The sequence below is a fragment of the Fringilla coelebs genome (genome assembly GCF_963513975.1).
Source record: "Fringilla coelebs genome assembly, chromosome: 3".
NCBI classification, from domain to species: domain Eukaryota; kingdom Metazoa; phylum Chordata; class Aves; order Passeriformes; family Fringillidae; genus Fringilla; species Fringilla coelebs.
The window spans coordinates 111064741-111136546 of NC_140030.1; the positions used below are offsets into that span (position 1 = coordinate 111064741).

The 71806-nt window shown below is 40.7% G+C and overlaps 2 protein-coding genes across 3 annotated transcripts; one reads left to right on the forward strand and one right to left on the reverse strand.

Moving 5' to 3' along the window:
- Positions 1 to 1021: 1021 nt before the first annotated feature.
- On the forward strand, positions 1022 to 37588 carry VRK2 (VRK serine/threonine kinase 2). 2 transcript variants are annotated; one of them, XM_084203531.1, is made up of 15 exons: positions 1022 to 1210; positions 1350 to 1490; positions 10048 to 10103; positions 10602 to 10671; positions 11015 to 11102; positions 11240 to 11348; positions 12524 to 12616; positions 19041 to 19173; positions 28392 to 28512; positions 30292 to 30350; positions 31503 to 31690; positions 34621 to 34794; positions 35087 to 35293; positions 36004 to 36095; positions 37116 to 37223. In XM_084203531.1, the coding sequence occupies exons 2-14, from the start codon at positions 1355 to 1357 to the stop codon at positions 36073 to 36075; spliced, it is 1506 nt and encodes a 501-aa protein (XP_084059657.1). In that variant the 5' UTR covers positions 1022 to 1210; positions 1350 to 1354; the 3' UTR covers positions 36076 to 36095; positions 37116 to 37223. The 2 variants fall into 2 exon arrangements, with proteins under 2 accessions (XP_084059657.1, XP_084059656.1); XM_084203530.1 differs by lacking the exon at positions 36004 to 36095 and having other exon boundaries at positions 37116 to 37588.
- FANCL (FA complementation group L) lies at positions 37416 to 58073 on the reverse strand (the record flags this gene model as incomplete). Its single annotated transcript, XM_084203532.1, has 14 exons — positions 57968 to 58073; positions 56163 to 56221; positions 55114 to 55174; positions 54294 to 54350; positions 52600 to 52697; positions 49217 to 49313; positions 46535 to 46603; positions 40993 to 41143; positions 39333 to 39416; positions 39170 to 39215; positions 39000 to 39081; positions 38127 to 38243; positions 37770 to 37841; positions 37416 to 37451 (listed from the first exon to the last, which is right to left on the reverse strand). The coding sequence occupies exons 1-14, from the start codon at positions 58058 to 58060 to the stop codon at positions 37416 to 37418; spliced, it is 1122 nt and encodes a 373-aa protein (XP_084059658.1). The 5' UTR covers positions 58061 to 58073.
- Positions 58074 to 71806: the final 13733 nt, after the last annotated feature.

A 71806-nucleotide genomic window follows, 5' to 3' on the forward strand; every position in this document is an offset into this window, starting at 1 on the left:
AGTCGTAATATGTGTTACTACTTTTAAGTTTACTTGCAAATTATGTGGTTGTTGATGTTTTGGATTTTGATTGTTCTTTTAAAAAAGACACAGGTCTTAAAACAAACAAACAAACTTTTAAGTTTTATATCCTCTTTTCTGGAAAAGGACTTGTAGTCGTGGTGTGGTGGCTCCCCCTCAGGTCTGCCCAGGTGGTGTGTACCTGGGTGAACAGACACTATCGATAAAGCAAAGCTTGCACAAAATGGTGGCGCGTGATCAAAGCTATGCCCTGGGATCTTGGGGAATTAAAAACTCACCTCACAGTGTCCTTCACTGCCAATTTACATGGGGATGAGCCTGATGGACTCCTGGGTCAGCAGCATCTCTCCTCTGTCCCTGCCTGGAACCAGCCTGAGGTGGCCATTACCTCTTCCACTGTGCTGTTCTGGGGTGAGTATCTGTGTTTCTGGGTGGAAATGGCTACCCTTGACCTCTGCCAGGAAGATCCTGAGGGAAAACCGAAGTGGCCTGAGGGAAGCGTGGCACTACGAGAGTTCTGTGACTTTGCTGCACCTCCTCAAAGTGCCTGGAGAACAGTTTGGGGTTTTTTTGACTCCAAATCCCGTCAGCTGAGATTTTCTTTTTTTTTTTACCTCAGGCAGGAGACTGTCTGATCTCCTACTTCTCTGTGCAAATTAAAATAACTTTTTAAAGTTCCTCCCTCGCGAAGCGCAGCCTCAGAAGCGGGAGAGCGGGAACGCCTGGGGCCGATGGCAGCGGACGCCATCTCCCTCATGATCTCCCTGCTCCATCTCTCTCCTTCTCCGTCCCCCTTACTCTCCCTGCTCCTCCATCTCCCTTTTCCCGGAGCGAGGAGCCGGAACGCCCGGGACACGCCGGCTCCTGAGGCGCCATCGCCCCGCTCCGTGCCCCTGAGGGGAGGCGGCGGCGGCGGCGGCGCCTCAGGGCGGGGCTGAGGGGAGGCGGGAATGGCGCGCGCCCCGCCCCGCCGCGCTGAGGGCCGTGAGGGGGCGGCTGCGGGACTCCCCGGCCCGGCCAGGGCTGCCCCGGCCCGGCCCCGATCCCCGCCCCGGGTTCCCCCGCCCAGGGTTTCTCGGCGGGAAGACGGCGTCCCGCCGCCCGTTCCTCGTCGTCCGGCTGCTGCGGAAGTGCCCGGCCGGGAAGTTTGCGGCCGGCGGCGGGGGGAGGCCGGGGGGGCTCTGTGGAGGTGGGTGAAGGGGAGCGGGCTGAGGGACATCGCCCCCTGTCCCTGCTCCGTGCTGGTGGGCAAAACGTATCGAGGGGTATTGTACCTTCCGGCAGCGATTTTTCAACAAGCTTTCTCTTTCGTTTTCCCCTCCCTCAAGGTACGATGCCGCCCAAAGGTCCCGGCAAAGGCAAGCTGCCAGTCCCGCTCCCTAAAGACATGATCCTGAAAGACACCGAAGGAAAAACCTGGAGGCTGGGCAATCAGATCGGCCAGGGAGGATTTGGCCTGATCTATTTAGGTAAAATAACTGCTGCTGATTAAGAGGGTGACTTGCAAATTTCTCTGTAACTTCCTGAACTGCAAAAGGCAGTAACTTTAAAAAGTGCGGTGGTGATCCTTGTTCAAGTGTGGTTTTCTGAGCTGATGTTCCTGCTCCATTCCTCCTCATGACGCAGTGTTCTTTTTGGCGTGTCCAGCTCGCTTTGCTGGATACTAACACGATTTTCTATGGATCTTGAGCGGGGCAACCCAGGTGCCACTTTGTCAAAGCACCGCCAGGTGATGCTTTTCAAAGTAACAGCGCTTTTCTTAGCCAGGGTTTTGGCCTTATGCCAACCACATGCCCTGTAGCCCTCTTTCAGTTTCTGGTTATTGGAAGTGTTATTTTCTGGCGAAGAGTAAATTAGTTGGTCCAGGAAATTAAACAGTAACAATACTTAGCTGGGTGCTGCCTCTGAATTCACATCTTTTCAGCCGAGGTGGAAAAGGTGCTCTGTATTCGCTCTGGCCTAGATAAGCTTCTGTGATTCCCTCAGAAGAAGCCACTGCATTTCAGTCAGTTTGTGCTCTGTGAGGAGTGAATAGTTCTGAAAGGCAGTTTGTAAAGCATTCTGGGTCACTGCAGAGGGTGTAAAGTATGTTACTGTTGCTAGTCTCTGTGAAAGAGCAAATCCTGTGTCCAAGGCAATATTATGAACTTGGGTGGTTTGGTTTTTCTTTTTTTTTCATGGCAGCATATAGAAACTAGTTCACAGTGTCTGTTTGGAGCTAAGATGAACTTGTATGGAGCAGTGAAGAATCACCTAGAAGCAGTTTACTGCATTGTCCCTGAGGCCTTACATGATCTTTTTGAGTTACAGTAATGTTAACTCTATTTGGAATATTAAGGCTTAAAACTTAATAAGCAAGTCACTCCTATACACAAACCAGCTTCCTTTTATGCAGAAATCAGCTACACATACAGTACCAGTATATCCAAGAGGTTTCTGTAGTGACGTTTCTGGTTTGGTTTCCTCTGGAATTTCTATAGTTCATACTATTCCTCACTGCTCTGTAGACAGACCAGTGGGAATGACAGAGGTTTCAGCTAACAGATCAAATACAGAGGTGTCAAAGGGTAGGGTACCAGTTAGAGTACTTTTCTTTTTCTCTTTGGTATATCTTATTATTACCTTGTTATGACCACCTTTGAAGCATTAGTTGGTTACATTTGAGAGGTGCTGTGAGCTGGGCACGTGAGAGATGTTACCATGAGAAAATGGACCTTAGCATGGGCTAAGTGAAGGTGTCTCTGGGAATTTCCATTCCAAGATAAAGGACGGGGAGATGGGAACCTGCAGAAGTCTCCCACAGACAGAAGGGTGTGAGGAAACTGGGGATAAGGTGCAGAGAGCAAGTTTGTAGTGAGTGTAGCTCTCCATGTGTAGGACCAGTAAGGTTGTGTTCCTGAATCACTCAAAATATGGCTCTGTAATTTCCTGCTGCAGCCAAATCACACTGGACCTTGAAGGTGGCTTAGCACGTGGGGTTCAGATAGTTCCAGGCAGATTTGAGTTTTCTGTGATCACAGAGCCCACCAAGGTGATATCTTATATTGAGGTGATTGTTTGTTGCAGTTTGGCTCCCTCTGAACTGGAGAGCAGTCAGTGGATTAGAATGAGAATCAGGGACTCCTGGTTTTACTATTCTCTGTTGTTTCGTGACAGCATGGCTGAGGAAATGCAGCTGCCACTTTTGTAGTGGTATTTGTGTTCATTTAATCCCTTCTTTCAGGAAGAACAGTGAATGTTACCTGCAGCACTGCACTGAAGGCTCAGTTCCCCTTGTAGCTCATCAATTAAAGAGAAAGTGGACATTTATCCCTAAGTATTGACACTAAAGCTTTCTTCTTTTGTTGTCCACCTCTTGATCTCTGATGTGTTAATACTAAAGTATACCGTTCAGCAGCTTCCTGGGGCCTCGATGCTACAGAATGCAGCTGCCTTTGAGAACCAGGGGGAGTGAAGTGGATGACAAATTTTTGTGATTAAGATACAGGTGCTTGGAGACACCCCCTTTTCTCTGTGCTGTTCAGGCTTGTTTTTAAAACATCTAGAGCAAAGGTGTGAGAGGACCACTAACTTTCAGAGAAGGAGCTATAGAGAGGTGGGAGACAGGAGGTTCGATTGCCTGCCAGGTATGAAGAGCACAGCCCTTTTATGAAAGTAAAGGTTAACTTTGCCAGCTATATCTTTTAATAAGTATTTTTACAGTAGCAGTGTAAAGATTTTGATGTGGTTGTTATAGCTTAATTTCCCATTAAAGGTATTCCATACTCCATTAATCTATAACAATGTTCTTGAGAAATTTTACAGTATCTCTACAAAATCTATTTACTTGGGGTGCATTTTGTGGAAGAAGGTTCTGTTCACCAAATCAAAGCTGCCAAAAGCAATTTACTGACCCTGAGTCCCAGGATGCAAACGTAGGGCTTTGGAACTTCTAATTGTGTGCATGAAAGTTACCATGATCTTCAGGTTCTGCCCTCCCTCACAAATGCTTTCCCTTGTTTTCTGATTATTTTTACTCTTTCCAATCTGTTCCAAATTGTTGTGTTCCTGGTGCTGATTTGCTCTCAGGTAGAGCTGTTACCCCTTTGATAAGGGGAGCAGAATGAAGAGCACCTGGGGAAGGCTGTGACATTGGTGGTCTCACAACTCTCTGGTTTGTAGCCCTGTGGAGAGCAGTGGAAAATGAACCAAGAGCTGAGGAGCCTTACATTGTCTCATTTATCTCTCTGATCACAGCCAGTAATTAACACCAATCTTTATATAAATCATTCTCTAGTCCTGCTGCAAGCACTCTATTAATGCACAATTTGGACTGAAAATTTAAATGCAGAAAGGTTACACAATGTTTTGCTAAGATTCCTCTGTCGTGTGAAGCCTGCTGCATCCAGCGCTATCTACTTGCAGGCTTCTTTCTCATGGAAAGGGATGGTTCTGAAAAATAGAAATATTTTTTAAAATTTATGCACAAATGTTTGTTAGATGGTGTCTTTTACAATAGAACTTACTACATTGTAAATGTGTTTTAATTTTATTAAGCTCAGGAAAGTAACTATTGATGAAGTCATCATTGAACTGTACCTTGCTTGGAGATCAGTATAGCCAGTGCACTTTCATTTCCTTTTGAGGATTTTTTCCTCACATTTTCAAGGAAGAGAGAGAGAATTTCTTCCTGAGCAGTAAGCAGTGATTAAATGGGTGAATATTGTCTTTTAATACTAGCAGTACAGTGAGCCCTGCTACTGGAAGAGGTCTGGTAGGGCCTGTTCTTTTAAACTTGGGTCATAGTGCAATCTAACTGCTGGTATTCTGGGAATCAGGCTGAGGTGGGAAAGAGAGTTTGTTTCTGTTTCAGACTAATTTCTGTGGAGAATTTGTATAGTTGTGAGCAGGGATGTACCTGTATCAAGGAAGAGAAGCATCGATGGAAGCTTGGTCCTATTGTTCATTCCTTGGTTTGCTTGGGAAGCTGCTTTAGCAGTTGCTTCTGAAGAAACAAAGTCCTTCAGCAATTGCCTAAATTAAAATTCAGCAAATTAATTAAAAATGCAGTAAAATTTTACAAAAAGATAATTTCAGCATGGTTTTTATTAGTTCAATGGAAGGACAGATTGTAATAGCAAAGCCCTGTAATTAAAAGCACTAGCAGGTAACTCAGGTTAGGGATGGATTTTTCTCAACTTCATGATGTTAAAATACCTGCAGGTGTGAACCATAGTGTGAAAATAAATTTGTTAGTAGACAAACACCACTTCAGGAAGGGTTTTTTGTCTAGTCACTAATGATAACTGTACAAATAGACATACTGCATTTGTAGGTGAACTAAATCATACATTTAGCATGAGTTTGCTGCTCAGAGGCTACTTAGGGCTGACTGACCTGCACTATCTCTCAAAGAGAAAATATTCCTTACCTTTACTAGTTCTTGCTGGTGAGTGCTTCCTCTGGAATCTTCCCCCTTTATTTTTCTTTTTGAGTCCCCTGTAAGCTGAAAGTCTTAAATTGGAATGTTTAACTCATTTTCGCAGAGTAGTGGAAAGCCTGTCACAAAGCCTGCAGAGGTCATTGCTCTTACACTGTAGTGTTCTGCCACATCATGTGTGGGGACTCTTCTTCCATATGCTGAGTAATGCTGGGAGGTCAGGAGAGCAGTTTTGGTTGAATTTATTTGTTATTTACTTTCAGTGGGGGATGGAGGAGGAGCTTTGGAGGACAGCTAAGATACCTGTTGCCTCACAGAGGGCACTCCTTCAGTTGTCTTTGGCACCTGTACCCTACTGAAACTGGCATTCTATCTTCTGAATGGGCACCATGTCAGACCAGCAGATGGGCTGCAGCAGAATCTTGCCAGAAAACAGTTTGTGCATCAAGTTTTAAATATTGGAGGCCTGGGCTCCCATCTGAGAGTGCTGTAAGAGCAGGCCATGCAAAGCTTTTCTGCCTGGGGTTAAAGATGTGTCATCCCTATTCCAGCTTGAAGTAATTAACTTTGAAAGTCAAACAATTGGCTTCCATTAATGTGGCATACAAAAACTCTGGTGAGTCAAGATTAGTGTTTCACTAATGAATAAGAACCTTGAAGAAAACCTGGTCAAAAACGCTGCTCAGCAAAGAGTCTGTCAGGAAAAGATGCTGCATCTATAAAGTAACAGCGAAGGAGATCTTCCCTAGGCTGCAATGAAAGTGAGGTGTAAACACCCTTCAAACACTGAATGTTCCAGTTTTTGGGAAATACTGGATATTGCAATGTCAGGGAGGGGGAGGCAATGTGCTGTGTTTGCCTTTAAACGTTTGCCTTAGCACCTTCCCTCTGTAGGAAATAGATGAAGTTGTGTTTAGCAAATGCTGCTTTTTATTTACTTCCCTACATTTTGATTTTAGTAATTCTGTTGCTGCAGCTTGGGTCCTTTTTTACCATTAGATGCTCTGAGCAACACTCCTTCCCTGCTTTTACCCATTGAATTTAACAGCTCTTGGCTTGACTTGAACAGGGTCTGAACTTCTCCAGCTTTTTTTATAGGTAGCCTGTAAATTCAAAAATGTGATATTTTTGTGATTAATTTTGATTTCTGCAAAAACTAAGCTGATATATCACTCCTCAGGATTAGCTAATGAATTGGACAAAGCAAAAATAAAATAGTAGCAACTAAGGAACTTCTGAAAATACTTTTATTTGTGTTACCCAAACAAATACATCCTCAAAATATCCAGCAGTGGCAAAGACACCAGCTGTGGACAGGAGCAGGGCTGTTTCTCCAAACTGCCAAATCAATGCTGTTTTCTTTTCCACTGTGTAAACTTTGTCAACAAAAATGCTTCTGTGAGAGCCATTGAAAATATTTCACCATATTCCAAATGTGACTGCCACAAATTAACTGCTAAAACTACAACAAGCACGTTTGAACTGGCAGAGGGAATTGGCACGTTCCTCTGTGTCAGGCTGCAATTGTGCTGTGTGGTTGTAGGAAATGGCAGTTCAGCCACAAACACCCTTTTGTTACCATAGCTGGTTAACATTTAGAGAGTGCTGTTAATTAAGGATGTGGCACTCAGCAACAAAAAGGATTAAATTAATGGTTAAAGTGGATGATAAGGCTATAACTGCTGTGCTGGGTGAAACCAGGGAATCCTGGATATGGGTTAATTCCAGGTGAGGTTTTTGTGCAGGCACAGCAGTTGGAAATCATGGCTGGGATGTGAATCTTACTGCACTGCTTTATTTCAGAGGGCATTTTAAATCTGTGTGCCCCACACTGGTGTGCTAGCTGTGGCTGTGGATTGAAGGGGAGGGAGGGAAAGCAGAGCTGTGTCCTTTGCCCTCTGCAAATGTTTTGTGAGACTCCTCTTGGCATGAGGTGAAAACAGCCACAGCCTCCTTCAAAGCTACATCCTGCACCAGTGCTCCCAGTTATGCAGACAATGGTTTGGGTTGTGTGCCTGCATCAACCACCCCCTCCCCAAATGTCAGGGGTTGTGCTTCTCTAGTTGACAAAAGAGCAGAAGCTGGGAACTTGTGCACTTGTTATGCTATTTTAAGGGCTTTTTTTGCAAATGTAATCTCACCATATAGTGCTCCTGGTACCCTCTGTGAGTACTTATCTGCCATCAGAGACCTCCTGCCTATCAGCACTGCTCTCCTGCAGAGTCTCTGCTCACTGTCCTGCAGTCTAGCATTTAACTGATTGTAATATTATAAATAGCCATGTGCTACCACACAGAACGAGGCTAGCACATGGCTAATTACGAGTATACAGTAATTAACTATGAGCTAAACTCGCAGGAGAGTATGTGGTGGTGGTCTATGAGGTATGTAATCAGACTGTTTGTTAAACCTTGGGAGCCTTTCCAGTCTGTTAAATAACTATACATAGTAATGAGACAATTTTTAAAAAACCATTTATGTTTATTTATGGACAAGAAAGTAGTCTGTCTTTTTTCTGAGCTGCGACCGGAGGATTGCTAGTTGGCATCTGAATGGGTAATTAAAGTGGTGTAGCAAAAGGTGCACCTACAACTTCTGCTCATCTGTATGGGTGAGACTGACTGTCCCAGCATTATCTGTGTAAGAAGTTTAGTGCTATTTGTGGGGACTGTTGTGCCTTGTTCCATTTATGTGCAGTAAAAATAATACCTTTTCTCCTTTTGTGCACTTGAATGGAACTCATTTTGTGGGGCACCTGTTTCAGTATGGTGTTGAGCTTTGACTTTTCTCCCTTTTCACTTTGTAACCATTGCTGGTTATGTTTAGGTTTATTTTCCTTCAGGATGTGTGACTTTCAGTGTGGCTCCAAAAGCATCCAAGCCAGCACAGTGTAAGAACCACGGGGGTGAAACCCTTTTGCTGGGCTACCTCCTGTTAATTGCTCCTCTTCATTACCCTGACAGCTGTTACTCTGTTCCAGATTACCATGAATGAGGCCTCTCTTTATAAAATGTCAAGAAGTCTACAGGGAAGTTAGATCAGCCTCTTTCAAATACATTTAAATTTGATACTTGCCTACACCTATCAAACCTCTGTTAAGTAACTTGGTATTGAACTACATTTTCTTATCCAGAGGTTCTTTTCTGATCTGTGCCAGTAAAGGGAGCAAATAAAATTCTGTTTGGGTGATGTGATGTTGTTGAATGCACTGAAAACATATGGGATGTGCTCCTTTTACTAATGTCTTCTATTACACATATTCTATATGTGGCAGAGAAAAATGAAAGATATAAATGCCTATGCCTTAATTCTCACTTCAGTACAAAAATATGGTAAGAACAAAGTGTACCAAAACTTCCCTTCTAGTAGATTTAATGTGTGTTCTGGATGTGACTGTTACTTGTGTGAGTCTATGGATAGTTCACACCTTCCAGATCTACTGTTTTTATATTTTAATTTTATTTTAATGTGCTTTTAGCACAGCATCATTCACATGGGGAAGTGTCAGTGGGGAGCCTGTGGGTGTTTGGGATGTGTACCCTGACAGATTCAACCAAGATGCTGAATAGAATTGAAGAAGATGGCAGCTGAAGGGGACTCTTCATTGTAGAAGTATTTTTATGCCCTGACCATCAAAAAAAGTAAGCTTGGAAGGTTTGATTAGATCCAAGTTTATTTGATTTTTATTATGCGGATAAAAGGGGTCTATTTTTGTGTGTGCTCATGGTTGAAGTGTTTCACACCTGGACTGTTGTTGGTATTTGATCATTATCAGAAGTTTGAAAGGGACACTTATTTCCTAGGAATTGTATTCTTTTTACCTTTTTTTCAGTGATGATTCTAAAAGATGATTTAGTCTCATTAAATTTTAATCCCAGTGTAGCTCTATGTAGCTTCAGTAGTATCAGAGAGAGCTGATAGTTCTCTCAGGGTCAGAAGAAAATAGGATTGCATTGTCTGTGCACAGAGGTTCTGTCTCCTGGGCTGTAATTGGCACATGTGGTCAATTATTGTTTTGAAATCTCTACTTGCACTGAGAGGCACAATCCCTCAGCTCCCCTTTAGGCAGGTGGTGGCTGTGCTATCCCCAACTTAGGCCAGTGTCTAAATAATGCCAGAATAGAAATCAAGGTTCTAGGGCCAAATTAATTTGTGATAGAGGAAAGCAGACAATCCTGTCTAGAGGCATAATGTAGGTCAGAACTTTAAAGTGGTGTCTTTGTCACGACAGCAGATTGACAGCAACCAAATACAGTGGTTTTCCAATTGGCTGGAATGACTTAAACAGGGTCTGTCCTAATGGAATGGCTCATTGTGGTGCCAATGTGCACTGAGGACATCCTGCTTACTCCTTAATTAACATCCAGGGGAGACTTCTGAAAACAGGCCTTCAAATTGCTTCTCTACTTGTTGATTAAAAGTTCTCTCTGTGTGTTGGTTTTGTTTTATATTTCTTTGAACTTGGCAAAGCTCTGACCTTTAAAAGCAGGAATTCAGACTATCTTTTGGTGTGTATTTTTGGTTGCTTGACTCAGTGTTAGCACAGTCTTTATTTGCAATTACATTGTTGCATACAGCTTGATCTCCATCTCTTTGTTCCTTTACAGCATCCCCTCAAACTCAGGTTCCTGTAGAAGATGATGCAGTGCATGTCATTAAAGTGGTAATGTGTAGATCTCATTTCTAAATTATTAACTTGCATGCAGTTCTTTCTCTTAATTACCTACTCTTATTTTCAGCATTGGGTCTTTATTGCATGCTTGTTGCTTTTGGTGCTTTGGGTTTTTTATATCCTTTCCCTGCTTGGGGATGTATTTGGCATTTCCATGACACACAGTATTTCCTTGACTTGATTTTTTTTCCTTGATTACAACCCCTCAACAGTTTAGTAAGGAAAATTAGACTATGATCTCAAACACACCTGATCCCAAATATTTCTGAAAGCAGTCTCTTAAATAATATCTGGAAGAATCTGTGTTGGTTATGAAAATGCATTGCCAAATAACTTTTCTTTTTAGCTACTTAAATTTCAGGTGACATGAAATCTGGGACATAGACATAAAAGGGATTTCATTCCCTTGGTATTTCTTACATGCTTTTCTTTAGAAACTTTGTCTTTTTAAGTCCTTTTATGATACCAACTTTATTTGTTTCTCAACAGGAGTATCTTGAAAATGGCCCCTTGTTTTCTGAGCTGAAGTTTTACCAGAGGGCTGCAAAACAAGAGCATAGTAAGTAATGTCTCAGCTCTGACTCAGGTAGAGGTAAGGACAAGTCTGGGTTTAACTACTTTTGTTAAGAAGTGTTGCTTTAGAGCTTGAAAGCCAGAACCAGGACCAGCTGGTGCTGTGGTAGTTCTAGATTGCTGTAGGTTTTGTTATTTGGATGTTGGTCTTGTCCTTTCTGGTCAGAAGGGAGAACAGAAGCCAAGCAGCCAGAACAGGGCCACATTTATTATGTGCACACCAAGGAATGGACTCCAGAGACAGGCCAGCCCTAGGACAGAGAAAACACCCCAAACCTGGAGTTCTCAGCTGCCTTTAACCCAATGTTATGTTCTTCTTGTTATTACAGTAAGAAAATGGATGAATCTCAAAAAAATAAGATGTTTAGGAATTCCAGTGTTTTGGGGATCAGGCCTGGCTGAGTACAAGGGAAAAAGGTAATGAAATAAATGGTAATTAAGCCTCAGTTTGACTGATGACCCATTTTCAAAAATGGAGATTTAGTCCTATCAATCTGACACAAACTTACAGTCATGTCTTAAAGGATTCCTCCCTTTTCTGTATTTCCTGATAGCTACAGGTTCATGGTCATGGAGAGACTGGGGCAAGACCTTCAAAGAATCTTTGAAGACTGTGGAAGCAGGTTTAAGAAGGAGATTGTTCTACAACTTGGGGCACGGATGGTATGCACAGAGAGAGAGGAAATTGCTGTGTCTCAAATTTGCTGAGTTCAACTAGAGAATTATCTTGCTAATACCGCTCCTTTAGGTGGCTGCTGAGTTTAAATGTATAAATGCTATGTATTTTCTTCTTTCTCTGGGGTTTTTTAGGGGAAAAAAAGTATTCAGTGGAAAATCAAGACTCCCCTACAGTCTGAAATTTGGTCAAACAATTTTTTTTCTAATAGGTTAAAACACAGACCATCCACTTCAACCTGTGTGTCTAGACTGAGATGTGTAAGCCTATTCTCATGTTTCAACATGTATTGATTTTTTTTCAGTGTCTGAAGAGTATTGTATTAGACATCCATATTTGTCAAAGTTCACAATTGCATGCTTGAATGCCAAATTTTCAGTGTGTTTGCTGAACACACTGCTCATACAGGCCACGATTTGTCCAGTCTGCAAATACCAGTTTTGTTCTCAAATGGGTGTAGACTGGCACATCCCAACAGAAAGTTATATATGTGCTCCTTTGTAACATGATTTGTGTTGTGAAATACTGCTATTGCTGAGCAGAGGTGGATAGAGAATGGAGTAGAGGTAATGGCCTTAAATTAGAGAAGAGGAACTCTTAGACTCGATGCATACAAAGCATCCCTTTAACCTAAATATAATATTTCTTTTGAAATTGAAGGGCTTTCATAGTCACATAATTGATAAACTTATAACACTCCAAAAGTCAGGATTGGCTTGTCCTTTGGATGAGTTGCCACATGCAAATGTGGTTTTTTAATAATAATTAGAGCTATTGTGCCTCAGTAAGGAGCTGGAGGTGTTGGTGGGGGGCTGTGACATGAGATGCTGGTCATGTAAAAGCAGGCAGGATAAAATCTATGCCAAGCCTTTAGAGCTGATGGAATGTGATTTTTCTTAGAGCTTGGTGTTCTCAGCATCTCCTCTGGTGTTTGTAAAGTACTGGTTTCATTCTTGCTCTCTGATTTAGAAGCTGGTACTCAGGTAAATCCACAGGGATATCTCAAGCAAAGTATGGCTTGTTTTTGCTTTGCCATCGTTAGTCCAAGCCAAATTTGTCAGCTCAGTCTGTGTAGCCCTTGGTTCCCTGTCTAAGTGAGAAGTATTTGGGGGCAGAGTGAAGAAGATGATGATGATGTTCTCTCTTTTAAACTCTTTCCTAGTTGGATACTTTGGAGTACATACATGAAAATGAATATGTCCATGGGGACATTAAAGCAGCAAATCTTCTTCTGGGCTACAGCAATCCACATGAGGTGAGCATGTTTACTTATCTGCACCTGTACTGTGTTTATAACCGTTGAAAAGTTTTAAGTTTTGCAAAATTTTTGCTTTCACAATTCACATATTAAAAGGAGTTTATGCATGAACATTCACATCCCCTCACAACAGATCTGTGAGTGGCTCTGTGGAGCTTGAGGGCCGAGAAAGAAGCAGGACAAAGCTGGGCTTTGTTCCCTCTGTGTTCTGCTGACTGGGATACTGCTATGGATGAGTAAACTAATGAAGAGGATGAATTGTGGGACTTCATTGCTGCTCTAGGTTGTACCAGTTACAGGATTGGATGTGGCCCATTGTACTTTCATTCTGGGAAGTTCTAGATATCTAATATTGCCATGAATTGTTTCCATGCCCTAACTCTCCTGTCCTGCTCATTGTAGTGGATGGAACAGGTAAGTAGGATTAAAGTTGCTGTTCTCTAGTACTCTGAAGGCAGCCTTGAAATGGAAGTCTTTGGGTGAAATGTTTTAAAACAAATCTTTTAGTCCTGTTGTATTCCATGTGCTCTTCTGATGTCTTTTTTTTTTTCTTCAGGTAATAAAATCTAAGTATGCTTTTTTAATTGGAAAAAAATCATTTAGGAAAAAAGGACATCTCCAACCTCACTTAAATATAATTAGCTGTAAGCAATACTTCTTTCAATTTTGGTTTCTCTGCTGCTGTGATAAAGAAGCAGATCTTGCAAAGCAGCTGACTGCCATTGGAGGTGAACCATTTGAGTATATCTGCTCTTTTTAAAAGCTTCAAGTTAAATGGCTGAGTCAAATTTAACTTGTCAGCTTTCTGAAAGACATCATTTGAAACGCAGCATGGCTGTTTAAGACAGCCCTGGGTTTATACAGTGGTTGCAGCCAGTGCATAATCACAGTTTATGGTGTTCTGCTGAATCCAGAGGAGGAGGCTCTTTAGAGCCAAATTGATCTGCAACCATTAGCATAATTCAAATGACTTTTCTTTTGTCTTGGCTATTGTATATTTTTATGACAGCAAGAAATGCTGCTGTTTTTCAAATTGCAATCACTTTGGAAGTGTCCACTTACAGTAATCATAAAATGTTAAGACTTGGAGCTGACTTGGAATTGGGCAGGTTGCTGGGTGATTTTCTGATTTGTTTCAGGAGTTATTTGTATGAAGATTGTGCTGTACTTGTAATTTGCTTTAATGATAGTAAATTCGTTGACAGGTTAAAAATAAGACACTTATGAATTACTGGACAGAGGTTTTAGTGTTTATTTTCTAGGGTTTATTAAATAAAATAAATCAGTAGATGCTCCAGTTTGAGTAGCTCCTAATGCAGCATCTACAAAGTGTACATCACTGCCGGAAGGTTTGCTGTAGAATTTTGTTTCACCAAAATTTCTCTTCCATTGAAATTATTCTATAAAACTTTAAAAACTTCCCATTCTAGTTCAGAAGTGCTAATGGGGAGAATTTCTGATATTTTCTTGCATTTCTATGGTATGAATTAAACTTTCATTCCTGTATGTGTGAAGTGTTTGTGCCACCTTTCTTGCTCTGCCAACACAGTGAATGACTCGATTGCCTTGGTCTTGGTGTTCGTTTTTTAAAGGTAAAATGATCAACCTAATTTCACAAATAGGGAGTGAGAGCATCTAGCCTGTGGCAAACTCCAGCTCAGGAGTACAAGCCCAGGGGCTTCTGTAGCTCCAGTGGGAGTTGGCATAATAAAACTGCCTGACCTAACGATTTCTGTTATGAGGTTTTTCAAAAATTTAATGCCAGTGGGTTCTTTCTCTTTAGGGTCTAGGATTTTAAGAGAAAATATATTTTAAGTGTTCTAGAATTAAAGCAACTTATTTTTAAAAGAAAGCAAAAACTCATCTCTTAAAAATATTAATCTCCATTCAAAATATAATTCCATATTCTGTTTTGGTAAAGAGAGATAAATCCCTGTTCAAAAAAGCAGGTGTACCTTGCACTAAAGTTTATCTTTTTTTGCAACTGCAGAAAATCAGTGACAAATTTGCATCTAAGAACACACATCAACAGTCACTAAATGACAGAAAAAAAATGCAATTTCCCTGTGTTAGACTTCCTGCTGCTGGTCTCTCTCTCTTCTGTAAATTAACCTGGTGAATTTACACCATAGCCAATAAATAAGAGTCCCCTTTCTCAAAGGGCATGTGAAATCCATACTGCTATCTCCTACTTTTTGTGGCACCACAAAGAAACAAATAAAGTGAAGGTGCTGTCACTGTGTGACCTCCAAATGATGGTTAGAAATGGGGAGAGGCTCCCAATCGAGTGACCTCAGAGAGCTGCAGATGTGCTCAGCAGGGGGCAGCGAGGCCATTCCCTGAGTTACAGGTCACAGGATCAATTCTGCAGTCAATGGTTCTGAGCACGGGCCTGCACAGGGACTGCCAAAGCAGCAGTGATGGACTGAGGGGAGTGCACAGCCCATGAATCTCACAGAGGCCTCAAAGGAAACTTGAAGTCATCAGAACTATAAATTACAGGTGAAGCACAGTCTCAGGGCTGTGGAGAGTTAAAGGTAATTCGTTGCATGGTCCTAACTGTTTGTATGATAAAGCAGAACATAGACACTCTGAAAGAAATTTAAATACATTCATCTCATTTAAATGGTGATACTATTAAGAGGGGCAAGTGATCACCAGGCAAGAGCTTAAAATCTGCATTTTAAATAAATGAGATTTGGGAGAGCGCCTCCTGCAATCACCTTGTAGTGTTTTTTCCCCATGGATTTTATGGGCAGACATGTTGCAGACTCAAGTCTGTTTGGGTTTAAAAGCTGTGAATTTTAATTGCATGTGCACCTCAGTTCTGATTTTAAGTGTTTCTTAGACAAGATGGTTACATAATAGAAGTCTGACTTGATTATCAGAGACAGAAGAATACAAAATTGTTTCAGAAGATACAGAAATCATGCATTGATCTTTTGGGAAAAAGTTGCATGAAAGCAATTCTGACTTCAAGCTGTTTTTCATTGTGAGGTGAATCATCATGATTCCTGCTTTTTAGCCCACTGGGACAGACTTGCTAAAGTGCAGGTGGATTGAGAAAAAATCAGATCTCTGTTCTCCTTCAGGGCAGAGATGCCCTGTGCCCCTTCCCCTCTCTCTGCTGGTAACCAACATGGACCTCAGTCTGCCTTTACCCTTTTTGTAGTCCAGTGCCCAACTGGACCTGACAGCACTCTGGCCATTAGCAAACAATCTGCCTCTTATTAGTAGGTATCTACTTAATTATTTACAGGCACGATGTAAACCTGGAAATGGAAACACACAGAGAAAATCACTGTACTTCATCCTTCCAGCAATAAATCTCCTGCTCTGTCCTTCAAGGTAAAGGGAATACCACGAGAATCCAGAGTGCCAGGCTAATAACTGCCCAGCTCAGTGCAATTCAATATCATCATGGGTCCAAGTTGTAAGAATTGTGTATGTTTAGCAGATATTTAGCACTTCAGACACCAAGCACTGGGAGGGAGTCATGCAGAGAAAGGGCAGAGAATGGCTGAAACTGTGGCTGGCTGCTTGTGCTCACAAATAATTATTTGTGCCTGTGATAAGTCACTTGACCAAGATGGGCACGTTTATGAGTGCATGAAATTAAAGGTGAAGACTTAAGAAATCTGGCTCATGGTTGGTAACAAAAATCTATTAATTACAGACCATGCTAAGCACTGCAGAGCCTGGTGCAAACTGGGCTATGTAAAGAAGAGAAATCTGAACAAAAACAAGAGTTAAAATAAGTGAGTGGGAAGGAGTGTACTGTGTACCACAGCTAAACCCAGCTGCTCTGGGCTTGTCCCTGCTGCACCTTCATCATCCACTAAAACCGCCTTAATTTTTGTCAGTATTCTTTAACATTCATCTGCTTTTCCCCTTCCCCATACCCTTAAAAATTCCACAACAACTCTAAACTCTAAATGAGCTACCTCTACCGTGTTCTGAGCAAATTTGGAAGGGCATGCAGTATTACATTATCAAAAAGTGACAACTAGCTATAAAGAACTATATATCTTTTTAATGATGAAAGGGTTATAATGAGAATTGATGAAATGAAATTAATGGTAATTTAAAATAACACAGTCATTCTGATAATGGTTGTGGCAAGGTTGTAACAGTGCCTTGCTGGTTTTGTACAAGCTGAAGGGGATTGATTTTTGTTGGTGGCCAAGAGGCTTTGCCTTGAGAGGCTGCCATGTTTGTGGAAAAAATCTGATGTGAAACCTGTGGAAGTGATAAATGGCCCAGCTAGAAAGAGGCTGAACTGGTACACTCATGGCCAACTTTTGAGGAGAACTGCTGTGGTCAGTTGTTAGGAACACCCTGCATGTGAGTGGCTTTAGGAAGCAGTTGCTTCTTTATTTCCAGGTCTTTCCATCTTCAGTCAGTGCAGGATAACTTTAAGTTCCTTCTCACTTTCAGTATAAATTGAAAATTGCTCTGCTGATATGGCTACTGAAGGTATTTTATGTAAATCCATTGGTTAAAAATCTGCTGCATTATGGAGCTGCCTTGGTTAAAAATGTGCTGCATTATGGAGCTGCCTTAAAAATAAAAAAGTACAAAGTTAATGTGATAGGATAAGTGGGGGGAGGAGGTTTAAGTTTGACTAGCAAATATTTGTGGCTGCTTTCTGGGTAGCCTGTTGTTGGTGCAGTTTGAAAGATCACTAAGGCTGGGCTGTCACATGGGAGTCTCTATCACATAAGCTGGCATGGCCAGCCCAAACCAGAGAGCTGCCAGTGCTGCTGTGGGTATATTTTCTTTCCTAACAGTTGAAATCTTATTTTAATGTAGGCATAACCCTAATTTTTAAAGGTATTTTATCTTTCTGTCTATGTCAGAAACCTGTAGTCAAGCAGAATCCAAAGTGCAGCACTGAGTCTGGGAAGAATGCACCTCCTAGGCTCCTTTTTCCTTCCCAGCTCACAAAGGGTGCAGGAGACTCACTGAACTTGTTTTTTAGGGTAGTTTGAGTGAGTTCTCTGACTGTGGGCTCAGTTAGGGCATCACCAGAGCATCAGGAATAGACCAGAGAATGGATACAAGAGAAAATCAAATCAGTCAGCCCAACCAAGCTGATGCCCTGTCCCAGATTTTGTAGCCATCCATGCCTCTGGTCTTTAATCTTGTATCCCAGTTTGGCTGGGCTGTCAGGTGAGAAACATCATCAATAATCTTAAAAGCCACCCCCCTGCAGGAAGTGAGGGCTGCAGCCCGGCTTACATGCTCCAGATAAGCTCAGATCCTGCAGCAGAAACAGTAAAACCAAGAGACCAGCAATCCCAGGATTTGAAGCTGCCTGGAGCACAAACAGGAATCAGAAGTTCAACAGAATGCAGTACAAAGTAATGCGTTAAGTTTTCTTGAGGCTTTTTTGTTTGTTTGTTTTTGCCTTTACCAGGACTGACATAATTAAAAAGCTAGTGAGTGCCAGGAAAGTTTATTTTAGACTTTTTTAGGATAAACTGTTTTGTAGCTAAAGAGGAAACTAAACTAATGTTCAAATAAGATGTTTTTCTTTATCATATAATAAGATTTAGTAGAAATGATCTCTATGCCTTCAGATGATTTTCAGCTTTTGCCCCAGAAATCTGTGGATGGAATGGTGATTGTGGCACTACTGCAGTATACACAACTTGGGCCCAATTTTTTTCTCTTACATTGATTTAACTCCGTGTATTTGCTTCAGAGTAACTGAAAAACCACAGTTTGGTTCTGTGTCTTGTTAAAATGCCTTCTAAATCCAGGAATGGTTTACTGGGATGGCTTTCTGGGTTGGGGAGGGCTGGTTTGCTTTGCATTTTTTCAGCCTACACTTTCAATAGTTTATGTAGAAAGTTAGTGACAGTGGCATTCCAAAGGGCTGGATTACAGTTGGGCCAGTGCCCAGCAGCCCTGTGGCCACAGGCCCTGGGCCGCTGGAGCCCCAAGGCCAGTCCAGCTGGGGGAAGCTGTGCCTCTTCCTCTGGCTTTGAGGGTGCACAGTAGAGTTGAATTTGAAGAGTCTCAACTGCTGGAAAATCCAAATGGGGAAGGGAGTATGCCTGCTTAAGTCAGGGGAGGAAGGGGTCCCATAAGCAACGTGAGGCTGCATAAAAGGCATATTGCAGTTTATGATGTCTGGATGCCCACCTGGAGAGCAGAGAGCTCAGGAACAAAATGAAATGACTGAAATCCTGCTCGACTCTGAAATAAGATAAGAGTATAGTAGTGGAAGGATTTAAATGGGGAGGGCAGCTGTTATAGCCCCCAGTTGTACATATTTTATCCTGAGGCACCATTTGGTTTAATAAAATTTAGATCTAAGGCTGTCCTTAACCTATCAGTTTCTTAAGACTTAATTATAAAGGTTATACTTTCAAAGGACAAAAGCATTATTCATTTGTCTGTTCATGTCTTCCAGGTTTATCTTGCAGATTATGGACTTTGCTACAGATATTGTCCCAATGGGAACCACAAACAGTATCAGGAAAATCCTAGGAAGGGCCATAATGGGACAATAGAGTTTACCAGCATAGATGCCCACAAGGGAGTAGGTAGGTTTCTTTTTTTTATTTCAGATGAGTGATTATAGAATGAGTAATCAGGCTGTGAGTGCTGCTGTACACAGGAGAAGCAGTGTTGGGGATTGCTCAGCCCCTCGTGTGGTGACCTCCTCGTGTGCCTGGGAATGCTTCCCCCGGGCTGGGGGAAGGGCAGCAGGAGGAACCCTGAGAGGCTCTGCACACACAGCACTGGAGCAGCCCAGGACAGCCCTGAGAAGAGCTCAACATCAAACTTAATTGGTTTATGTTGGGAGGACTGGTTTGTGCTCACTGCACCCTGCAGGGGCAGGATTTGCTAATGCTGCACTGTCAAGGAAAAGGGTTTGGAGTCTGCACTGTCCTTTAGGGAGAGCTGTGTCTGAGTGTCACCATCTGTGTTATGGGAGGGTATTTCAAGATGACATTCCTTCTGCAAGGAGAAAAACCTTTTCTGAAGCCATAAAGTGTTAACTTTTTGAAATCTTTTTCCAGTAGCCTTTCATATATCTTACTTATTTAAACTCACTTTGATGGTATTGGAAACACATTTGCAGGTAAATTACATACATAGTCCTTTTATTGGATATTGATTGTACTGCCTTGCATTCCAAGGCAGACTTAATTCAACAATTCCCTAATTAGTTAAAGTCATAACCTATGTCTTGTATTCATTTACCATTAATTAAACCTTAGCTGTTTATTACGCTGCAGTCCAAATCCAATAGCAGACCCATAGAGCCATGGAAAAGGGACTGGGAGGTCAATATTGAAAATATATGGTGTAAAGTCCCACTGATGGCTGCATTGTTCACAATCAATATGGTCAATGCAACACAACTTTCTTAGTTGCTATGTCAGCAAGACAAAAAGTCAATTCTAATGTTATGCTAGTGAAAAAAATGGTGATTATTGAAAAACTTTGACTCTTGCTACAAAAGAGTGTTTTTGTTAACTTTTCTTTCCCCTTTCCCCTCCTTCACCCCCAAGATCATCTCAAGCAGGAGGGATGGTTTGCTGCTGCCAGCTTGGTGAGCATCAGTGTCACCAGTGATAACTGCAGGAATTTGTGCTTGTTAATAGCTGCTGAACTGTTACCTTAAACTAATACTTTCTAACGAGTTTTAGTTGGCACAAACAACTGTATATTATTGCTTTTTCTATTAAAAGGACCATTGACCATGTAATGTAGAGGGTCTTGATAATTTGCTGGAGCTGTTAAAACCTGCAGTCATTTAACTCTGGTCATTAGGAAAAATGAAATAAGACTGGCAAGTATTCCCTGCTAAGACAACTGCACCATTTCACCTGCTAGAAAATATTTTGTGGTGAGGAGAGAGCATCTGTTTTGGACTCTTCTGGCCTTCCCAAGCATGCAGGCTGTTTTCTGGAGACCTGACTGTGCCTGCTTTGCCTGGTAGTGTGAGTGGTGTGGCTGTACATCGGTATTTGTTGTGGATGCTCTTTGAAGGGAAGGTGGAAGCTGGAATATTTGGGATTTGGCTGTTGGATAGTTATAGCAGCCAATTTGGTAGTGTTTGTGAATGGGTATGTGATTCCAGAACAGATAATTCCTTCTATTTGAAAGTGCAGGGAAATTTTACAGACTTGTGTACCAAAAGGTGTGCAGAGGAAGCGTGAGGTAAGTTTTGCAATCTGTGTCTTAGATAACCTCCTGAAAGAGCTAAAGTCATGATGGAATTTGTTAAAACCAGAGGACTCCACAAAACAAAATGTTCAGAAAGATAGTTTGAGGGAGCTTACCCCCCACCCCTTACACTTGAATACACTTGATAGCTGCAAACAGAAAATCCAGAAATTTTTCTGGTGTTCCTGCTAGAAGAGACTGCAGAACATGATGTGGGATCTGGTATGTTACAGAGGATCCAAACTCTGCACATGGAATGCCAGCTCTGACCTTGTGGTGGTGTCCTGCTTTTGTCTGGGACAGAGTTCATTTTCACCCCAGTAGCTGGTGCAGTGCTGTGGTTGGGTTTAGGATGGGAATGACACTGATAGCACAGGGATGTTTTAGTTGTTCCTGAGCAGTGCTTACCTTCAGGCAAGGACTGGTGAGATCCCCACGCTCTGGCAGTGAGGAGCTGCCCAGGGAGCTGTGAGGGACCTGGCCAGAGGGATGTTCCACACCTGGGATAACAGGGGCAGGGATAAACTAGGGGGGTGGCCAGGAGGGGCTGATTGCAGCTCAGGTAGTGCTGGGCAGCTCTGTTGTGCATCACTTCTCTGTCAGAGGGTTTGTTCCTTTCTTTGCCTTCCTTTTCATTATTATTATTTTTAAAATTTTAGTTCAAGTATTAAACTCTTGTTATCTCAACCCATGGATTTTAACTTTTTTTCCCTGATTCTCCTCCCTGTCCCTCTAGGGAGGGGTAGGGGTGAATGTCTGTGTGGTACTTTAATCGGTGTCTGGGGTTAAACCACGACAAACAGCCTGAATCCGTGAAGATCAAACTGCCAGAGTTTCCCCACTTGCAGCAGAGCTCTCCACAGCCCAGGGAAAATCTGCATCTGCAGTGACTTGTGTTGGAGATTGCAGGGGTTCAGCTTGCAGAACACAGCAATGGGTTCCCCTGCTCTCTTGGTGTGAGGCTGAGGCACAGAGATGTCTTAGGATGCTGAAAGACTTCCAGCAGCTGGGGCAAAGGGCTTCTTTGCTCAGCAATCTCCTGGATTCCCTACTCATGGTGCAGTCTCAGCACAATTTCCTGTACAAAGTGAGGTGGGGTGTTCTGAAAAGTCTTTAAAGACTGTTGGCAAATGGAAGGTGCAGAGGCAGCCTTCATTCTGGTGTCACCCAGCTTTTCAGAGTGGAGTGCTTTGTTATTTCAATGCTCCAGGAATATAAATCTAATTTTTAAATGTTATTTTATATAAATGAGATCCTTTCCAGAGGGCATTTCCTGCATGTGTGCAGCAACATAAGTATCTCAGCCCCCATGAGCAGCATCAGTGGCTGTGCTGAGCCAGACAATGAGAACATTTTGACTTGTTCATGAAGCAGCTACTGAATACATGCAGTGATTTGAGGGACATGCTGAAGCTTTAACAAAATTAGGAATTTGTAGCTTTCAGAAGTGCCTCTTGGCAATGCTTGGAGCTGATACCCTCCTTGCACAGAGCCAGTCCAATGCATTCCCTTCCCAGTAATTTAAGTCAATGCTGGAGTTTCTGTGGTTGAATGGAGAGTTTAATGGGAGGTTATTCCCCCGGATCTCTGTGGAGCTCACCAGGTGTAGAGTGTGCAGTCCACTGAGATACAGAAAGGTTCCTACCAGAGGCCACTGCAGGGAAACACTTTGGGGTGGTGGGATTGGTCTGTGTTCTTCTGACAGCCTCTGGAAAGGCCAGGTGGGATGGATGTGCTACTCCTGTAGCAGCTGCATCCTTGAGCTGTGCTTGGAGTTCTCCTGGAACCAAGTAGGGCCCAGCCTGGTCTCTGCCTCGGGATCCAACCTACACCATCAGCATTCCTGGATTTGTGGCAGGATCCCATCCCAACCAGGTTGTGGGTATTTGAAATTGAAACCCTTTTTATTCTGATGCAGATTTCTCAGGGCACAACTGCGTCATTGGTTTTAGTGTCTCTTTGGAGTGTACTCACTGTATTCATTTTTAAAGACCAGCCTGTATAAACAGTATTGCATTTTGGTTTGTTGATTGATAATTAAGGAGAATTATATCTGTACTCAGTGTACATTTAAAAAGTTGTTACATAGTTAGTGTTAAAAAGTAATATTTGGATCAATGCCTCCTATGGATTTTTGTAGATTTTCTCCTCACTGAGGCATGCAGTCAATACTTAATTTCTCTGGAGATTTACTGCACTTAACATATTGAGGTTCTTTTAAATACTCCAGTCCTGTGCATTGAGTGTGTAAGCCCAGTTTTAATTTGCTATCATTGATGAACATAAGAGTATGAAGTATCTATGCTGAATTCCCTCCAGCATATATTTGTGTTTGCCATCGATTCCTAGCTGAGTCCTCTCCCTTCTCCCAGCGTTTCACAGGAACTCTGAGCGCTGTTGCCATCTCCTGTATCAGTAGTGACCCCACTGAAGTCTGTGCAGCACTGATCTCTACATCTGCAGTAGTAAAAGCTGCTTCCCACAGGAGTGGGGACTTTGGGCAGGCTTCTCTGTGCCCCTCACATGGGGTTACGTGCTCCTTGGGCTCCTTGAGCTCCACCAGAGCCCTGGGACACTGGCTTTGTGCAGGGCAGTGCCAGCCTTGGGCTGATGGCAGGGAAAGCCCTGCAGCCCTTGTGCTGGTTTTCCCCACTGCTCAGTCAGAGCTGTTCAGTGGTATTAAAAACACAGCTCAGTGCTTGGCCATTTTTCCTGTTCTGCTGACTAAAATATGTGCAGGGTTCATTTTGTGAGGAAGGATGTGCAGGAATATAAACACCTATGCCTGGAAACGCATTCTTTGGGAGCCTGCCTCCAGAGAACAGAGCTCTGAGTGGCTCTGGATCAAGAGGTTGATTTGGCATCTGTCCATGCATAGTTAGGATTCAGAGGGAGCCTGCAGGATTTTTTCCTTTTTTTTGTCGGTCAAATGAATTATTGATCTGCTGCAGTTTGATATGTGTTTCCCAAAGACTGCGTACGGGACAAACTGTAAATCCCAAATAATAAAAGGAAAATATAACCAGTCTGGCGAAAAATGGGTGGAACTTTGCAGTGGGAAATAAATAAAAAGATGGTTTCATTCCTGAGAGTTGGATTAGAAATGTGTGCCCAGCAGAGGAGGGAGCAGGAAATGGTTGTAAGTGAAAGAAGAGTCACTAGCAAGGAAAAGATTGGATGGGCTTCTACAGCCACCTCTGGAAGCTGCCAGGAATGTTCAGAAGCAGCAAAAATAAGATGAGAAGCATTTACAACTCTGTCACATCTGAGGACTGTGCCTGGGAAAGGGCTGTTGTTCTCTACACCAGGAATTCAGAAAGGTAGTGAATCTCAGCTGCTTGCCCACCCCTACTTGTCAGGCCCTCACCTTTGTGATTCTTTTTTTCTGCCACACAGATGTGAAAGAAGAGTTAAACTTCTGCCACATGTTGTCCTTACTGCAAGCCTGGAACCTTTTGCTTCCGACCAGGTACCGGCATCTCCTGCCACCACCATTGTATCTGCCCCCCAGATGTCATGGTGACGTTGCCTTGCACCTCCCAGCCTTCCCACTACTTGAACTTCTCCCCATCAGAGCAGAACCCCAGCCCTCTTTCTTTCAGCACATCCCATTCCACCAGTCCTGATGATTCCCTCCTGGCAGTTCTGCTGTGTGTTCTATGCCTGTTCATCCCATCAAGTGTGTATCTGTAGAATCCCAGTTTGGGAGAGAGTGTGGCTGTCTCAGGAGGTGTCCCTCTCTGCCATGTCACAGGCTGGCTTCTCTGGAAGAGCTGTGATGGTGCCATGGATTTTTCTTTCCAGCAATCCGTGGTGGTGGCTATTGTCAGGGAGTACTTGAGCAATGTGCCAAGCAGGGCTGGGCATGAGGAGAGCAGAGGTGGTTCCCTGTTGGCTTTTGCCCTGTCTGAGGCTGGATAACTGTGGAATGGCCTCCAAGCACTAAAATGTATCATTAATTTAATGTATTTCTCTAGCCCCTTCTGTGGAGCCATCCACTATTCCATTGGTCATCATCCCGCTGCAGGGAGCTCCTCAGACTGAGCAGGACCTGGGGGAAGGAATACTTCCTTATCTGCTTTTTTGGGTTTTTTTTTTTTTTTGTTTTCTCATTTCTCCTACTCCTAATAGAAGCACTGATTTTTGTCAAGTCTTGTATTTGTCTGGCTTCTAATCATCTCAACCTTGAGTTATATCACTTTGTGATGATACATTTTTATCGTAATTGCATTTCACCATGATCATGTTAACCCTCCTTTATGGGCTTTTGCATTGCTGGCTGTGGTGTGAGTTCTCTTTGCTTGTGAATTACCATAAATTTGTGTCCTGTAATGCCAGTGAGAATTGGAGGTGCCACTGCCCATCCATGCAACATGAGCAACTAGAATGATCCTGTTTATGAAAAGCTTCTAATCCAAAAAATCACTAATAGTGAAATTATCACGTAGCAGTGATAATCAAAATTAGAGAATATTTCATCTGTCACTTGTTAGATCTTTACAAAAGGCTGAAGAAAATCAGCTAAACAGCGGCCATAGAGAAACCTCCCAGTTTTACTTCTGTTTCAGAGGAGTTCCTAGAAGCAGTGGAGTTTTGAGAGCATATTGTGGCTGTTGTGATATCCCTGATCTATTTGGAAATAATAATCTTAATATAAATTAGAGTGGAGATAGCTGCCAAATTCAGTGTACAGAGATACATCATCTATTTTCTTCTAAGGCGAATTGCTTCAGTTATTCTGAGTTATTGGAGCCTGTGCCTGCGTGTTGAGTATGTTTGTGGTATATTTAAAACTCTGATTTCATTGATGTGGTTGTGAGTTCATCAACTTCAGTGGAGTTGTTCCTGATTTATCTTGGCATGACTGAGAACAGAATCGGGCCTTAAATCTCCAAATTAAAAAATTAAACTTTAAAGACATTGTGAAATAAAATACCACCAATATGTTCCCATTAAATACTATTTCATATGAGACTAAAATAATAGTAAAAAATCCTGTGAGTAGAAAAGCAGAAATCAAACACATATTAAAAAAAAAGAAAAAAATAAAATAAATCAAGTTTTTTTGCAGTGAAGTAAGAATTTCATTTAAATAAGTACTGGTTGGAGTGTACACTCTTGTAACTGTGACAAGTTATCAAGCAGAATTGTTTTATTTTCACCTGGCTGTCATATTTAAAGTGAAGGCAGATTGATTTCCCTCCGTTGATGTTTATCAAGAAATCCTGTAATCTTCAATTGTGAGAGCAGATTTATTTTTGCAAGTAAACATATCATTGAAATTTATCCATTAGTGCTGGATTTGACATGAAAATCTAATAATTCCATTGTCCATAGATAATACTAACTCGTTAAAGATTAATCAATTACTTTTTAACAAGAATCTAAATGATTTTAAAGCTTGAGGGATTTTGCTTATATAGAGCAGAGGGAAGTAAGCAAGTACAGGCAAAGAATCAAATGCTGACATTTTCAGGTGCTTCTCCAAAAACCCCATGTAAATGTCTGGATTTAGCAGCCCTTGTGGTGGCCTGGGAGATGAAGGGATAGGGGTCTGACTTACTGTCTCCTGTGGAACTTTCCTGTTGCTGCTGGGCAGAGGTGCTTTAGCTCCATGGACCTTTTTGTTGTCCCTGTGCCTGCTGTGGCTTTGAGCAGGTGTCAGCCAAGGCTTTTGCTTTGTTGTGGCTTTGTCCCAGGAGCTGCAGGTAAGAGGCAATGTCATTAGTCATGGCCTAACTATGAAGAAACTTGAATTTCTGGGACTGTTTTGTCAGAAAATGACTTTTCTTGGGGTTACTTCTGAAATCTGATTGGTTTGCTGTTATTTATATATGCACATCAATGAATCCCCCCCAATATGGAAAAAAGCTGTTCTATGGAATTCTGACAATTTTCCTCAAAAGGCCACTTTCTGTAGCCTCTCTTACACAAACAGGTGCCAGAAAGACATTGTGAAAATTGGACGATCTGCAGTCAAAAATGCTGGCTTATATGGATTGAATCTGGAATTGCCATAATGGAAAAAAGAGTTGTGAACACGTGTGTGTGAATGGAATTGTTCCACAGTTACTGGGAGATTTATAGCCAGAGAAATCACTACAGAACAGCAAGTGGTGGAGATTGTGTTTTTATTTTAATATGGGAGCCAAGTCTTGCATTAGGACGTTGCTGAATCCAGGGCAGGAAATAAACGATGCCCGAGGGACAGCGCGGTGGTGTTGGATTCAGGGCCTTTAATAATCCCGAGCCTAAGAGCAGTTAAGATAGGGAATGTATAAAAACTAATCTGCTGCTTTTACAGTAATGTGTGTACAGGAACGAGGGACAGTTATGATGTGTTGGCACCATGGCTTTTAGCAGATGACTTCTTAAATTAAAAGATAAGTTCACCGAGTGACTTTCTGGAATTTATTTAATGAAGGCCCATAAAATATGATATCTGTTTACAGCTGGATTAACAGCACAGTGCTCAGCTACTGGTCTTTGCACTGGATAAAAAGTGCCAAACAAGTCTGAACTCTCCTGTCCTTCTTGGAAAGCACAAATTCATTTGTGGAAAAGCATAAATTTAACTTCTACATCTGTCTGTCTTTAATCATGACAAGCAGTTTCTGGTTTTGTAGATTCCATGTGGTTTTGACGTGCAAACTGTAGGCTGCGACTCAAAGAAATCCTGCAGTGTTCCTGTTTGTTCAGTTTTAGCAAGTTTGGTTTCCTCTGGGTAGCAGCAAGCACTAGCAATTCTGTTGATGTTGCACTTTACCCCTCCCTCTTTCTCTAGGAAAAGCCAATCTATAGATTTAACTTCAGTTTATCTGTGTAGAGGATGCTCGGGGATGGGGTTAATTTTTGATTTAATTTTGTGTCCTGTATTTGTCTCTGCTTGGGGTGTGCAGAGAGTAAATTGGTCCTGAAATAACTTCCTTTTTGGAAGCAGCAGTGGAAGTTCACCCAGGACTTTGCTGAACAGCGAATGCATTTTGGGCTGTGCAGAGCTCGGCAGGCGCTGCTGGAGCTGGGAGCAGGCTCTGGTGAGTCAGTGCACACTAGATGGCACTTTTGTCCCAGCATCCGAGTTCAAACGGCTCCATGGGAGAACAGGAAAGGCCATCAGTGTTTAGTCTGCTCTCACAGAGTCCCTGCATGACCAATGTGGACCCCATGGACTTCCTGGAACATGTGTTAGCAATTTAGCAGCAGACATTTATTTCTTTGTTTTACTGCTTGGCTCTTTGAGAAAGTGTTGGTACTCAGTTATGGGCTGTCTGGATCATGTCAGAGGCCATGGGGATCAAGTCCATGTGACAGGCCAGACTGAGGAAGGATGGAGTTGGAGGAGGTGAGGAAGCTGACCCTCACTTGAGCAGGAACAAGTCACTGCCTGTCTGTGGCCTGTGGCCAAATGCCGGGGCGGTTCAGGTCTAATACAGCTGAACAAACAAAACACTTTGCCCATTTGGCTTCTTCATATTTCATCAGCACCAGTTCAATCAAAGTCTTTTCTATTTCCTAAGAAGAGGTTCCTATTCTTAATTGTAGGGGTTTTTTTTCTCTTTCCCCCTCCCCCTTTCCCACATTTCAGCCCCATCCAGACGAGGTGACCTTGAAATCCTTGGCTACTGCATGCTGCACTGGCTGTGTGGGAAGCTGCCCTGGGAGCAGAACCTCAAGGACCCTGTAGCTGTCCAGAATGCGAAAACAAAGTAAGGACAAACCCCCCCCACACATGGACACCCCAGTCTGGAGCCCTGCAGCATCCTCTCTGCTTCCCAGCTCTGGGAAACACAGCTTTCCATGCTGTAGAACAGCACCTTAGGAGAAAGCTAAAACAATTTTCCTTAATTAAGAGAGATGTTGGAAGCAGTTAAAATGGGAACTTTATGTACATGTCTACTCTCCTTTGCATGTTTATGTCTGTGCTGCTGTGAGGAGAGGATGGATTCCAGTGCACAGTACACAGGCATTTTGTCTGCTGTGTATTTTTCCAATACTCTTTCTTTTTTCCAAGAAATCATTTGTAAATTAGCACGGGCCTTGGTGCACATACAGAAGGCTGTTGTGTGGTTCCATTAAACTTCATGGGCGCTTTGTAGAGACCGTAGTACAAACATCTCTTGGAGGTTTTTCCACATGTGCACTCAATTTATTTAACTTTCTATATGATACTGTTTTTCAGATGTTTTTCTGTAGGTTTTTAATGTTACATAAGCCTACTGCCATTGCAAACAATTAAATTCCAAAACACTAAGGAGCTTGGTGAAAATCTTTCCTTTTTCCCAGCATGACTTGCAGCTCACTGGAGCAACAGTGCATCAGTGTTTTCTTCCTCTGCCCTCCCAGCTGGGACTGGAGGGAGTTGACTGCACGGGGTACCTGTAGCAGGCTCCACAGCAGAGGAGTTACCCAGAGCTGGAACATCACAATAGCAGGAGGCAGCAAACTTTTAAGTAGGGCAGGTCACAGCAGAGGTACCTGCTGGGGCTGGCCGATCCCCGAAATCAACGCGAGGCAGCGGCTCCCGGCACAGGGAAGGGCGGCTGCAGCTGGGGATGTTGACACCCTCTGCTGTGTTTAATATTTCTCCTTTAGAAGTTCTGATCATTACACAGCCCCCTGCAAGGTAACACTTATACAATTCAATGGGAAATCAATTTAATCAATCAAGCTGCTCCACTGATTCTTCCCTTTCCGTTAACCCTTGGATGGCTCACGTTTCCAGGACGCTGAGCAAAAGGAGGATTCAAGGTAATGCACAGAAAATTACACAGATTCCACTTATCAGAAATATCTTCTTACTCTAATGAATTGCATTCCTGGAATTAGATATCTTGCCCAGGTTATCCCTCTTATCTGTCTTAATTTTCAAGTTCCTCTGGGTGCTGGACTGCCCAAGATGAGGGCTGGTGTTATTCCTGTTTTTAGGAATTGATGCCAAGCTTCTTTGCTGTTCCTGTTTCTGGATGGACAGGAATTCCGCCTGTGGCCCTACTGTTTATGAAGTGTGTGGGACTTTGGGTGATGTGACCTCCCTGTCCCCTTGTGGCCCTGTCGTGCCTGGGTGTAACTTTGGCAGCCATGGGCTCCATGGCAGAGGGGACCTGATGCTAAATTATAGGAAGGCAGAGCAAAACTGCTGCTTCAATTCCAAAATAGAAATTGGAATCGTCAATCTGAAATCAGAACAAGCCATTTGGCTCAAAGGGCTTTTGTTTTTCCTTCTAAAAAGCTTAAAATATGTGCAAAGAAAAACTTCAAGTGCAGTTTTAGGTGTCAGCCTGGTCTTGGTGAAACCAGCAGTGTCCAAACAGTTAAAAATGGAGCTGGTGAGGGGAGATCTGGGTTCAAAAGCAGTCCTGTGAATCATTAGCTATCCTGGAGGTCCACTCCCTTTGGAGCTGAGACTTGCTGTCTTCCTAAATCCCAAATGAGGAATCACCTGCTCCTAAAGCGCATTAAACTGTTGCACTCTGGTGTTGTTTCAGACTTATGGATGAGCTCCCAGATTCAGTGCTGAGGTGGGATTCTCCTGGAAGCAGCTGCAGTAAGTGTACTTGCACCTGTACCCTCTGGCTCTGCAGCCTCTTCCTAAACACAGTTCAATGTCTGACTCTGGAGGGGAGCAGAAGAGAAGGAAAGCAACACAAATTGAACAAAGTCTTTGAAAAAAGAATCTTGCTCAGTCTGTGCTGTATCCCATGGAGTGACATGAGGGATCTTGGCCATATGTAATCCAAGGTGTTGGGAAGCAGTGACTATCTTGGAAACAGAAGTAGCTGTTAGCATGGAAATAGTAAGCAACTGTCTACCAAAGGTTTATTGCTCATTGCTCAGAGTTTGAAAAAGCAAATGGATGCACAGTTTGTCTTGTTTCTTCCCTGAAATACAAAAGTAACCCAGGGAGAACACCAAAGGTCAGTATCTATTTTTGATTTATTCCCTTATTTTCCTAGGACTTTTGCATCGGAATTACTGGAATGCAGTGTGTATTAGGTGAAATTTATTCATGATGTGTATACATATTTAATAAATCTTTCCTGCTGGGATTTGACCAGATGCTAATATCTGGTGTAGCACTCCAGTTTTAGGATACACTTGGGTCTTCAACTGAAAGAAAAGTTTGAACCCCCCCATATGTTTTTCCTACTAGCATTATTTCTGTCCATTCAATGGTTTCCCTGTTTTTTGAACCACTTGATGGAAAAATGTTGCTGCTCTCAGACTGTTTTGGGATGCAATCAGAAAAACAATAGTAGTGTTGGAAGTAAAAAAAAAAAAAAAGTTGTATTTTTCCAAAACATTCCCAGTATAGTATTTATGCAGATTCAAATAATACTGTTCAGAGTAATTAATATTTAAAGGGATATTGTGATCTATCAAAGACTTTCCTTTTTTACACAGAACTATCAATACTTGTTGGTAAAATGTTTTAATTTTTATCCTTGGATAGCTGTCAGTACTGTGGGATTTAGTGCATGAACATAATGAGATGGAGCACTTCAAGTCTGGCTTGTTTATCCAAGTCTGTCTTTTCCTTTTCTCCTCCCAAAAAGACAAGACATTGTCAGTTCTGTGTTTTGAGTGTGCCTTCAGCTGAAATTGTGTTGTCTCGTTTGGCATCTGTGTTGGAATGAGATCCTTTCTGAACTTCTGGGGTTGCACTCAGTGAAATTTCACACTCTAATCTGCTCTACAGGTGAAATAGCCAAGTTTCTAGCCTCTGTTTCTGGCTTGGCTTATGCTGAGAAGCCCAAGTATCAAGTGCTGAAGAAAATCCTGCTGGATGGCCTGGAGTCAAGCGGGGTGCGCTACGACGGCCCCCTGGAATTTTCCACAGCAGCAGCAGCGTGTGCACGGAACCACCTCGCTGCTAAGGTGTCCAGGGTGAGTGAGACAGCTCTGGGAGCATTCCTGACAGCTCCTGCCTCTTGCCTTCCCTCTTGGAGAGGAGGAAATAGTTAAAGCTCTCAAAATGAGACTGACACAGCAGTTCTTCTGCCTTAAATACACCATGTTTGTTAATTCCTGTTTCCCCTGGCTTTGCTAAAAAGTGGAATGTCAACCCTCAAGGAGGAAGAACTGCCATGAGTCCTTTTGACCCACAGGCTCTCACTTCAAAGCAGTAGGTCTGTGGAGAATGATTTACTTTCAGGATAATGGGGAAGTCAAGGACTTTGTTCACTAACATCTTGAAGACAGGCCTGAATGCCAGGTTTTTCCTTCGTCCCAGATTAAAAGCAAAGTTACCTTTATTAGTGACAGCATTTAATTCATTTTCTTGCTTTCAGGCTGTTCTTTGTCATTTGCCTTTATCCTCCTGCAGCCCAGTGTGGAGGAGATGTTCCTGTGGCTTTAGCTGTGCTGTTGGTGTGCACTGGCACAGGGTTTTCCAAGTGACACAGCTCTCCTGTGCTATTTTCCTGCGGTGCTCTAAGTTAATAAAGCCCAGCTCCCCTAAGCAGAGAGGGAGGTAATTAGCAGTTTTGCTGGGAAATGTCAGACCCGTTGTTCCTGTGGAAGTGCCTGCATGCAGCAGCCCCATGCGGGGCTCTGGGGCGTGTGCAATAAGGCAGGGTCAGGGTCCCTTCCATTTTTAATATTCCTGGTGAACTTTGGACCATCACAAGTGTATGTGAGCCAAGAATGCAGGATGCAAACTAATGTGACTGATAGGCTGCGAGATGAATGGTGATTCAAGTATCAGTGCACAGATGGTTCTGATTTGCTGAGTTTTGTAGCTGCTGCAACTGAAGACATAAAATATCCTTCTAGTCATAAATTAGCTCTTTGGAAGCAAAACCTTGGCACCAGAGCTTTACAACCTTCAATTAGTAGGGAAAGAAGTATTTGAATGACTGTGGTATTGACATCTGTAGGCCTGCATAGTAATCATTCCTAATAGAAGAGAATATCTGTTTGAGGGGGTTTTGCATGGCTAATTAACCACCAGTGAGAATATGTAATTTTTTCATGATCTCCTGATTGTCACCTTTCTCTCATGATACAATTAGATTTTATTGTAGCAAGTGACTCACGAACCAATTGTCAGCACTATTTACGTATTGTGAAGGCAGAACAAAAGTTCATGTTTAATGAAAAGGTACTGGGTTTTGATCTTGGTAATTACAGATACTCAGTTTAGCACTTTTATTGACTTTTCTGGTTTTACCCCCCTTTTTTCTTTCAACAAAACCAAAAGCTATTTTGGTGACTGGACTTATGTGGCCGTGATGGTGACCACTGTGCCCTCACTCATTTGAGAAGTTCTTTTAAGTTTGCACTGTTTTGTGAACTGACTCAGAGCATCAGGTAGCTGTTAACCGATCTCCAGCTGATCCTGCTGGATCTCTGTTTCACAGGAGTCTTTGATTTCTCAGAGTCAGACACTAAATAGTAAATCTGTTTCCTTCTTAAGCCTGGTCAAAAGCTCAACAGTCTGTAGCATAAAAGACGGTCCCAACCCTGCAGGCTGCAGGAGTTGCTGCAGCACTGGATATTTGCAGGTCACACCCCGCTGGAAAATCCCTAGCTGAGGAGTGAATGGTTATCACCATTCCTGTGCTGCAGGATTCAGTCGGATTGGGTGTGATGGCCAGGAACAGGATCAGGAGGAATGCCTGGGTGTTACTAAATCTTGGCACCTGTCAGCACTTTCTCAGGGAAATCTGTAATGCTGAGTGTCTCACTTCTTGGAACAGTGAGAACACGAGGATCACCTGTGTATGACTGCAGCCTGTTCCTTCAGCCAGTTCTGCTGCTGACACGAGCCAGTTTCCTCTAGGCACTTGCTGCAAAACAGCTGCAGAAAGGCAATTTTAGGGTTATCCAAAGGATTTAAGGAGTACTTAAATACAAGTAGAGAGGGCAGGTAACTGAACTCTCTTGAAATTTATTGCTATTTTCAGCAAATGCAATGTTTCAGTGGCCTGGTGCACTTGGTGCTGCAGCCCTGACAGTGCTGGGTGACAGGCAGCTCTTCCCAATTCATCTCTTCATGGCACTGCGTGGAGTGATCCTAGGCATGACTCTTTTCATCTCAGCGTTCCCTTTCCCTCTCTCCTTTTCTTCACCAAACACTTTTCCCATTGAAGAGACAACCTTGGAACAGTGGGAGCCACTGCAAACAAGCCACTGTCTCCTCACTTGTTGCTTGTGAGCAGCCGATCTGATTCCTTCTGTGCTACTTTGGTACACAGGAAATGAGGGGATTTGGGGTTAATTCCCTTCTGAAAAGCCATGTCACCTGTAACAGAGGCTCCTGTAGCATCAGCTCCTTGATGATGTGAAGAGGATTGCATGGATTTTAGGATATTGCTCCCTGTGTAGGATCTGAATCTAATCTTGAGGCGGCATAAGAGGTGTAGCAGTGGCTATATCCTGATACTTGGTTCCAATTGCACAGCAAAGATAGGTGATAAAATATTATTTGCATTAATTCATATATTTGTGTTCCACCTTTTTTTGCTCTGGATAAATATTTTCATCTGTTCCCCCTACAGTGAAAGTGCTGATGTTGGGAAAGGAAAGTGGGGTGAAAGTGGGTGGAAAGCCAGGTCACTGCTTGCTTGATCTTGTAAAAACCAATGGCATTAATACCAACCTGTAATTTCATTAGGATGAAATATGGTAATTTTTAGATGTAAACCCACTTATTTTCACTTCTGGAACTTTAGGTGAAAACTTGGTTTTGCTTTAAGTCCTGTTTGGAAAGTGATGCAGTTGTTTAAGTTGTATATATATGGTGAAGATCATTCTTTTTCTGTGTGAGATCTGGACTTTTTTTCACTGTACAAAATGCTTACTGTGCACCCCAGGTTCGCCTCCCAAAGCCTCCAGCAAAACCAGCTCAGCAGAAGGGAAAAAAGCCACAAGGTGAAGAACCTGCCTATCAAAACAAAATGTGTGGGGAGGTGACAGGCACACAGCTCCTGGAAGAAGGAAAGCGAAGTACGCGGAACAGGAGGCGTCCCCAGGCAGAGCTGCAGCAGGTGAGGATTGGGGTGTGGCAGCAGCACCCAGCTCCCCCTGTTCATTAGCTCCATGTCCATCTCATGGGGTGGGTGAGGAGGAACAGGGCTGGAAAAGAGCCACGGGCTCTGTCACAGACTCCTGAAGCTGGCAGATGCTTGCTGGCTTCCAGTATTTCAAAGAGGAACCAGAGTCTCTGCTAGCCCAGGGCATAAGTGCCAGGAGGGCAGTGCCTGACCTGCCCCAAGCCTGGCACCTCCAAGTGCTGGATCAGGACCTGGGCTAACTCTGAACTTACTGAATTCCTTTCAGCAAACAGAGTTACTGTCTCTACCTCAGTGGGCTCCCTTGGCCAGGCTTTCCCTAAAACCAGTGCAGCAGAAGGAAGACATGGAACAAGAGGACCACTCCAGCTGCCTGAGCAGGCCCCAGACCCGGGGAACACACCAGCAGTTCCATGCGGAAGAGAAGCCACTTAAATTTTACACTACATGTCAGGAGCCTGAGCACCCAAAAAAGGTGAGGGATTTGGTGTTACCATACAACAGTCACAGTGCTTTGAGAAGGAAAGATCAGTTTTTCTAAAAACAAGACTTCCAAAAACCCCTCGAGGGCTCAACTATGTGTGCACAAACTCTGTTGCCACAAACATTAAAGGTTTGTGGGTAATTGCCTGTATGCACAATTGGCCAGCTACCACTGCAGTTTGTGTAGCTGCAGAGCAAAGCTCTGCATGTGGATGCAAATTGCTGTTTCCCAACTCTTCTGTCTCCCTTTGTGGACTCTGTTGTTTGATTGGTAGAAACTTTGTTCAGTAGTTTCCTTCTCTGTGTAGTGGAAAACTTCATAGCACTCATTACTTAAGTCCTTAAATTGGGAGTTTTACATCAGAGGATTTTAGCAGTTAACAAACTCACCTTGAGTATTATTGTTAATTTAGTGGATAAAAGGGCTGAATGAATAGTTTCAGTCTTACTCTTCAACTGTACGGGGAAAAAAAGAAAAAATGAATCAGTTTTAATACAAATAATACAGCACCACGTCCATCTCCATGATCACCCTGAGCTCCTGTTCTCTGGAGCTCTGGTGATTTTAGTGAGTGGATTCCACCCTGGTTTCCTTTCATATAAACAAATAACTTGGTTAAAGGAGGACAGTTTCTAATGAGCACAAAAATGTAACTTTAAAGGTAGCTTTATGATTAATCCAAAATTCTTTGCTTCAAGCAGTCTGATCATCACTGCCTGGAGACTCCGGTACAAGCTGAGAGAGGGAAGCAGCAAAAGCACAGCTGTACCTGAGAGCACCAGGCAGGACAGTGGTGAGCAGAACCATCCTGGGAGATGTTTTGGCTGCCAGCAGGGGACATGGAGTCTGACAAGTCAAACACAACTTTGAAATAGGAAAACATTCCACTGTTACTTCCTAGTCCTCAAATGTAAAATTTTTGCAGAAAAGGGACCAATCACTGGGCTGGTGGTTAGATGATATTTGTGTTTGGATTTAGTTTTTCTAATGGAAAAGCTGCTATTCCAATAGGATTAAACATGCTGTTTCTATGTAGAACCATTCTACATAATAGGGGGGACTTTAAATAGGTGTCAGATAGCATTTAAGCCATCCAAATGAGAAAGTGGAGAAAGAAAAGAGGCAGGATTCTCTTAGCTTAATTTTGCAGAATTCCTCTCACGTAATTCAGGAGCTTGGTAATGGAAGGCTCTGTAGGAAACCAAAGCTGTCCCTGGCGCTAAGGAGCAGTTGAAAACAGAGTCAAGTCTTGGCTAAGTGAGAAGTGGGATTGTGGTGTTTGGGGATCCCTTTCAGAGGTGGAGGCTGCAAAGGACAGCATTGCTGCTGGAGATGCAGAACAGCCCTGGCACCTCTGGCCAGCCTGAACAAGCCCCAATCTACAAGTTTATGTTCCTTGTGATGGGCAGAAGTTTGGCTTCACTGTGAAATGCAAAATTGACACAAATCAAGCCAGCACATTCACCCTTAAAATCATGTCTTGAGTTTCCAGGATAAACCTTTATTAATAGGAACACAACACAGATTGAATATATTAAACGTTTTTGGACACAAGTCAAAGATAAAGAAGGATTTCAGCTGTAGACTTCACCAGTAAATATAGATATGTCTCTTCAGGAGGTGTTTAACCATGCTGTATGTTACACACTTACCACACAATATCCATACAAGTGCAAATTCCAGAGGTAAGACTCTGTAAGAATTGTAATTCTTTTTTCTAGGATAATTTAAGTGCCTCAATGGCATCTCTGTTTTTTTGATTCACATCTCACTTCATATTAGCTTTATAATCACAGCTATTTTTCCCCTGCAGGAAGACACTGCAAGAGAGCTGCCACTATTTGACCCCTACAGAATACTCTCAGAATCCCGAAAGAAACACAATCACCTTGCAACTGCAGTTCCTGCAGCAGCATCCCAGGCTGGTGCTGACACCACTCGTCCCTCTCTCTCTGCTGTGTTCAGGTTGGCATTTGCTGATCAAACCTACCCCTACACTGCAGCTGTTCTGGTGCTTCTGCTGCTCATTGTCCTGTCCTTGTATCTGCTTTGATGCTGCTGTTCCTGTGTCTTCAGTGGGAGTGCAGTGGTGCTCCCATCATGCAGCTTTTTCCTAGAGTTTCTTCATTGAAGATTTCAGTGTCAGGGGCTTGAAAAAGAAGTTTTAAAATAATCCTGTCAGTACATGCCTGTACAGGCAAGTTCTCATCTGCACTCAATAGTTATGGATTCTCTGAACTATTTGTGCTGGCTTCTGCTAAAAATGTTGAAATTCTTTTTGTTGTTTGTAACTGAACCTTTTGTTACGACATTAAAAACTTATCATTAAATACAATGGAGTGTGGTCTTTAATTACTCTGGCATTAGCGTGGGGCTGTCTTTATACTGTGTCTGAAAACTTTCAGTTAAACACTGATGCATCTGCCTCTTCTACTCTAGTTCACTCCTACTCCTTGGCTTTCCTTACCTTATTACAATAGGGACATTCACCAAAGATGACATTAAAACTCTGTCTGCTGGTAGGAAGGCCTTGTAGCCACTGCAACACAAGAAGTGGGTTAAAAGTCACATTGGTTTCATTTTCAATTTAAGAAACATCTATTAATTACCAGAGTTCAGCTGATGAACATCTGACAGGGTGCATGCAAAGTCACTCTGTGGTTCCCTTTCCCAGAAGCTCATGTAGGAATTGGGGGTGACAGGACACGTGACTGCCACAGTGTTCCTTATGGGCTCTTGCTTAATGCAGAATTGAAGTGGCCAGTGCTTGGTGTCTAGGACGTGCCAGCCAGCTAATGGCAGTTTGTGCCACTGGTCACTTTACCTCATAGAGACAGGCCTGGTGGAAGGGCTGCCCACAGCGAGGATCGTCACACACGTGGTCGGGCGCGCTGCCCTCCAGCCGATAGGCGTAGCAGATCCCACAGTCCTTGGCAAAGTCCTGCAACACAGCAGTGCAGCTGAAAGGCAGGGCTGGGCTGCTCACACACAAACAGCTTCACTTGTGGTTTTGCTTTTGGAGTTTTTGCTGGCTGGAATTACTATTTTTTGCTTTTAAGACATACATGTTTATGTCACAATGGTTTAGAGTGAAACTGTGTTCCAGGTGTGGAAGACTTGACTGGGTTATATTTCATCCCTTACTGAATTACATCTCATTCGATAAGAATTTTCATACTTTTGGGCATTTTTTGTTTATTAACTACTATGATTTGTCATTAGACACAGATCAGATCTTAATTTAGAAGCTTCCTGAGTGAAAGCAAAGCTCGTAATCCAGTGTTAAAACATTGTCAAAAATTAGTTCCCAGTTTGTTTGAAATGCACCAGTATTTGGATGGCCTCTTGTCCTCTCTAAGCAGCTCCACCTAATTATAACTGAAATCATCAACATCCATAACAGAATGTTTGGATTTTCCACATCTCATTAGCCACTCAGGAACGTCCTCTTTTCCTTTTAATAGTGGAGCCTGTTATTAATGCCCTCACTTCTATGAAGGCCACAGGGAAGTGTGCACCTCTAATCAAAGGTTAACAAGCTCTGACAACTGTTGCTTGAAGTTCAGAAGTCCTTGTGACAATGAATTAATCCAATTACCTCTCAAAAGTCCCTGATTGTCCCTGGCTCTTAGAAAGTGACCATTTAAATGTGACTTCTTCAGCAATAGCGACTGATTGTTAACCAAAACCAACTTACGCTTTTCTCCAACACAGCACGAGATGGAAAATCAACTCCTAGGAGCTCTCTCAAATTCTGTAACAAACTGACTTCTGGATCCCTGTGGGTGGGAGAGGGGAGAGAAAAATCCCCATGAGGAAAGGTAAACATCATCTGGGTTTCCAGCTTGCTTTACCAGGGACACTCACCACAAGTGCATGTTGTTGTTGAGTTTAGTTCTCAGAGGGTTCACTTCTGCAAACAACAGACAGGAATAATGGCATCACCCCAGTGAACCTCCCCAGTTTCAGGTAGGGATTGGGATCAGAGGTCTGAGTCCAGAGGAGAAACAAGTGAAATTTGCTGCCTTACCGTGATCTGCTCCAAGGAAATAACACTCTGGAAGCATGTTTGGATGGCGAGGATCTACCTCTATGTTCACTGAGACATTGTTTCCTGCAAGGAGAAAGCAAGGCCATGGGGAAGCTTTGCAGTCAAGGATTTAAAAAAGGAACCATTTTTAAAGGCAGTTTTAAATTGGTTAACTCAGGCTGGGTTTCATTAGGATAAATAATAACAAAGTTGGGAAGTATCCAAATGATTGTACGAAATATCACTAAATATCAAATATTTACATTTCCACAAACTGTAATTAAAAGTAGCAAATGATTAATTAAACCTGTCAGGCTTGTGTTTCTTTTAGTCTTGGCTTAACCTTTACACTTATTCAGAAATAAACGTAATCAACCCAAGCTAGATGACAAAATCCATCCAAAATCTTGGTGAAACTTTAAAGGTAGAGACATGTAACTTATTAATTTATTTTTATCTTTTATGGTCAAAAAGATAAGCCCAAACCAAATATTAGTAGCAGAAGTCAGTCCCCTCCCCAGCAAATTCCAGGACCGAGACAACAACGCTGTGTTTTTGAAACAACAAATATTTGGCTTTACAAGACCCCCCACCATCCCTGGGAAGAGGATGTTCCTCAGAGGGAAGCAGCTCCGTGGGGCTCTGGATCCAGCTCCAAAAGATCACAGCAGAGTCTTTTCTGAACAAGCCCAGGTAAATCCCAACCTTTTCTGTAATTAAAGCTGTGTTAAGCTTTCCATCCTGGAAGAGGTGGGAATGAATGAAATCAAAGTTCAGTAGTAGCTGAAGGTTCTCTGTGCCTGACAACAAAGAGCTCAAAGCCCCGTCCCTCCTCTCCTCAGCTGCTCTGAGGCACTTTTTGAGGCTTTTCTTCCCTTTTCCTTGGCCTGTGGCAAAGGGCAGCAGGACCAGGACAAAGCCCCACCGACTGCACACAAAGTGGTGTCTGACCTGCACCATTCCAGCCACTTGCTGAACTTTTCCTGTCCTTCCCTCCACTCCCATGAAGCAGCTTCCCTCCAGGTCCTTCTCACATTTCAATTTGCTGTTGGTGATGTGGATTTTATATAATTATAAAATTCCTAATCCTATGTACATTAAGACCTTAAAATGCCAGACATCAGCATGTAAACTGAGGTACATTTTCAGGTGTTGGCAGGGAAGCCTCATTTCTTGTCTTTTATTTCTGTCCTTTTCCCTTGCCTCCTTATACCCCCTTTTTTCCCCTTGGGCTGCACTCTAATATTCCTTCCACTCCAGGACAGGATGAATCTAAAGTTTAAAACTCTGGAATTTATGATTGAGGTAAGGGCTTCACCTAAGCTGGTTTTTTACAGACACTGATTTTTCTAGGGTTACCATGCAAGTGCTCAGCTGTTGACAGTTCCATGTTCATAATTCACAAATACACAATGTTTTTCTGCAGAAATTTTCATTTATCTGACACCAGAAAGTTGTAATGAATTTCCCAAACAGGATCAACATTCTGTTGTGGAAAGGTACTTTTTAATAAGCAAAAGAGGAGTTCTGTCTTTGGTTTTAAGTACTGCCTTTCCTTTCCCAAACCCAAAGAAGAACCATGTGATGAAACAAGCAAAACGAAACAGCTCCCTGAGTTTTACTTCTCAAATCCACTGTATCCCTTTATATCTTTTCCTACCTATTGCAATTCTTCTGCTTGTAGCACTCCGTGTGGGATTTTCTGGCTCAAGCACCCATGTCTTCCCATCGATTTCATCAAGGGCATCCCAGAATTCCTTCAGGGACTCCAAGGCTGCCAGGAACTGGTTGTAAATGTCTATTAAGGAATTCTAAGAAAACAAGAAATTTAAACAGATTTCATTGAGTTTCCACCAGTAGCCTGAGAGAATATTTGAAAACAAATTTATTCATTTAAGGAGTGCTGAAATCCATGTGTGTGTCCCAGTGTATGGTGATAGCATAAAACATGGAATATCACCTAACAACCTCATCATTATCTCAAAATTAAGCAGTATAAAAACAGGTGCTTAAGATCAGCTTTCAAACCCTGTAAATAAGGCATGAATAGGAAAACCATCTAATAAGCAGAGGATTACACGTAGGGGATTTCAATATTTGAGAGTGGATTACAGGGAATCAGAAATATCTTTCATTAGACAGGACAATATACAGGACAGCAATGCAAAAGAAATCTTTTGAAATTATCAGTGGGCAAAAAGAAGTCACCATTTCCCCAGGAAAAGACTTCTCCAAGAAGAGAAAACACTTGGTGGTCAAGGGAATCCTTTGCAGGATGCCCTTTGAGGGACAGATTGCAGATATCTTGGGGTTCAAAAGAAAAAGCAAATTAAACATTCTGTTCTCAAGCAGGTATTTTTCTATGAATTAAACATAATACAGAAGGAATGGTTTCCTTTAATCTGTAGTGATTATATTCTTCCTTTCTCACCTGGACAGCTGAGTGTTCTCAGAGAAGAAATATAATTTTTCTACATAATAACTTTTTATATTTTGTGCATGTGTATTTTAGAAAGAAACGGCATAGCTTGGAAATAAAATGCTACATTTTTTCCTGCTGTTGTTAAATTATATTAAAGTAGGAAAGCACCTAAGCAGAGAAGTGTGAATTCTGCCAATCTCAAAATGTAACGCTTATTATCTTTAAAAGCATTTTGTTACTTTTATAATACCTGAAGTGATATAATAGTGTCAGTCACTTAACCACATCTTAGAGTATAGTATCTTCATCTTAAGTACTATTATTTCCAGTATTTTAATAATTTTCACACAGTCCTGAAATGTGATCTTTTGTGCTCTGATGACACTTAAATTAATAGCATAATTTTCTGGTACTTGCAACAGTTGCTTTCCATTTTGATTTTTTACATTTTTCTATATCACATACAGATAAATCCTCTAATAATCATTTTTATCTTTATCTTCCGGGAATTCAAAGGGTTTCACTAGAAAAAAGAAACATCAAGGGATTATAACCCACAGATAAGTTTTAAAATCCAATTAATTTTAATACTAATTGTAATTTTTCAATGATGTTCCTTAAAAAGGTAGTTAAATCTTTTTTTTTTTTCTACACTGTTCATTTGATCTTATTTGCATGCTTCACTGATGTTGCCAGCTGTCTCCTGCTCTATACGTAAATGCATCTATAGCTATTTAAATACATCACCTGCTTGTCATGCAAACCATGAAAACTCCAAGATTCCTTTTTATTTGATTAACCAACTAATTTTTGGTTGCTGCCCAGCACTTTTAGAACAGCCTGAGATCACACTTTTCTTTGGTCTAAATTACACCAAGACCATTGTTAATAATGCCTAACAGCACAACTCTGTTTCCTGGTCCCCCTTGTACAAATGAATTAGAATTTGTGTGAAATATGTCAAAATTCCTTGGAAAACAAGACATTCCTCATTTACACTGTCAGTGCTGCTCACCCTCGCTGTAAAAGCACTCACAAAGCCAAACTGTTTCCTCCATCCTCCATAAACACACAGGCTTTGATGGGTCCCAGGAAATGTGACCCCAATGTCACCTCTGGGTTATCAGATCCATGGATCCCACATCCACTCACACCACTGACTTTGTCCAGGGAAAATCAGATACTCTGGACCTCCTGTCTCCAAGGGGAACACACCTTCTCTTTTACCAGGAAAGGATCATGTGATTTCTCAACCTCTTTATTTCCATTTCTATCCTCTGCTCTCTCATCTCCCCCTCATCACCAGGACCTCCTTATGCCAATTCCTTTCTTCCTTCAGTTCTCCCAAGCCCACCCTTATTGCCCATACACCATTCCCTCCAATCAAATGAATAAGAAAGAATGGGGAAAAAATCTCCCTCTACTCTTGGTTCTTATTTCTGGAGCCACAGAGGCTGGGAAGAATGAAGACAAAATCTCGAGTCTGTGCCTGCCAAAAAACCAATGAAGCCTTTCAGGAACTTCTAAGAAGTGCTGTAACCTATATGGCTGTTCTGCCAAATTTCAAGCATCTGCTCCAAATCCTGGATGAACTAAATAGTGTTCAAATAGTAGTAAAAGAAGTTCTAATTAAGGTAAATACAGAACAACTGATTGCAAATTATTTTTCAAAAATAGATAAAAATGCAATCTTTATTCTGAGATTTTTTGCCTAAAATTCTTCCTAACACAAAATTTGCTTATTCAAAATTAAAACAACTGCAAAGCCCCCCAATAAGAAAGGTGAAATAGCCTAAACTATAGGTACCATTACCTTCTTGCCCTTCATGAATTGATAAATGAAATACAATTTAATAAAGAAAACAGTGATTAAATGGAAAAGGGATCACCTAAAGAATTTCTGATTCCTTAGATTTGTTTGGAAACAGTTCCTCATCAACAGCAGTGTAACAATTTCCCCTCTCCTTAACAGAAATCAAGCCAAGACACAAGCCTGAAATCTTTATAAAGCGTCTTATCAACCATCTCCATTTTCTGCATTTACAGCTGGTGCCTGTGAAGTTCCTTTGCCAAGAAAAAGCACAATTACAATGCTTTTTATTGTGTTTTCCTCTAAATAACCCAAGAATAATCTCATTCCCACCACTCCACCTTCTGCACCTTGCATTCCCGTTTCCTTGCTGGCTGCTGCACGACCTCATTAGTCATTAATTTCCACTCCCATGACCTTCATGTAGCCAGCCAGGTGGGCAGTGGTCAGTCTGGAAACCTCACCCTGACATGAGACACCCTGATTCTGCAGAACTGCACTTCCAGCGTGTGCTAAAACTGGAGACAGCACATTTATCTGGTTCTTTAGAAAAAGGCTATAACAGAAATAAGTAGATGTTCTTGCACTTGTCATTGAGAAGCACTCTGCATTTATTTGGCACTTAGAGCAGGAGCAGCAGCAGCAGCATTGCCCTTGGTGCTGATTTCTTACTACTCTAAAACGTCTCCTCTGAGCCAGAATCCACTGGCTGTTGCTGCTCATGCTGTGAGACACCTGCACTGGCTACTGGGCTTGTCATGACGCACAAAACCCCACCATCTTCAGCTTGACATTGTGCAAGTTATAATTATTCATCCAAATGAATATGTCAGAGCAGCAGCAGCAGACCTCTCATCAGAGCAAAAGAAAAATACATCAAAACATTATCAACCCAGCAGGAAGACAGGGACCATAAGGAAAATTACCCATTTTTAATATGGATGCCATAAAGCCATGTCTATTATTATACGGAAGGGAAAAAAAAAAAAAAAGGAAAAAAAAAACCAACAACCCCTCAAGTTTAAAATCCATGAGCCTGAAATAGGCAGCAGCACACACAGGGGGTGGGAAAGAAAAATCAATTACCTGCAATCTATTTATATTTTCTTCCACAGAAGTTTATATTCTAATGGTGCCATTGCACCAATTTAGTTAAGCCTTGTCAATTTATACTTTAAAGGCGTAATATTAAAAGTTGAAGACCAATTGGTACCAAAACACGACGTTATTTCACTAGAGGAGAGGTGTAGCCTGTTCTTTTTCCCTTTTAGGAACCAAAATTTTCATGCACTTGAGTACCTGCTGAATTCTGTGCCAGTGGTGTTGCAGCATTATCTAAGCTTAACCCGTATTTTATCACGGTGTGAGGGCTGCTTGCCACAGTGATTCCTACACCTTTGGAAAATAAACACAATTTACACAATTACCAAAGCCAGTTGTCCCCACAAGTGTTGGGTTCATGTCACCCCCACACAAAAGGTCAATTTGCAAAAGCTGCTGTACAGCTAAAGCATTTCTCTCTGCTGGTATTTGGTTCAGGATTAGAGCAGGCTCTCTGCAGCTGGAATTAGTGTCTTGTGATTTCAGAACAGGCTCTTCACTTACACACAAACACCTTTTGTTCATGTTTTCAGATAGTCCCCAGGTAATTCTAACTGGAAAAAGATTTTAAGCATCAGAATGTTGTATTTTTAACAGAGGATTTTTCCTTGGCTGTAGTGCCAGTATCAGTATATCCACCCCCATTTTTAACTTGTCAAAGGCTGCTCCACGTCAGGTTTTCCCAGAACATTTTATTAAAACACGAGTCCATCTTTAGAATTACTAATAGTAAACACAGAGAAGCAAGCGCTGTCAGGGATGTTTGAAATGTTGTTAATTTGAGGCAACAGAAATTGCAAGGCTGCAAAATTAATAAAACACTGTTCAAAATATGTATTAAGTTTGAGGTTAAAAACAGCACTTGAAATCCTGGCCGAGGGTAGGGACTCCAGTAAAATTCAAGGGAAAAACATTTATTTAAACTGTTCCAAAGCATATCAGAGAATCAAAACCTAAAATTACATAAATAAATACATTTTTCATTTTCAGTGGTTGATTCTTGCAGTTATTTCCTCCCAATATTAGTGGGTCTGAGGTGACACACAGAACCTTGAGCGCTGAAGAAAAATTATATGCCCAGCTTAAACTCATCCTGTTGCAACCTCCCAGCTATGTTCCCTATGTAAGTTATTTATTGCTGGGTAGAAACCCTTGTGAGAGTTAAAATTATCAGGTGCAATCATTTATGTAAAAAACTATTTTCCCAATTTAAATGAAATATCAATTATTTTCTACATTCAAATTAGCTTGTATCTGAGTAGTCACATTTAAATTCATTTAATAAAGCACACATGCACTATTCAGGAAGAAATGTACATGAAATAATGTGAAAGACCCACAAAAGACAGTGTGGTTCTTCGTAGCAGCAATATCAGTTAAACTAAGAAATTAGAATTTCATTAAATATGTTCCTATATTGATTATAACTGGGAAAGTTTTATTAAGTTATGAAAACTCTATGGGATAACAAACTGGGGAAAACTCTACAGGATAACCAACTCCTTTTTCCAATGTCTGTCAACTTTAGAGGGTGATTCTTTTCCAGGAGACAAACATTTTTTCTACATTTCACTTCCTTTTCATTTTCCCACCATAATTCCTGAAGAATTTTCTGTCATATGAACAGCTTAGAAAAACCCCAACCAGTACATACAACATGCAAGATAAATCTCATGACAAGGAAGTTATTTAAGGTACTATGATAAGGAATATGGAATTCAGTGCTATTACATTTTCATGAGCATGTACAGAAATAAAATGCACACAGGGAGAAAAGCTGGAGTTAAAAACCAAAGCCAACCCCTTGTTACCACCCCTCCATTGCATATGTATTTTTATTTTAAAAAAGCTGCCTAGTCCAGCAGTTACCTGCGGCATCCAGGAAACAGCAAATGGAACAGGAAAATCCACAAGGCAGTCTGGTGGTTCTGTGGGATACTGAGGGAGGGAAAGAAAATACAGTTTGGGATTTTTTTTTTCTTAGTGATTTGAAGTCAGACTGATACTCAGCTGCCAAATTTGATAACAAAATATGAGCACTTCAAGCATCTTGAGAACTTGGCTCGGAGAGGAAACAGTATGTAAAGCATTTTTAGGAATAGTTATGAATGTTAATTATCATTTAAAGAAGAAAGCTACATGTAAATGTTTTATATATCAGTATTTAGTAAAGGCAGGAGAATCACAATTTTCTGTGCTCAGTGGTCACAAAGGAACATTAAAGAAACCTTAAGAAACAAAGCATGAAATATTTTTAAGAATTTCTCCTCAATTATATATACTGGAAAGCAAAGTTTAAAAATCAAACAACCCTTCCATGAGTCAAGAATTGATTTTCATTTAAGCTAACTATTTGTCCTGCATGGTAAACTTTTGTTTTTTAAAACTGAAAGTAATCTAGAGTACTCAACTATTTAGAAAGAAATGAGTGAACATAGACCAAAATAAAAAAAAAAAAAAACACAAACTTGATCCAAATTAAGAGATAACAATAAGAAAAAATTTTAAAGACTGTATTAATAAAAAGAAGCTATAAAATGTTTGATATCTCCATGACATCTACGCTTATTACGATTACAATTAAATGTCTGTGTCAGAAAACATCCTATTTTCCTTAGGTCAATTTAAGCAATTATTAAATACAATATTTATATTGGTTTTCTGAGCATGCAGCTAACTTTATCTAGAGAAAGAATTTTCATACCCCTTGCCAGATCATTCAGATAATTACCAAAGTGTCTTAATTACTACACATCAGGCAAATCCTTCCAGTGGCCTATTTGAAGCCTTGGGGTCTGAAATGCTCCTGCTCTGATCCTTATCAAAGAAACAGCATAACAGAAATAAACACACTTTTATTAAAGCATGTTATCAAAAGAAATGCCTTCCCAAAAAAGACTTCAGCCAAGTCTTCTCAAATGTAGTGCCTGTGTGTATGAAGGCAAATCAAATCCCCAGGTCACCAAAACAGTATTTCACACACAAATTTTGTCTGGCAAGTTTAAATGCCAGATATAGTTTAAAAAGGACAAGCAATTGATCCTTCATCATCAAAACCACTTGAAAACAAAATAAAAAAAAAATAAAAAAAAAAAAAGTATTAAAACAGACAAGTCTGATAATCTAATCTTTTTATTATATACATCTTTAGTTGTTAGATGGTGCTTTTTCTGCTATGAGGAGTATTCAGCTATTTTATTACTATCAAAAAACCCCACAAGCTTGTACAAGGACAGAAAATGGGAATCTCCATTGCTTCAGGACAGTGCTAAGTTAAGGCTGAACAGGACCAGCCAATGCACCAGTGGCCAGTTTGACCATGGCAGCTGCTTGGGAAAAATGAATATTGCACTGTAACTTTTTCTGCATTTTTATATTTTCAAACAGTTAAAATACTTTACTCCTGTTGTCCTAAGAGCAAAAAAACCTCAGGGCAACAGGTTGCACCAAATTTCTAGTGTCACACAAAGCACATTTATCCCTTATAAAGAACACAACATGGTTCCTCTCCTTGCACACTAAATAGGCCGTATTTGTACTTCCAGATGGATTTTTTCCATCAGTGTATTTAATAACGGACTGACTAGCAAATTAATTATGCACTCATTACTCTCTGCATGTAGGACAGTTTTACTCTTTCTAAAAATCCACTTGAGCAACACTCATTCCCACACAGTATTTTTTCCCCTACAAAGGTAAAGCTTGTTCATGTTATGTAAGACTAAAAAACTTTTTTAAAAACCTCCTGGTTTGTAAAGGAACACAGGATGCCTGTGAAGGTGGGATTTCATCCTGCAATACCATGTCCCTTCCTCATGCTTTCAAGATTATAACTTGAGGTGATGGACCACAGATTGTCCCAAACAACAACATCCAGACACTTTCGGATCCCTTTTTCCCCTGGACTGATCTTCTGAAGACAACAGTTATTGCCAGGCAAATGTCACCACACAGCCTGGATATTCACAGTCTCTGGTGGGAGATTTATGCCTTGAAATGAGACATTCTATGAAGAAACACTGTAATTTGAGTTCAGTGATAAGTACCAGGAAGAATTAATTTTTTTCTGTTTCTGCAAATGCCATGAGTTTGATTTGCAAGTACTGTCAAAATGAGACATTTATTTAGACTAAAAAGAAATAATTTTTCTGACTGACTTCAGTTTTTCATAAATCTTTATATCTCTGACTTTAACAGCAAGACTTGTTAATAACTAACCCAACATCCTCTAATTCTTGTTCCATGCACAGTCTCTGGATGGAGTGATAATGAAGGAAAGTCTCCCAGATGGCTTTGTCAGTAATCCAGTAAAATGAGTACAATATCAAAGTGTTTTTCATGTGATGCACAGATGCATCTTACAGATAACCATAATCCAATATAAATTTTAAATATAGCTAGTCTGAACTCAAGAAAAAAAAATTAACTGACCTATTGCCTTGCAGAACAGACACCCCAGCAAACAAACCAACCCTCTAAAATCCTAATGAATTAAGAAAAATTGATATATTTCAAGGAAGCCTCAAAACATTTTGTCCCACATCACTTTACCTTTGCATTTAACTTGAGAGTGATGAGATGCTGTCGACCACAAGAGTCTTCAGCTTTTAACTTGACTGTGGTCAGCCCAGTGTCCACATAGGCCACTCTGGAAGAGAGAAGAAAACTCAGAGCTCTGCAGTTTGAAAGGCCTGAAATACTCTGATTAGTCTGTTACAAATATTAATCAGAAGGAGTCCTATATGCCAAGCATTTCTGCTGCTGCAGATTTACCGCTGCTAATACACCAGCCTAGTGCTTAATGCAGTCATATATCTCTGGGTTATTTACAGTGTGTGTCAGGGCTCACGCTGTGGTCAGTGAGCACCGTGTTGCAGTTTTCCATCACTGGAACCTTTGACACACACAGCATGTTCCTGTCAGCCTCTACTTATGTACACATTAAACTTCCTGTCAAATCTTTGATCCATTTCTGCAGTTTCTTACTCTATGAGACTTTTATGCTCTTGATTTGCTTTTCTCTTCAATGAAGTTCTCTTTTATTATCAATACTATTATTGTGGGAAATTCAGTGCATATTGGTTCATATTCCAAAATTGATTTTCTGCAGAAAATAGTACCTGAACAGGTACAAAATGAGTTATTTATGATGATTTGCCTTCATTTCATGACAGTTTTACACTGTATTCATGCGCCCTAGCAAGCAGAAAGTACATACTAAACGTGAAAAAGTTTTAAAACTTCTGACTCTTTGCTTAAGATGTCACTGTTCGCGTCTCCCACCGCAATGAAGATGGATACAATTGTAAAATATATTGTTCTCTACAGGTGGATTCTGCTTAGTGGCTTCAACAATTGCCAAAAAGGTTCAAACCTCCCCATATATTTACCAGTAAACTGGGGGGCATGTGGATATTTTGGCATTTTTACTATGTCATTCCTGTGCAAAGATAAAAAGCAGTCCAAGATAATTGCACAACTTATCACCCAGACTGATGGAAAGGCCTAACATGGTTCAGAGAGAGCATCTGCTTGCTGGCCTAAGCAACATTATTTTTTTTTAAACCACTACATACTAGAAAAAGTCACATGGTTCTCTCAAGTGAAGCTGGCAACAGAGTTGTAGAGGCTTGTGGAGAGAAAAAGTAGATGTACACTAAAGGGTTGCACATCCCTAGGAAGGCAGTGAAAAGAAGAAAATTATCTACATAAATGAAATAGCCTCAATAGGAGGGAACTGAAAAACACTGATGGAGAAAGCAGTAGTGGTACTAAGAAGGGAGAGAAAGATTATTTCATGTTTAATGCTGATTAATGCAATATTAAAGAGACCTGCAGATTTCTGGGAGTATTTCTCCACAACAGCTGAAAGAAAGACAAGTCTTGATAGAAGTGTAATTCAACTGGAGCCAGTTAAGCTTGATATACTTTGAAAGAATTCGAGGATTCTTCCTCGAACTGGGGGGGAAAACATCATTACTCCTGCTTTGTTCCAACTTTACCTCAAAAGTGTATCAGACTGGGATTTTACCTGTTCTGACCATCATCTTGTTTGGACCACTTCGATCTTGATTTATAAGAAAAGTATGGATTCTTTTAGTTTGTATAAACATATAAGGATTTGTGTACATAGGTGATATTTCATTTCTACAGACTTTTATTCCTCTGTAGGCTCCCTTATTTTATCACATGAAAAAAAACTAAAAAAAGGAATAAAAGGAATCAGCATTAAGACGGAATGCCTCAGGTAAATCTCTAAAGTCCAGCATGACACACAAATGACTGAGAGCAAAGGACCAGGCAGGATTCCCTGGAAATGGAGAAGGCAAGAGCAGAAGATACTTTGAAATAAATGGGAAAGTATCATGCATAGGAGCTTTAAGATTTGAGACAACATGGACTTAAAAGATACTGGCAACCTTTTTGAATCCTCATGAGGATTATAAGAGTCCTACAGGTGCTTTATAGGTGGTAATTTGCTTTCCACTTTCACTGGCTCAACCAGCTTGATTATGGGAAAGTATTAGAAGAGCCTTTCCTGTAACTTTATTCCTGCAGTAGTATCTCTCTCTCCCCAACCCAAATCCTTCAATTTCTCAGTCAGCTTCCAGCATGACCCAAAGCATGCTAGGAATGAGTAAATCTGAGGTACACAACAAGTGAGGGTTTTTCCTAAGAAAAATCCTTAAATCAAGCTCAAGGTGTGAGCAGTGATTGCTCCTCACTGCCAGCACCAAACACAGGCATCTCTGCTGAAAGATCATTGCAGGATGTTCTTAACTGCCATGCAAATAAAGCATCACCTACAACTCAAAATCAGCCTGAGTTAAGAGGCTTCCTTAGAGAGTCACTTCAGTGCTAAAAGCACTCTGAAATCAAAGGTGTGACTTGCTAATGGAGTTCACATTGCCTGTCCAGGTTATTCTCCTTCCAAGTCAGAGTAAACCTGATGTGATTCCCTACATGCAGCGTAGTTCTTTGATCAGTGACTGACTTCCCCAACCTTTCTTCAAGATTTTGGGTGTTGTTTTGGGGTTTTTGGGGGATTTTTTTTTTGGTTGGTGTTTTCATTTTTATCCATTTTGGGAGAGCAAACATAATTTAAAAAATAATTCCCGCATGTTTAAGAAATTTTACCTAATATTCTCAGACTTGAGTCTGTGAAATTTAAGTAGAGAATGGTACAATTACATATTAACAATGGCAACCACTGACAAAATCTTCAGCTAATTTCTCAAGGGTGTTTTAAATCTTTAAATAAAAGTGGGCCTTGAAATTCCCATTTAGTGTCAATCGCATGTTGTTTAGCTATACAGAAATCAGATGGGAAAACTCAAAACTCTTCTTACACCTAAAGCTTCTTTATTTCATTTAGCACAAGATACACATGTTAAAGTTTTGGGTTGAGAGCCTTTCACATTCTCCCCTCCACTCATCATTTTTTTGGGTAGATTTTCTTTTCTGTGGAATAAATAATAAATTCCTCTGAGAAGATTCTTGTGCTGAAAGAGCAGGTTCTTTAAAAATTATTATGCTAATTCTAAAAAAAGTATGAAATTTTTTTATGAAAGCATTAAGATAAATGATGATCAACCATAACCTATAGGGTTAGTAACAACCAGCTGGACAAAACAGGGAAAAAGAGAACTATAAATATTAACATTAAATATGTTTAATATACCAGAAGTTTATAGGTCAAAGAAGAAATTATTTTTTAGTAGGGTATCACCTTTCAGCTCAGTTATTTGAGACAGAAAATATCCCTAGAGTTGATACAGGTTTGTTTGGTGTTTTTAATTTAAAAACAAAGCAAAATCAGTTTCTGAAAAGCGTAAATTAACAGAACAAGTACATTTGATATGTTCAGTTCACAAATACAAAAGAGGAACAGATATTCTAAAGATGATGTTTGTTAATAACTAAAATAATCATACCTGTTCCAGCCCAGTATTTCTATATCTCTGACAAGGCAGGAGTAGTATTCTGGAGGCCGTGGGATGTGCAGGTCTTGTGTGTTCTTCAAAGCAATTTCCTGTTTAAAAGAACATTAAAAACATCATTAAGAGCAATTTCAATATTTTTGCATCTATTTAGCCATATGATTTTTGCAATTCATTTGGAAATATTAAGCTTATGTAAAATTAACTGTACACTGCATTTGTTTTGTTATAGCCTCCAGCTAAAGCAGACAAAGAAGCTGTTTGGTAAATTACTTCAGATACTGATAATGAAAACATCTGCAATTTAAAAAAACCCCACAGATGTTGACAACGGAGTCTTCAGATGCAAATATCAAATGTGCCTCTTTTTCAGCTAATAAATTTGAAGTCAAGCATCTTGACTGAAAGAACATTTCAAAGGAAGGGTCTATTAAGCCCACAGCTGTCTCCTGGGCTCCACTGCCACAAAAGAAAACACACTATGACAGTCCTCATATTTTTATATATATATATACACACACACTCTATATAGCAATCAAAAAACAAAATCAGTTTCTCAGTTTTAACATCACAGGATCCCTTGGAGTAAGTTTTGGCACAGACACTCATCAAAAATGTAGTAATGTTTCAAACAGAACTTTTTATCCAAAGTTAACATTACTGTGAAAAATAAGCCCTAACTGAAACTATGTTTCAGTTGTGTTGTGCTACTTGTTCTTTAAAAGTGCATTTAAGCTAAAATTATGCTTACAGAACACATACATTTATGACATTTAGAATAAAGTTATTAATAATTTAAAATAAAATAGATTTAAATGAAAATATATTTCAAGACAAGTTTAAGAATTATTCCTGCCCAGGTCTCCTACACCGTTGTCAGTGTTTTCATTCCCTGCAGTAACTGAGAATCACTATTTTCCTATTTTGAATGAATTATACTTTCACTGCATTCTCATTTTCTGAGTGCTTGTGTATGTAGGCAAATAACTATTGTAAAGCATTCCAAAACAGACATTCTCATTTAGGCCCCTTCCAAGCATAGCAGAGCAGCAGAGTAATGCTAGGAGGAATTTCTGCTGTGGTTTTGAAGAATACTTCCTGTGTTTTATTCCTAAAGTAAAGTAGGTTGGATGAAGTATTCATCAGCAAGAATGCTCATAGAATAATGTTTTACTAATAGATAAGAATTCCCAATTACATGTTGATTAAAGGGTTTGCTACTCTTCAACCCCAGACCTGCAAAACTTTTAAAAGAGGAATAAACAGCAGCCTCTGAAATAATAGGAAAAAAAAAGCTTTCTGCATTTATTTGTCAAATTGTTAGTCAGGTGAAAGCACCTTCAGCAATCCACTGACTGTACTGTACAGCCCATTGTATAATTACAAGCCTGCCTTACCATCTAGACAATAACAGGCATTCCAAGAAAATCACTGTAAAGAGGCTGGCTCTACACTGAGATCCCTTGCTGGGATTTTAAATTTTCTATAGCACTCCAACTTCCAAAGAATACAGTCACTTAAAATCCTAAAGGATATTTATACAGCTATTACATGAACAGCATATATAGAAAATCACCTCTCCTTAATAAATAAATTTTTTAAAGCTATATATCTATGGAACAGTAATCTGTAAAACATGAAAGTGAAACCCAAACCTCTAACAGCATCGCATATATTCTGCCACTCACCAAAACAGTTTTCAGCTCCACCATAAAGCTGACAAGATCTGGGCAGCTGTGCAGCCTCTGGAGGAAAGAGAGGATTAGTTAATTTTCTGCAACTTCTGGTGGTTCAGCCCAACTGTTTTTCTGGTATTGTCAAACCAAACATAAAAAAAGACCAAGCGCATTCCACATGTTTATATTTTCCAATTACAAAAGAGAAGTTCCAGGAAACTTTACTGAGAATGAAACATGCCCCTGCAGCACTCATTTATGTATTTATTGAAACCAGGTCCATGAGATACAGTGTCTCAAGCAGCACCTGTGGCAAAGGCTCCCCCTTGGAAACAAAGTATTCCTTGGGACTCCAAGGCTGCTGTATCCTCACTCCAAAGCTTCCTTTGGCTACTGAGATGTAATTTAGATCCTAAGAGTGAACTGAGTCTATTAATAATTAATGTGAATTCTCTCCTTTGCATTGTGAACAACTTGTAAAAAAGTAAATAAATTTTAAAAAAAGACAAAATCTGTTCTAATTGAGAGATTAAAGAAAAATTCCAGTAAAATATCATAAGTCATTTATTAAAAATTGTTATAGCCTGATCTCAAAAAAAAAAAAAGAAGAAAAGCTGAATAAAAATAAATATTTACTAAATTCCATCAATTTCTCATTATATTTACTTGTAAATCCTCAGATGTTTAAAAATAAACCATGGCTCTCGAGTGAAAGAAATACACCTTTTAGAATAGGTGTATGAGCCCCAGATGTCACAGAATCATTATAAACAAATATTTAAGACTATTTAATAATAATAACATTTAAGTAAGTGGTTTTAAACTTGTATACCTGCTTCAAAATGTGCTGATAGCTGTGCAGGATCCTCTTCAGACGCCAGCTGCACTCTATCCTGGACAAACAGAGTTTTGTACACATTTCAAACTCACAGTGCATGATTTTTCAAAGAGAGCAGAAAGCCTACTACACACAGCAGCACAACAGCTTTTCTTGGAAGAAAACAAAGGAAGGAAACAATACTTCAAAACTGTGTTCAAAGTTACTTAAAACTTCCAAATGTCACTACGCCAAAGCCCATTAAAAATTAAGCATCAACCTGCAAAAGCCTGCTCTGTGCTGAAAACAACAACATCATTCTTGCAAGCAAGTGTAACTTCATAAAATACACTAATATTTAAAAGTGATAACCTGAAAATGTCAAAGTTACCTGTAATGCAGTTTTAATTACCCAGCCTAGAATGTAATAAAGCCATGGAATGCCACATCTGCTCCCAGTTTGGAGCGGGCTGGCCTAGGCAGACTATGGAATACAAAGTTAAAGCTCATCCATGTACATGGATTAGCCTCTTTCACCCACTTCCCACAGACTGCTGGGATAAACACAGAAATAAGAAAAGGGCTTTTAAATAAAGTTAGCTCATACCAATTAATAGAAACAGCAAACAGAAAATGAAATTAAAAAGCTCTGTTAACCATCATTGCTTAAATTGCTTACATAATTGCTTAAATTTACAACTTTGCACTGAATTTGCTCTTTCCCACATGGTGACATAAAAATGATCTATAAATACAAATTATATAAAAATTATAATTTTTCCCAAGTACATTGCTTCATATATGTAAACACAACCAATTAATTACAACATGTTTCAAAGTTAATTAACAACAAAATATTTTGATATAGGCAATGCTTATTGTCAGCATTTATTAACACTGATGCTGTGCAATTTTGTTGCAAGGTTAAGCTGAAGCCAGTGAGAATTAATTAATAACACTGATATTGGAAAAAAGAATAACTAATTTTCATATCCATTATTGCTTTTATCAAAATTAACTTTGTTACATCACACTTAGACATTGCTACCATAAAAGTCTCTTACCTGGCATTTTTCAATTGCAAATCCGCTGGTAGCAGTATCCTGATGTGGAAGTTTCTACCCTTGAAAAGAAGTATTTAGTTAATAGGAAGGTCAGAAAAGAAAAATATTAGACACTTATGGGAATGATTCCCCATCAGATCAGTGACTAAGAAAGAAAATTTGTCTTTTCTGTCTTTCAGGAATATTATTCAGAATCTCTTTCCTTAGGGATAAAAAGCAGTATGAGTGACAGGTACAAATAATGTTGATTTTAATTCTGGAGCTGAAGTACTCTTGACCTTTAATTCACAATATTCAGTAAAAACTCTTCAGTGCATCACTTTTCACAAAGCAAACATAACACCTTTCAGGAAAAAAATAAACCTTATCCAAATCTGGACAAGACAAAAACATATCATTTAATCCAAAACATGCTACTGTACATGCAAGTTTGTCTTCAACCCCAGTAAGACAAAACATATGCTTATCATAAAAGCAACTACACTAAAAAGAACCTTGGGTACTGATTCACAGCACATTTCAGCAGAGTTTTACAAACTGTAAACAAAAAGCAGCCCCAAGTACATAAATTTAATTTTTTTGTTAGTGCAATCCACATGGGGCAGCTTCTAAATCCCCCCTACTTGTATTTTCATCTTTATTGAGGTTCTCCTTGATCAAAATAAAACTGATATAAAGAAAGTCAGTGAAGCCTCGAAGCAAAGGGGGCAGATAACTTATCTTGAAACTTTTATTCCAGATCCTACCCCAGCTCAGGACATCTTGAAGTTGGGAAGACTGGGTCCCCAGCACAAGCAAGGCATGGAGTTAATCCAGGGAGGGGCTCTGAGGGTGACCAAGAGCTCAAAGAATCTCTCATGCCAGGAGAGCCTGAGGGAGCTTGGACTATTTAGCCTGGAGTAAAGAGGGATCATGGAAGACTAAAGAAGGTACAGCCAGATCTGAGTGACACACACTGACAGGTGACAGAAATACAGGAAATATCACCTAAACAGAATGAAATAAACCCTTTAATAGTTAACGTGGGATCAGAAACTGGAAGAAGCCATCTAAGAGGTTGCACACTCTTGGTCGGAGATATTCACAGATAGAGATAATCCGGCTGCAAATGGTCTAAAGCAACTACTTAAGGCAGAGGACCTCCAGAGGTTCCTTTCAGTCTCAATGTCAGCTACATTTTTGACAATGCTAGTGGACACAGCCCACGTCTTTTGCCATCTATTACTGCCACGCTTTTTCTAAATTAAAATGCACCCGGTCAGAGCTCTGTGTATGTGATATTTAAAGGAGCCACAGCTGCACAGTGTCAGTGAAGGCAAAGCCGGGCTGGGAGCACGCTCCTCACCCTGCCTCAGGGCTGTTCTGCCCCCTGCACCGCGCTTTCCACATCCCGAAGGATGATGCAGCCGCTTCAGCTGAAGCCTCAAAAGTAAATGAAAGGAAAACGCCCACCATCAGTCACTTATGTCAACTTTTACCACAGGCCATGAACGCGGGCACATTCAGCCTTGCCCCAAAACCACTTTTGTCAGCACAACTAACCCAGCCCAGAAGGCAACAGGAAGCCATTCCCAGGGACAACCCGCGGGACGGGATCCCTCAGGGCAGGAAAACGGCATTCCCCAATACACATTCCTGGTGGCTCAGCCAGGAACCAAGGCAAGGCGAGAAGCGCTTCCCCCTCAGAGCCAGGCGCGGCACGGCGGGAAGCGGTCTCCCTCCCCAGACCCAGCAGAGCGGGAAGCACCCCCCCCCTCCACCTCAGAGTAAGGTCCGCCGGCCAAGCCGCGCCCGGGCCGCGGTACCTGGGCCGTGACAAAGCCCTCGTAGGCAGTGCCGTGGCGGTCCTGCGGCAGCAGCAGCGGGCACTGCCGGAGCAGAGCCCGCGTCCCCGCCATGTTCCCGCCCGGCGCCGCCGCCGTTCGAACGCGAGGCCCCGCCCCTGCCCCCCGGCGGCGCACGCGCCTGAGGGGAAGGGAGGGGCGGGCTCGTGAGGGGCGGCGCGCGCCGCTGAGGCGGGCGCGTGCCGCGGAGGGGAGGGCAGCCGAGGAGAGGAGCGCAGCTGAGAGGACAAGCGCGTCACTGAGGGGAGGAGCGCACCTGAGAGGAGAGCAGCCGAGGAGAGGAGCACACCTGAGGGGGAGTACACCTGAGAGGAGGGTTGTGAAGCTGAGGGGAGTACAGCTGAAGAGGGGGGGAGCGTACCTGAGGGCTGAGGTGCGTGTCACTGAGGGGAGCGCACCTGAGGGGGAGCACACCTGAGGTGAGGGCAGTGTCGCTGAGGGGCGTACACTTCAGGAGCGAGAAACTCACCTGAGGGGGAGCACACCTAAGGTGAGGGCTGTGTCGCTGAAGGGAGTAAACTTGAGGAGCGAGAAGCTCACCTGAGGGGGAGCACACCTGAGGTGAGGGCTGTGTCGCTGAGGGGAAGTACACCTGAGGGGACAAGCGTGTCACTGAGGGGAGGAGCACACCTGAGAGGAGGGTTGTGTCGCCAAGGGGAGTACACCTGTGGAGGGGGAAGCTCACCTGAGGGGGGAGCACACCAGAGGTGAGGGTTGTGCCGCTAAAGGGAGCACACCTGAGGAGGGGAGGCACACCTGAGGGGAGGAACGCACTCGAGTGTTGAGGTTCCCACACTGAGGGAAGCTTACCTGTGGGGAGGCGAACGCCTGAGGGGAGAGCGCCCTCAGGGGAGGCGCGCGCGCGTCCCGAAGGCGGGAAACCCTGAAGGGGAGGCCCCGCGGCTTCCAGAGCTCCCGAGGGGCAGCTTCCAGAATCCCGAGGGGCAGCCCTGTTTTCTCCCACAGCAAGGAGGGACTCCTTCTACTTTGAGGAGTGTCTTTCCCAGAGTGCTGAAGGAGCGCGGCTTCTCCAGAGCAGTGCCGGGGTTTCCTCGCTAGTTAGCACATCCTGAGGGGACTGGACTAAGTAAGGACTAGTTGTTAAGTAAGGATTAATATTAAGTAAGGGTCATAGTAGTCAGCTGACTGTTTCATGGAGATTTTCATGCCACCCAGGGAAAGTGGTTAGTCAATATATGCATTCTTTTTTAGGGGTCAACATTTCCTACCATAACACTTTTAGGGTCACAATAGCTCTTCTGCCCTCTCACAAAGGTGCTGGGATAAAAAGCTTCCTCTCTTTTCTGGGTGGGTTGCTGCCAGGACCTGGCAGCCACAGTATGTGGGAAAGCCTGAGGAGAGCAACTTAAAACTTTGGGGTTTTTTGTATGTGTTTTGGAAGGCATTGAAACTTTGCACATCACTGAGGCTGAGTATCATGCAAGAGTCAATATCTACCTAAATAGGCATGTTTAAGAAAGAAAACACTGCTTTTTGCCTAATTAGATATATTTGAGGAAGAAAATTTAGTTTTATGAAGAGATACGTGACTTACCACAGTAACCTAAGAGGTGTGTGGCACAAGCAACTGTGGGACAGGAAGAAAAATTAAGAAAACTACACAAATGTTTACACCTGCAGCAAAATCCTGTTCCCTTAGCTTGGGAGATCCATTCACAGGGATTGCATGGAAACAGAAGAATCAAAAGCAGTGAAAGCCTTTGCAGCTTTATGTTCTTGTAGAGGCTATTGGAAATATAATATAGAATGCACTAGGAGGCAATAGATAGGTGAAAGAGTCCCAAGATTTGACATGTAAACTCATCATAGGAAGATTTTCAGGAATATGTGCTACTAAATATATATATTCTTACCAATGTTTAACTTTTTTTTCATACCTTGGAAGTGTCACTGGTGATTTCCAGACTTCCAGCAAACTGTCAGTGTATCTGAGAAAGATTCAGTTCTGTGCAACAATGTTGCATTACTCACCCTTTTCTGCTCCAGAAAACCTTGGACAATGCAAGATTTTTACCAGGGCAAAAAACATTTTCTGAACATATGCACCATCAGGTTTAAAATACCTTGATGTTCAGCCCTTGTGTAGTTTGCTCCCCTGAAGCTGTTCCTGTGCATTTCACTACCCAGCCTGGCTCACCACGTGCAGTTAATCCAGTGTTTCATAGCAATTTGTATCCCTCATGTTATCTATTAATTTAATTTTGACCAAAACATTTCTCCTCTTGAGCTGTTTTCTCTCAGTATGCATTGCACTAGAAATTACCTTATTTAATTGTGAAGTAGCTCTGTACTTCACCAGGTCCACTGATCATTTCTTAATTGCATCAAGTGCAAAATTGAAGGCAGGGGGCTTTTTCTTCTTTTTTTGGCCATGCTTATCTGAGTCTCTGGCATTAAAAAAATGTCAAGTCCCTTTAGCCAAGTGCATTTATGGAGTAATGCATCTAAATAAAAATACCGTAAGATCAGAAGCATTAAATATTCTCCTACTGGGGTCCAGAAAACATTAATCATTATCTTACACTGTATATACTGCACACTTTGAAACTTTGTAAAAAAACGCAATTACTTGAAGCATCATGTTACTTTGAGCTGGCACGCAGACCAGCATTTTTAAAGCAGAAAAATGGAAAAAAAAGATCAGTGAGAAGTTGGACAGCTCTGCTACTCAAGGGAAAGAAGCACTGATCTGATCTTTCAGCCACAGGCCACATAAACCAATTTAATTACAATTATTGTTTGCCTGAAGAATCATAATGGAGTATGTTATTAATTACTTGTCCATTCAAATATCATATTCAGCCAGTTAAGCCATCAATAAAATCATGGCTCCAGTGGCAAAACAAGCAGTGTACAGAGCAAACACTTGAAAGCACCAATTTCTGGGCTAAATTTTGTTAGTTAAGTCATCCCACAAACAGTCAGAAAGAAAGTGCATTCATCAGTCAGAATGCACATGGAACCACATTGAAATAATGTGGATTTTTTAGAGAGCTGATTTTTTTATTTATTTAAGGATGTTATGAAAGGCAAGAAAATAACAGTGCATTGTTCTCCAACAGCATTAGTGTCTCCAACAAAAAACAATCCATTTAAACCCATGCAAAACAGCTAATACTGTTATTGCTGTCCTTTTTCATAACTCAGTGTCATTTTATTCATCTCGCCCCTAAGAAATGACCTTTTCTGTGCACGTCCCCACCTTTTCCCACAAATCCCCTGAGTGACAGAATCTCATCCTAATCCTATTTCCATTTAGATGTTACAGGAAAGCATTGTAGACCTTGGAGGCAATAAGTAATCATAATGGAAAGATAATAATATGTTTATGAAATCTGGATTTTAGAATAGTAAATTGAAAAATTACAATAGTATTTCAAGCCACCGAAGGTCAATGTTACTAAGAGCAAAAAGCCATTGATCAAGTGTTCTCAAACTTTTCCAGTTTAGATTATTTTTTGATATAAAGCATCTCTATTTCAGAGAGCAGCACCTCTCTCCTGAGGTGATTCCTCATCTACCTAGCAGTCACACAATCGGATGTTATGAACAGGATTTAATGCATTTTCCTACAAACAACTCTTTTTCTAGCATGGCTTTATCTTTTAAGCAGGCCTAAAAAACAGAGAACAACTTCCCAGGCCTCTCCAAAGTGCACTATAGACTCCAGTTTAAAAATTCCAGCCCTTATTAATTCTTAAAGGTAAAACAATATGTTAGAACTCATAACTCATAAATATACCAAAATAGTACTTTGAGTATTGTGCAGTTGTAGGTATTTTAAATAAAGGTACATTTGCTTCCTTGTGTCTAAAAGCTATATGTTGTACCTATAGAAAACCACTGAAACTTAACTGAAAAACTAGACAAAAAAACCCCAAAAAACAAACAAACAAAACCACAACAAAAAAAAAAAAAGAACCAACATTCCAGCCTTGTCCTCAGCTACTGAAGGAGTTTTTCTCTCTTCAGTTTTCCACTATTTTAAAGTACACCTCAGGCTCACCAACAGCCATTTTTGTGACTTGCTGAAGTTTTCTGTGAATAAATCAGCAAACCATGGTTGTTACCTGGAAAGGGTTTCATCGGACTGCTGCTCCCCCTGCAAGGCTTCCTCTTGCTGTCAAGGTCCGTTGTGCTCTCCCCTTCCCCTGTTCCTGGCATTCCTGGCCCTGCAGCCTCTTCTCCCTTATGCCAGCTCTGGTTCCCAATCAATGCCCTTATACAATGGGCCAGTTTGGTCACTGACCAAGAGCTAATGTGGTTTTTTTAAATTCTTTTTGAACTGGCCTGGTTTGCTGAAGCTGTGACAGAGGCACTAGAGATGACATGAAGAAAGTATCAGGAGGACACATCCGCCAGCCAAAACGCCCTTTTTGGAAGCAAGATGTTAGATCAGACAGTGGAAGAGCACACAGGTGAGAACCACCAGACTTCCACTTCTACCACCATCCTCCCAGACCACAACCTCTTACTGGCACAGTTTCCACAGACACTTCTTCCTTTGCTTATCCCTGGAGTGACAGGACAAGGAAGAAGTTCTTCAAAGTGAGACAGAGGAGGTTTAGATTAGGTGTTAGGAAGAAATTATTCCCTGTGAGGGTAATGAGGCCCATGCATAGGTTGCCCAGTAAACTGTGGCTGCCCCACCCCTGGAATTGTCCAAGACCAGGTTGGACAAGGCTTGGAACAACCTGAGATAGTGGAAGGTGTGCCTACTCATGACAGGTTTTGGAACTAGATGGTATTTACAATCCCTTCCAACCCAAACCTATTTGCATAGAGTTGTCTTACACTCTACTTTTATTTCTGGCTATTTAAAAATATTTTTCAGTGTTAACAGCTCACAAACTCAGGGACTCTCGACACCTCCCTCATAACACCTCAGTACAAAGCAGTGCAGCTGTTCACAAAAGTGTTAAGCAGCAAACACCTCTGTTCTGATGAGTTTGAATGCAATTATTTTTCTGCAATTATTTCTTTTACTATCATGTCCAAACCAAGAGCAGTGATTGATCTATTAACAGTATAAAATGATTAAGTTAAGCATTGGCTATTTTAAAAATGTCTTGGGACTAGAGGGCTCTCAAAGCTCACATTCATCTTTGTATATATAGGTAAAGTCTTGGCACCCTTTTTGGCAGATGACCCAGCAAAATGACTGATGTATGAACATTAATGCATTCACATAAATTAACTCTGCACATAGAAAACACAGAGCCTTTAAGCCCAATTACATCTTCCCCAATTGTACAAATACTCCCTTTGCAGTCAGTGGCAGCTCAGGAAGATGAGGCCAATCCATATGTTATATTGATTCTAAAGACACAAGAGTATGCAGTTAATCCCTTTCAAACCTTGCAGAGCACAAGCTCTTGGAGATCTTCCAGGCAGCCAGATGAAAGTTGCCTTTCAGAACTAGGGGCTGTGTGCTGTTAGAGATTCCAAAACATGCTGGGCCAAAATCTGGCCTTGCTTTTTTACCAGTGTAAAATGAGACTATTTCAGGAGAGTTCTGTATATGTGCACTGATATAAAACTGATTGTTATCTTGCAAAAAAGTGTAGAATACTAACATGCTTTCCTCTTAATGGCCAAGAAAAGCAAAGCAAAGATCAACAAATGAAAATGTTTTCTTCCAGCTTGAAGTGTTATAGCAATCTAAAACATATCAGACAGTTTATGATGGTTTTTAGGGTTTGTTGTGCTCCTAATAGGTTTTATGTGAAGATAATTCAGATACCAGAGTGATGACGTGTAAATCTTCTCAGGTAAGTCAAAAAAGGTAGGTTAAAATTGTAAACCCACCCATGAATCTCCTATAGAGATACGGCTTGAAGCATCCAGAAGATGAGAAACACCTTCCTGTAAAGCTAAAGGTCAAGCACCTCTAGGTGCATTCACACTGCATTTCTCTCCATCAGCAGCTACCAAATTGAGTATTTTGAATTTATGGTGTTTCACCTGGGTGTTGGCACTGCCTTTTTGTGGGATTTTCTAACTACAATACACAAAATACAAACTCATCTCTCCAGCATAGTTCAGAATCCAGGCTGACACCCAGAAACCAGTGCAGAATCCTCAGATTTTACAGGGTAGCTGGGTCATGCAAGGTTGCATGAGATTGAAATGAGCCAGTTTGCAAATTAAGTGTATCTGTATGGTGTTGAAGTACATTGTTATGGCTAAGTTACAGCCCTAGTGCTATTATCCAAAATGAGGGAAGTCATTAAGACAGAACTGTATCATCAAGCAGCAGTTTCAAGGTTTCTTTGGCACACTTTAGAAAACTTGCATAATAAAAACAAATTTTGAAGCAAAACTAAATATGTTCTTTTAAAAATATCACAGTGAAATAAGCATGAAAACCAAAAAGGACCTAACAAGTCACAGAAAAAACCCAGCCATTATCCCCAAATAGCAGTTGATAAATTGGGGCAAATCCATTATTTGTCTTAGAAACAAAGGAGATAAAATTTTAAATTTAGACAAAACAATAAGTACTATGTGGTCAGTGGCTTAAAAATCCATTGTAGATGCACCTGATGAAGAAAGTTGCTATTTGTCTAGATCAGTTTGTGAGCCACAAGATGCAACTCCAGGGATTTTGCACTAAACAAGAAGCTTACATTATAGCACTTTTTTCCATTTAACTTTATAACAGTTTAAAGTTAATGTCTAAAAGGAGCACAGACCATAAGAGTAGAGAATACTGTGCAGAAATTGGAAAGAAAAGAGGAAAATACATAATGTATGATGTAAAAAGAAACAGATAACGAAAATTAAAAGGATTTTACTAGAGGAAAACAATTTCATTTTATTGTAAAGCTCTAAATGAATAAAATAAAGTCTTTGAATGTGAAGATGATTAAAAAGACAAAATCATTAGCTAAAGATATTTACAAGTTTAGACTTTCATTTTGATTGTAATTTTAATTAGCTGGACACTAGGGGGGATGAAAATGAAAGCCTACATCATCTACTTACTCTTTAAATTGCATTCCACCTTAATTTTCTGCTCTTCAGTTCTTAATTTTCTCTATTTTTGTTCTAACTAATCCGGTTATCAGAATAAAGTGATTTTCTCTCAGCCAGGTTTAACATTCAGTATTTGAGTCTGTGAACCAAAAGTTCATCCCACTGCTTCAATTTTTATTCTTTCAATAGCAGTAACTCTCCAGGAAACTTTTCCAGTCTTTTGTCTGTACAGCGGGGTGCTTTATGTACACACAACAGTTATGCAGCTAATAACAAAGGATTCTATTTTAAAAATAATTATGTTCCATTTACACAGTTTCCCATGAAATTTGCTCATAAAATGCAGGATGCACCAAAAGATTAAATGCCATTTTCCTGTTCATTAAAATCATTTTTCTAAATGTAACCCAGTTACTTGCCTTTTTGTCTTGAAGGAACCACATGGCCAAGCAGCAGTCAGTTTATTCTTAAACAAAAGAACTAATTCCCTTTTGGGTGTCTCTGCAGTGCACAGTTAACTCCCAGATTTGTGCCATTGTCTTAGGCCATGGACAGACAGACAGACACCCCTTTAATGAAAAGCTCCACTGAAGCATATCACATTGCCTTTTCCAGAAAAGCTTTGGAAGCACAAATCTAGAGCTGAGGTGCGTAAGCAAGGCAGTCTATCACTGTGTGAGCATCCTCACTATCAAGCCTTATCTATTTGAAGGATTCCTCAGCTCCTGCCTTGCCCTGAGATGCTCTGCTATCAAGTCACATGGAATTCTTCTGCAAGTTGACTTGTAAGACACCTACCTAGTTGTGCAAAGGGTGTAATGGGGCCATCAGCACACTGGGGATTTCACCTGCACTGACCATGGAAGGTGTTCTGTAAAAGGGAGCAAAAGCTGTTTTTCAGCCCTTAACCTTGCCAGGTTAGTTGGTTTGGGCTAAAAGTAGCTACCCTGCAATTTATGTGTTCTCCTAAAGGTCAGCAGCAGAATTAATATTATCTCAGTACATCCTTGTTACTTTCTGAATAATTCCTTTTAGGAGAAATTCAGTCCTAGAAGATGTTTTATATACCATTCTTATATTAGCTGGGTGAAACCCAGAAAGGATAGTTTGATTTTGACAAGATAATTTTATCTTTTTGTTTCAAGCAATTGATTCACAGGCCTTCTTGCCATGTTTTCTTCTAAAGAACAGTGAGGATTCACTCACAGGGACTTCTTGTAAGAGAGTTTCCACTGAGAGTATAAACAATCTTCAGCAAAGCCTACAAATAGCTCTCTGTACCTGGGAGTTCTTATTTTTAGTGTCATTTTAGTTCAGATCAGCATTGTGCTTTTGAAGTGAATCTCTGATTGTTCTCATGTTCTGTGCTTTGATTCACATCATGATGGGGTATTGAACCACATGAACCAAATTCCTTTTGGCTTAAACTCAAGTAGAAAAGGCTGAAATGCATCTAATGTACTCCAGCTGTAAATGTCCAGTCAGTATTTTAAAGCTGTATATACAGCTTTTTTTAAAAAAAAGAATAAAAAAATTTAAAAAGTGCCATGGATATCACACCCTTATCACCACATATTTTACTTTAAATTCACATTTCCTCCTGCTCTGGTAATGTAGATGGAAGTTTAGGGATAATCTACTTCAAATTCAGCACTTTTCTATTTGCAGTTTTATTCCTCTCTCTTTTAAGGAAGTTGATGTTCATCATCTAGTCACTCTCTCCCAGCTAATTCTAATAGGTTCAGAACTCTGTCAAGATACAGTTGTCTGTTCCCTGGGCAGAACAGCCAATTGCAAATGTTTTATTTAAAACCAAAGGTCCAATTACAGGACCAATTTATGATCTCGGTCGAGCCAATATAAATCTGATCTAGTTCATTGACTTTAACCTGACTGCAGTAACTTTATTCCAGATTTGCTCATGTGTAATGAAATTGAGTTCAGACAATGGCTCTGATCATTACTTTTTAAAGAATTAACTAGTAATATAAGTTGCAATACAGAGTCCTTCCACCTTTGGAAAAAGGTTTCAAAATTATCACTTGTGGGTTAAAAGCATACATCCAGTCCAACACTGCTTTAAGGACCAAAGTGTTTTAAAGATTTTGCTTAAGGAAGCAAAAGGTGGGCATAGCCAGACATGAGGATTTCAGCAGCACCACCTGAAAATAAGGACAGAATTTCCACACCCCTTCCCCCCGCCCCCCCCATACATTCCCTTACAGAAACATAGTAGTTTTCTGATGCTCATCAAATATCTGGTACAAACCTGTATACAGTTTGGGTTGGGTTTCTTTAAACACAGAGGAAAAAAATATACTCATTTCTTGGCCACTCTGCAGCATGTGGTTAAAAAACCCAAGCAGGCACATATGGCTTCCATAATGCACTCTACTGCACAGTAATTTTCCAAATCAGAACTCAAAGTATGTCTTCAAGTTTTAGGTGTAGACTCCCCTTCAGATATTTAGCACTTATACCCTCTTTTCTCTGTTTTTGCAAGTTATTTAACTTTCTAGAATTTCCTTAACAATCACAGACAACATAAACATTTTTATTCAGCTCAGAGTTTTTATTTTAGGGCATTTTTGTTTGGTTGGTTTTTTTTAAACTTTATGCAGTGGAGTAGTTTAAATTTCCTTATTTCCTAGGTGGAAAAAAAAAAAAGGCAAAAAACTTTAAAGAAAAGACAAACTCTGTCAAAGGAAGAATACGGCAGTGATACTCTTCTGGGCTTTCCCAATCAGTCTAGTACCCTGCTTTCTGTGACAGCTACTTGTGAATTGAATATAAAGGAATAAATATTCCCCTTTTTAGGCTTACAGGCTTAGACTAAGAGGGAACAGAGACAGAAACTGCTGACTGCAAGAGATGTGGCTAAATCACATAGGGATTGAACACAGGGTTAAACCAGTATTCAGTTGCTCACACTCAAATTACACTACATACCATATGCTAGATATACAATATAAAATATGTGCTATAAATACACACGTTGGAGCTAAAAGTGAAAGAATTGATACTGATGAAATTGTCCTACCTGAGAACCAGAATCAATGCCCCAACCTGGCCTAGCTCTATCAACTTACGAGCTTATGCTGGCCTTGGGCTTAAGTCTGTCTTTAAGTGCCTGAAATTAGTTTCAGGTGCAGTAATCACAGAAAGAAAACATATGCAGGGACATAACTTTTTAAAGAAACAACAAAACTGAAACAGGTTTAGAGAATTATCCATCAAATTACATTTTTAAGAGTGGCTATTAAAATGTTGATGAAAGAATATAAGATGATGAGTCAGGGACACTAAAAGACCAAACACATGGTTCTACAAGATATTACACTGAGTAGTAAGAATTTCACTTTATAACCCAATGTGATTAAACAGCATACTGCTGAAAATGCAGATGTTATACTACTACAGTAAAAAAAAAAAGTTTAAAAAACATTTTTTTAATTAAATCATGAAAGATCACAAAGAAAGTAGAGAGGAATTTTGCTAAGAGTGCAGTCATGTAGAAGGACTAGGATTTAGGGGTGGTCTTTGAAGTTTTCTTTTTCAAACTACATGGCCTTGAAGCTATTGAAAGCTTGAAAGATTTTTCTGGTGAAATTGTGCAATGTTAGAGTTCTGTTGTACTACTCAATAATATGTGTGAGCTGTTTATAAGGAAGGATTACTTTTAAGGAAAATTGTTTTCATATTGACCTTGGATTCATATTTCTAAGGCAGCTAAAGCAAAGGCAATGTTATCACCAGTGAAAATTCCTGCCAGGAATGTAACATTCAAATCTCAGTTAGCGAGTTTAAAAATGGCATTGATAGTGATAGAGAGAAAAAGCACAATAATTCACTGATTTTTCAAAACAGAGGTGTTAATATGCAATAACTTTTCAGCAAGGACAACAGGATTTATCAAAGCATCATTTGTATATGAGACAGTTTTATTTTAAAGTAATCCTGGTTTCTTAGGCATTATATAAGAGACTTTCTTAAATAAAAGAAGTTTGATTATTCTGCAACATTTTTTAGGGTTATAAGCACATGTCAATAAATATTCAAATAGTCCATAACACAGTTGAGATTGCAAATGGTGTTTAGTCTTGAAACATTCCAGTACCTGCAGAATTCTGTCTCCTGTATTCCAAAGATTTTCCTTCTGCTGTTCAACCTGCTGCCATTATGTATTGTAAGAAGGAGGTGCTGAACCATAAGAAGTCATGGATGAATATGTTCAAGTATTCCATGCACACACTCAGATTCATTTGTCCAGGGTCAAGTCTAGCTTTCTGTCACTATTTTCTTCTGTATAACCAAATTCCTCTAGGCTGAACAAAAAGTGCATTTCTGTTGAGTCTAATATTCTTTCCCCTACAGAAATTCCACATTCTGATTTGGGAGCTGAACTTCCTCACTGCCCAGCAGGTGAGTAGTAATTACTTGATTCCATGCTGTCCATACCCTTCAATGTCTACAACAAGGTACTCCTAAAGATCAGATGAGGATGGAGTTGTGAAAAATGTTAATTCTTGCAAACCTCTTCTAAAAAGAGCTGAAGGAATAAATTCCTTACAGAGTTAGACTTGCCAGGCTCCTTGGCTGATAGCCCAAACTGAAAGCTCTCTTGTGTTTGGGAGTCTAAATATGATCCCTTCACCTCCTGTTCTAGGGAACCACTGTAGGTTGTTTGCTTTATTCCCATCTTTCTTATCTCTAAAGCTCTTGTAAGTTTGTTTGTTGTTTCAGCACAGTGACCATACTATTAACCCAGGCAGAAGTGTCTGAATTAACTCCAAATGATTGAGCCATCTGGAGAAGTTCAGTTTGCATTAAACTCTGAGAGTTAATTGGGTTTCATGTGGCAGAGCTGTTTCAGGAAGCTCACTGGGTCCTATAGCAATGTGATGTAGATTTAATGCCCCCCTATGCATTAAAGCCTCCATCAGACTCATTAACTGTGGTTTGTACAAGCATTTTGGTAGAAAAATTTGTTTAATCATATGCATTTGCAGTGGGCTGTTATATCTAAGTGTGCTTCCTTTTCCACTGCTAGTAACTCTAGCCAGTGGCATCTCCTCCAAGAAGGAACAGTTTGGCTTCATCCCCATAACATTTTAATTGCTCACTAATGAATCATGTTTAGTATCTGAGCCTTGGATGGCTGTTAGTTTCTCTGCATATATTTACCACTGTGGCATTTCACACAATTTGCAAAACTATTGCTTCTTCTAATACCACAAACTATTTCTGAATTCCTTACTTCTGATCCTTTAGAGATTGGAAGTGTTATGCAGTCTTCCCCATAGCCTTTGATTCTGGGAAAATTTTTTTAAATGCTTAGTCTTCAATTTTGTCTGATTTGAGGGAAACTGATTTTTTTTTTCTGACATGCTCTTCAGTTATTTTCCAAGGTTTGCTATTTCATTTTAGAATTATTTTTTTTGTTATCAGTGTTATCAATTCACTGCTTTTGTAATATCCAAATTACTTGATACAATAATCTTGTAAAATTTATAGGAAGATATTTACCCTCCAAACAATTCCATGGAACCCAAAACGTAACAGATTTTTAAAAAATATTTTATGGGAATATTTGTTTTATATTTATCTAGACTGTATTTATTTAAATTTTTGTTGTAATAGTGTTTTCATAGTTATTTTAAGAGAAAAATTATTCTTATATACTTTCTCGAGATTTTTTTATAAAGAAGGAATGACATTTTTATAGAAAAATAGACAAATCAGAAAAGGATATTGTCTTCCTCACAATACTTATAAGGCTCAATTAAAAAGCAAACCCCAAATGAAATTGTTTTAGACCTTCCTTCTGAATGTTTCTTGAGTAGGATATTCACATCTTAAACATTCTGTATTGTCACAGAATGTTTAAAATATCACTTAGTGGTCTTTGCATGCTACTAGTTTAAAAAGGAAATACTACTGCTCCAATAAATTTGGGGGGGAAGATAAATGTTTATTTGACTTTTTTTTTTCCTAACTGCCCAGCAATTTCCAGCAATTTCTGGCTGCAGGGAAATATGCAATAGATTTGAAATCCTCTGGGTTTATGACATGCAACAGTATACATGATTTCTCTTTCTTTTCTCCTATTGTTTTACAGTCCTCCTCCCAGGTAAATTTGGGAGTGCTTCAATTGCTCTCAGGATGGCAAGATTCCTTCCAGCATGAGGAACAAAGGTAAGTTAATATTCTCTACTTTTGTCAAGATCCCATTTACTTAAGACACTTCATGATTAGGACAAGTGGAATCAATTAGAAAAAGTTCTCCCCAAAACCAATTTCCTGCTCCCATTCAAAGGCAGAGATCAAGGCCATGACAACCTATGCTCCTCTCTCATCTCAGCATGTTCTGACTCGCATGGACCCTCAACAAAATTCTAGAGCTGCTACACATAAAGAAGGCATTTCTTCCCTTTTTGAGACAACCCAAACCAGAAACCCCAACCATTTAAACAGAAGTTAATTGGAGAAACTACATGTGCCCAACATACATCATCCTTAAACATCTGATATTTTAAATCTATGGCAAATTTCAAGAACATTTTTACCATCCTCCCTACATTATCTCACTTGGATCATTTGTCTTTCAAAGGACTAGTAAACCTTAATTTGCTGTAGCAGCTTTGAATGGATTTTTATTGTTTCTTACCACAGCCTTTCAACTCTAGTAATTTGAAAACTAAATATGAACTGAAAAACTCAATCAATCCTGTAGTATTCTTTTAATATCAATTTCTATATAATTAGCCCCCAAACTGTGCTCAATTACTGACAATTATTTCC

Coding starts and splice junctions, on each gene's coding strand:
- VRK2 (XM_084203530.1), top strand. CDS start 1,355: ATGCCGCCCAAAGGTCCCGGCAAAGGCAAGCTGCCAGTCCCGCTCCCT. Junction 10,104..10,601: donor CAGTGCATGTCATTAAAGTG/GTAATGTGTAGA, acceptor GTTTCTCAACAG/GAGTATCTTGAAAATGGCCC. Junction 31,691..34,620: donor TCGCTGCTAAGGTGTCCAGG/GTGAGTGAGACA, acceptor TGTGCACCCCAG/GTTCGCCTCCCAAAGCCTCC.